The sequence below is a fragment of the Lissotriton vulgaris genome, unplaced genomic scaffold (assembly GCF_964263255.1).
Source record: "Lissotriton vulgaris unplaced genomic scaffold, aLisVul1.2 SCAFFOLD_1194, whole genome shotgun sequence".
NCBI classification, from domain to species: Eukaryota; Metazoa; Chordata; class Amphibia; order Caudata; family Salamandridae; genus Lissotriton; species Lissotriton vulgaris.
The window spans coordinates 488,766-560,854 of record NW_028247871.1 but is presented as its reverse complement, the minus strand read 5'-3'; positions in this window follow the sequence as shown (position 1 = coordinate 560,854).

Here is a 72,089-nt window from a genome sequence, read left to right as displayed (position 1 = left end):
CCACAGGGGGGCGGAGCCAGCATTGTGTGGGGAAAACCCAGCCCATCCAGGACACAGGTACACTCCTCCCACACATCACTCATGCTAATCTCCCACTCACCACCGGGCAGACCCATCCAGACTTCCTGGAGCCTGGCATGCCAGCCAGCTCCAGCCAATCACGCTCCAGCACCCTCACTGCACACATATCTCAATGTCCAGAAGTTGCACTTCCCAACTAGACACACACATGCCGCAGACACCATCTCGCAGCATTCACTCTCAAGAGTTTATACATACCAAACTCGAGCCTGCACTCCCCACGCATCAGGAACTACCAGGGACACACACATTCCCCATGCATTCCTATGGGAGGGCAGGCCAGCCATACTACACGCACGCACTTTCACTCTGGGACTCAGGGGAAAGTGCGCAGAGACCCAAAAATCACTGACACAGGGTCACCAATAAGGCAAAAAGTCTAGGGGTGAACCTGCCCTGCGGGCCAAGTCCAACAACTACAAGGTGTAGAAGCCACATGTCTTCCATACTGGTAGACAGTATAGTTTAAGACTGCTTGGTCTGGAAAAACACAAAAAAGTAACACAGTGGTTACAGCTATTTGATGGCAGTTAAAAGTTATATTAGGATTTTAACTGATAAACTGCAAGTAATAAAATGATCTCTCGGACAAAAGCAGTACGCCACCGAACTAGGTACATTGTATGCACTTTGTGATCTGCATGGTACAAGCACTTTGCAGAAGGCATATTAACCACCTGTCCTACTTTAGCTAAGTCAAAACTGTCACTAGATGAAACTCCGATCTCTCTTCAGCAGGACTGTTAATCACCGGAGATACCTTGGCCTTTTTATTGCTGCGTGAAAATTGCTGGAGGCAAGGCACGCAACAGAAGGTGATTTTAAAATCTTAATGTACTTGAAAACAAGGAGCCTCCCGAAGTCAGCGCCTAGTGCAGTGGCACCGGTCGCACCGCCCTAAAGCCATCCCTGGTTGTAACGCTGTGTGATCAGGTAGTCTTGGTTGACAAAAAAGATGGGCGTCTCAAATAGCCAAAAGGTTGGTCAGTCACCCAGATGTTAATTCCAAAGTCTAGAAACAATAGTAAATATGTTCATATTGCATGTACATAGGCAAGCTATTCTTCCAATCATAGTTAGAGTAATTTTATATCGATTATTCTTAAAATAAGACAGAATGCACTATTCTTGTAACAGTTTCTGGGGAGAAAGGGAGGATTCCCCTGGGGACAAACTCAGTACAGATTGTAATACCAACCTTACAATGTCACAAATACATACAACAAAAAGCAAAGAAATACTTAAAAATACATTTATTATGAAAAAAAATTTAAAACACAGTGAAGGGTTAAGCTGATCTAGATCCCTACTTCTAAAATATAATTAAAAAATATTTTGACAAAGAGTACATACAATTGCGGCCTGCACAATTCAAAAGACAGAACACCGATGTAATAGCAATACAACATCGGTGCCCCCACAGCGGAGCCAGAATATATGAATTGTATTCAACTATTGAATGTTGTACTCGTTCTGTCTTTTGAATTGTGCAGGCCGCAATTGTATGCACTCTTTGTCAAAATATTTTTTAATTCTATTTTAGAAGTAGGGATCTAGATCAGCTTAACCCTACACTGTGTTTTTAAGTTTTTTTCATAATAAATGTATTTTTAAGTATTTCTTTGCTTTTGGTTGTATGTATTTGTGACATTGATGGGTTGGTATTACAATCTGTACTGAGTTCGTCCCCAGGGGAATCCTCCCTTTCTTGGTTGTATAACCCTATTTCCCTTGGTGTTTCAAGGGGTTCCTCTCGATTCCCTACACAGTTTCTGGGGAACCATATAAGTGAACAGCTGTAGGAAATTGGGTTGTTGGCTGAAGAGGCTGGAAGCCCTACGCAAGCAGCAACATCAATCCTTTTCAGGGTGAACCAAAAAAAGAGACTAAATGAGCCTGTACTTAACTCTCTGGTAGCTTGGCACAAAGTAGTCTGGCTTAATTCAGAGGCAATGTGTAAAGTTGTTATGCTGCACATAAACAGTAGGAAAGTGAAAACACAGCACAAGAAAAATCCCAAACCAATTTAGAAAAATATAAATAAAAGTGTCAGCTGTGGGTATCTTGTTACACTGGACCTGAACAAAGTCACATGTTTGTTTGACCATGATGGAGCGCAACTGGGGCACAGGACCAAGTTTGGCCCATTGGGAGTTGTACCTGATAAGAGGTCTATGAGGCTTTGCTTTTGCTTAGTGTAGCCTGGCATCAGTTATGATGGCGCTTTCAGCATTGCGGTGAGGCTTTTCATGGCTTCTCATCACACAAGCATCCGTTATGATGAGGCTTTCATTTGTGCAGCAAGGCTTTCTCAGGCTTTTTTGTGTCACTCGGAGTATGTTCCGAATAAACTTTCAGCTGTGCGGTGAGGCTTTGCATAACCTGGCATCAGTTCCGATTAAGCTTTTAGCTGTGCGGTGAGGCTTTATGCGGCTTTGCATCACTGGGCATTGGAAGAGTGGCTTTACGTCACTAGGCATTCGTTCCCATGAACCTCTCAGCTTGGAGCTGTTCTGCTTTGCAGAATCGTAATTGACTGAAACGCGTTGGCTGAAGTCTATTTTATGATGTTATTGAAATAAAGGAATCTATACACAAACGGAACCCTGTCAGTGTATTTCATTGGAAATGCAAATTTGAGTGGTGCACCTCTCCACGATCATCTAGTTTCTGATCTGCTTCGCTGCTTGCACCCAACAAAGGCAGGTGCAGGAGATGTATGCGCACACTTTTTGAGATCATTCAACTCACGATTACAAAAGGAACACAGTCCTGAGGTGCGGTTTTCCTGGTCTGCTGTTGATCCGTTGTGTTGTTAAACAAAATTACATTGAGTAAAAAAAGCAGCCATATGTGCCTACATTTGCACCTTCAACAACTTCTAACTATGGTAGAATTTTGAATGAATATACCATTACATCTCTGAACCCTTCTGATTGCAGAGAAATATAGGTCTTGTAGGTTTACCAAGAACCCGAGATACCCAGAGCCAAAAACTGAGTTGCACCTTGCAGTGATTTTTCATTGTGTACCAGGTATACATCAATTCATTTGGTAAACTATAAAGAGTAAAACCAAAGGTATCAAGGAAATCTATGTATTTCTGGAATAGGAACAAGATAAGGAGATTAGAAGCAGTGGTTATTTGTGCATCTCTGAATTTGTGGGTTCTCCATATTAGCATGTAAATTAGACAGTATTGTTCAAGATGACTCATTTTTTACCCATTGTCTTACATTTGGAATGTAGAAATGCATAATAAGACAAATGATAATAACATTTGTTCTACTATTCTATATTTCCCTACGTCAATCCAACAAAAATGGTACCTCACTTGCGTGGGTAGGCCTAGTGCCTGCGGCAGGAAATGATACAAAACTCAACATGGACACATGACATTTTTCCATTAAAAACGGACTCTTTTTTTGCAACATACATGGCTGTGGATTTTGGGCCCTAGTTCAGCCCGCACCTAGGGAAACCTAGCAAAGCTGTACATTTTCTAAAACTAGACACCTGGGGAATACAGAATGGGTGCCTGTCTGGCTCTCACTAGGTGTGTTACCCAGCATCTCTTGCAAACCTCACACTTTGTAAAAAAAAAAAATCCTCACATTTCTGTGATGGAAAGTTCTAGAATCTGCATGGATCCACAAACTTCCACCCACTGCATATTCCCCAAAGTCTCCTGATAAAAATGGTACATCACTTGTGTGGGTAGGCCTAGTGCAGGCAACAAGAAACTGCCCAAAACCCAAAATGGACACATAGCATTTTTCCATATAAAACTGACCCTTTTGGGCAATATACCTAGCTGTGGATTTGGGCCTAGCTTAGGTGGCACCTAGGGAAACCTAGCAAACCTGTACACTTTACATTTTTGAAAAATAGACACATTTCTGTGACAGAAACGTCTGGAATCTGTGGGGAGCAACAAACTTCCACCCACCCAGCATTCCTCCAAGCTTCTTGATAAAAATTGTACCTAATTTGTGTGTGTAGCCCTTGTGCCTGCAACAGGAAATGGACCAAAACCTATTGTGGAGACATCAAAATTATATCTCACAAAACAACCTCGTTTTGCAAGGGATTCACCCGCATTTTTGGTCCCGAACTCGACAGCCATCTAGTGAAACTGACCAAACCCCCCACCCCCCAAAAAAGAAAAATCTGAAAAATAAGACACCCAAGGGAGTCCAAGCAGATGTGGCTTGTCTAGATCCTCCAATGATTTGATACACATAATCTCCTGCAAACCTCAAATCTAGCTAAAGAGAATCATGTTTTCCTTACATTTTTGTCTGAGATCACCACTCCGGCACACATTTCCTACCACCCAACATTCCCCTTGGTCTCCCCATGAAATTATTACCTCACTTGTATAGGTGTCCAATGCAGAGTCAATGTATGAAAAAAAAATAGCGCTTAGAGCTCAATGTGCTATCCCCTCAATACCTATGTTTTTGGCCCTTCCCAGTTGCAAGCCCTTGGCCCACCCACACAAGTTAGGTATCATTTTATCCAGGAGTGAAAGGAGAATGCTGGGTGGTAGTACATTTATGCCAGCATGGTGATCCCAGATAGAAATGTAAGGAAAATGTGATTTGCAGCTAAATTTGAGCTTTGGCGGAGATTCAGGGTAAGAAAACGTTGGGGATCCACGCAAGCTACAACTCCCTGGACTCCCCCAGGTGTCTAGTTTTCAGAAATGTCTGGGTTTGGTAGGTTTCCCTAGATGGCCGCCCAGCCTGGATCAAAAATGCAGGTGCCCCCTTGCAAAACCAGGACATTTTGTGATAGATAATTTTGATGCCTCCACAATATGTTTTGGGCCCTTCTCTGTTGCAGGCACTTGGCTTACCCACACAAGTGAGGTATCCTTTTTACCAGGAGACCAAGGGGAACGCTGGGTGGTGGAAAATGTGTGCCTGAGAGGTGATCCCACAACATTTCAACACAGAAATATGAGGAAATTGTGACTTTTTAGTTAAATTTGAGGTGTTGCAGGGGATTCTGAGTAATAATACTCTAGAGCATCCATGCAAGCCACAGCGACAATCAAACGCCATTCAAGCACCCCACCAGTCAAGCGCCATCCATGCACACAGCCAGTCATGCACCATCCAAGCACATCACCAACCAAGCGACAGCCCACGGACACCTCCAGCCAAGCGACAGTCCACGTACACCACCAGACATGTGCCATCCACGCAGACCACTAACCAAGTGACAAACCACACACACTGCCAGCCAAGTGACAGACCACAAACACTGCCAGCCAAGCGCTAGTTCACACACACTGCCAGCAAAATGCAGGTTCATAAACAGCCAGCCAAACACCAATGCACACAGACCGTCAGCCAAACTCCAGTTCACACATACACACAGAAACTTTTGCTAGTGTCTAGTGGTTTTCTGCTCTGCCTTGGGGGCAGAGTAGCCTAAAAATATTGCAGAAAATATGGGCTGAAACGTCGAAAATTGTGTACAAAAAAAGGTGAGTGGCCCTTGCCTAAGGGGTCGCTCCCTGACATGCTGATAAACCTATCTCTGGTGCCTAGTGGGCATTCTGCCCCCCCCTGGTGGCAGAACACAGGCTATTTTGGGGGGGGGGGGTAGAAAGACTGTGGCTATTTTTTTTGGGGGGGGGGCTAGGGGCATTAGCATCCCCATTCAGGGCAGCTTCCACACCTGAACTACCAAAGCAAAATAGTCCCTGGCTTCCTAGGAGGCTTTCTGCCCCGAGCGGGCAGTTTGGGGGCTGCTGCCTCAATATGCCTCAGGGGCAAAAAAGACTGTGCCTATTTGTGGGTGGGAGCAGTACAATGCTCCTTCAGGTCAGCCCTCACCCTCACATTTACATAAAAAAAATTCCTGGTTCCTAGTGGTTCCTAGTGGGTTTTCTGCACTCCTAGGGAAAGCAGATCAGGGCTATTGACTGATTCTGCCCCCCACGGGGGACAGAAAGACTATGGCTATTTTTAGGGGGTGGGGGCATTGGCATGTCCATTCAAGACAGCCTCCACCACACACTTTACATAAAAATGTATTGCCTAGTTCCTAATGGGCTTTCTGACCCTGGGAGCAGAATAGGGCTATTGCCCCAATGCACCCCTTCCAGTGGGGGAAGACAAACTGTACCTTTCGTTTTTTGGAAGGTGGGGACATTGACAGTCCCATTTTGTGCAGCCGCCACCACTACATACTCAAATAAAAATAATCCCTGGTGCATTGTATGCTTTCTGCCCCCTGAGGGGGGCAGAAGGAATGAATATGCCCAAACAAAAATGGGGGGAGCAAAAGCCCTTTGACAAGGGGCGGCTCCCCCCGTCCTTGTGTCTAGTTGTGGATCCCTGCTTGTGGGCCACCCTTTTGCAGCAATCAGCAAGCAGGGATCCCCTAGGGAAGGGTTCCATTGGAAAGGGGATATGTTCCCCTTTACAACAATACCTCTCTCATGGGTTTCGGGGCTGAAATAGCCCCATGAGCACCATAGTACTGAAACTGAAATGGGCCAATCGGCTCATTTCATTTTCATTTTCAATGTAATGACGTCAGTGTGTCATATGCCCGATCATCATTATATTGAAAAAAAAATGCCTTGGGAGGTTGGGGAAGCCCTTCCCCACCCCGAGTCTAAGAAAATGAAAAGGAAATCCCTCTGCTGTTCACAGCAGAGGAATTCTTTGCTGGCGTGCCTCAGAAGTAACAGTTTACGTCCTCAGCACAGGAGCGCTATGGTGAAGGATGTAACCTTTAAATTAGGTCTAAGGTACAGAAGGGGTTAATTTACAGGCCCAGGGTTAAGGTAATAGCATTTGCTAGGGATTTGAAAGTAAAATAAATGTGCTGTATGGGTATAACCCAATTGTACCATGTTTGAAGGAGATAGCACAAGGCCTTTAGCACTGGTTATCATTGGTTAGGCAGTCCTAATGCCAACAAAAATGAGTCTAGCAAAACGTTTTTGGAGTGACCCCTGTAAGAAAAGTGCCTGGTCAAACAATATTAAAGTACTATTGAATGTGCCTTAAACATGTTAAAAACAAACAGAAAGTTCTAGTACAAAAGGGATGTGTTACTCTTGTGGGTCTTCAGCAACAGGCTGAGACCCACGCAGCTTGTGACGCCTCTGGCAAACATTTGATCTACTGGGAGCATTGTCTCCTGTATAGTGAGCCTAAGGCTCCTAAGCCTGGCGCAATCCATGTTTTGGTGGTCCCCCAGTGCTACAGGCCTTCCTACTGTAGCTGGCTCACAATGTGCTACTGGCAGGTCATTTGGGGCAATACAAGACCTTTGACAGGCTTGCCACCAACATTTATTGGCCTTAAATGAGGAAGGCCTCAGATGCATTCTAAAAGTCTTGTCCTACCTGACAGGTGAGTGGCAAGTCAATGGGAAGTGCAAGAATCTCTTACAGCCATTTCCTGTTGTTAGCATCCCTTTCAAGAAGGTGAGTTGCAACATCGTTGGGCCTCTGGACCCCAAGACAGCCTTGGGGAACAGATTTGTTCTGGTCTAGGTGGACCAAGCCACCAGGTTCCTGGAAGCTATCCCTCCTAGGACTATTACTGCACCCGCTGTGCCAGAGTACTGATGGGGATCTTTACCCGTATTGGTTTCGCCAAGGAGATGGTATCTGACCGGGATACCAACTTCATGCCAGGGTACAGGAAAGCCATGCGGAAGGAGTATGGGGTAACCTACATGCTCTATGCTCCTTACCACACCTGAACCAAAAGGCTTGGTGAAAGGTTCAACAGGACCCTAAAAAGCATGATTACGGGCCTACCAGAACCCATAAGGCATGAGTGGGACATCCTCCTGCCATGCCTTTTTTTTTGCCTAAAGGGGGTATCATAGAAGGGGGTTGGCTCTAGTCCCTTTGAACTTCTGTATGGGCTCCATGTAAGAGGACATTTAAGTCTGGTGAAGGAGGGTTGGGAGCAAGCTCCCAAGAAGCCAGCCCAGGACGTAGTTAGCTACATAATGGTGTTCCAAACTAGATTGTGCGCTTCTTGGAACTCGCTCAGGAGAATCTGAAAGCCAGCCAGAAAGCCATAAAACACTGGTATGACCAGAATTGGTGTGTTTCAGCCTGGCCAAACCATGTGTGTGATGGAACCTGTGGTGCCCTGGGCCCTACAAGACTGTTGGTCTGGGCCTTATTAAAGAAAGGAATGCTAGAGTGATGTCACCTACTTGGTGGACCTCAAGATTCCTGGCAATCCTTTATGGGGCCTTCATGTCAATTGCCTCAGCCCCTACTTTGAAAGGTCCGAGCTTACCATGCTCCTGATTACTGATGATGGGTTGGTAGAAGAGAGTGAATCTCTCCTGGCCTCCTTTCTTCCAAGGAGCAGGATGGGTCAGTGGAGGGTGTCAGCCTCTCCCCTACACTTACCCTAGGTCAACAGAGAGACTGCCGCCAGTTGCTGGTGCAGTTTGCTTCTCTCTCCGTTACCCCAGGAATCACTATACGGTAAACCCATGATGTTGATACTGAGACAGCATGCATGTGAAGAACAACATTCATAGGCTTCTGAAGAGGTGAAAGCCAGCATTAAGGAGGAGGTCTCTAAGATGCTGGTGTTAGGTATTATTGGGCCCTCAAACAACCCTTGGTCCAGCCCAGTAGTGCTGATTCCCCAAGGCTGTACCTCCACGTACCACACCTGAACTTTGGTTCTGTGCGGACTATTATGAACTCAATGCGGGCACCGAAACTGACGCACACCCGATCCCCAGATCTGATGAGCCCATAGATTAGCATCTAGCTGCCAAGTTCCTCAGCATGTTTGACTTAACGTATGGGTACTGGCAGATTGCCTTGACCATGGGGACTAAAGAGAGTTCTGCTATCTTTACACCAGAACGGCACTAATAGTTTTGGATCATGCCCTTCAGGTAAAGAACGCCCATGCCACCTTCCAGAGGTTGGTTACTAGGTCTTGGCTGGGTTGGAGAACTTTAGTGCCGCCTACTTGACAAAATTGCAGTCTTCAGTTTTAGCTGGTATGGCCACCTGTGCCACCTCCATGAAGTGGTTTGGGCTTCAAAGAGTGCAGGCCTGACTTTCAAGGCCATTAAGAGCCAGATATGGCAGTTTTCAGAGGTCTTCTTAGGACACCAAGTAGGAGGATACAAGCAGCAGCCCCTCCAGCCCAAAATTGAAACCATCCTGCATTCGGAACCCCACAAGACACAGACAGAAGCAGGAGCCTTCTTGGGTCTCCCTGGTTACTAGAGGAGATTTGTCAAGAGATATGGCACCATTGTTGCTCCCTTGACAAAGCTGACTTCAAAGAATCAGCCACATCAGGTGATCTGGACAGAGGTGTGCCATGAAGCTTTTAACATCCTAAAGGAGGCCATGTGCATATCACCTGTGCTCAAGGTCCCTGTCTTCTCACAATAATTTGTTGTGCAGACAGATGCCTCAGAGCATGGCATAGGGGCCTTGCTCTCACAGCTAAGTGAAAAGGGTTTGGATCAACCTGTAGCCTTCATCATTAGAAGACAGCTTCCTAGAGAACAGAGGTGGAACACAATAGAGATGGAAGCCTTTATTGTGGTCTGGGGACTGAAGAAGCTAAGACCATACCTGTTTGGTACTCACTTCCGGGTTCAGACAGATCACAGACCCCTCAGATGATTAATGCAACTAAGGGGTGAGAATTCCAATCAGTTGAGGTGGTTCATCTCCCTATGGTCTTTATGGTGGAACACCATCTTGGAACTGACCAAGCCAATGCTGATGGTCTCTCCAGGTTCTTCCGCCTTAGTGAAGACAACGCCCAAGGGATTGAGTAGCTCTTCCCACTTTCTTCTCATGTGTTCTCTGCTTTAAACATGGTAACATTGGCTTATCCACAATTAGCAAATTGAATTTTTCATGTAAGTCGCTAGTAAAGTGCACTAAATGTGCCTAGAGCCTATAAATTAAAAGCTAATAGTGGGCCTGCAAACAGAACAATTAATGGACAAAATGATGAACAATGTCAAACATTCAAGCCAGTACATAGATCTGCACCTTAATCCATTGTTGTTTTGCTCTCCATGCCTTTCCAGTTTAGACTCAGCCATAAGCAAATCAGTCTTAACCCTGCTACCCATGGGAACAGTCCAGCCCGAACTGCCAGGCTAGGTCCTCGCTGGACTGGAAACAAGCATCCTTTGGACGGTTTTGGGGTTTCATACCTCATCAGCCAGACCAGCTTGACTCTAGTGGCATAGAGAGCACGGACGCATATCTGCGCATACCCGTCCCACTTGGGATGACAATGCAAAAACAACAATTGATAAACAGATTGCTGAACAATGTCAAGCATTCACCCCAGTACAGAGATCTGGGTCTAAATCCATCATATTTTTGCACCTCAGGCCATTTCAGTTTAAACCCAGCCATACGCGAATCAGGCTGGGCTATGCTCCACACGGCAACAGTCCAGCCAAACTGCCAGGCAGGTCTTTCCTGGACCAGAAACGAGCATCCAGGGACTGGTTTCATGGTTACACCCCTCATCAGCCAGGCTAGCCTGACTCTAGTGTCATGGAGAGCACGGGACCCACAAGTGGGCAAACTGGTTTCACACAGAGTGACAATGCAAAAAGAATGCTGAACAATGTCAAATATTCACCCCCGAACAAAGATCTGGCCCTAAATCCAACATGTTTTGCTTCCCATGACATTCCAGTTTAAACCCATCCATATGCAAATCAGTCTTGACTATGCTCCCCACAGCAACAGTCCAGCCCAAACTACAAGGCCAGGTCCTCCCTGGACAGGAAACAAGCCTTCCTAGGACTAGTTCCAGGGAATAACCCCTCATCAGCTAAGCTAGCTTGACTCCATGGGTATGAAGAGTATGGCGCCCATGTCTAGGCACACCTAGGCACACCTGTGCCGCTGGGGAGCACAATGCAAAAAAATAACTGATGGACAGAATTCTGAACAATGTCAAACATTCACCCACTACATAGATCTGGGCCTAAATCCATTATTTGTTTGATCCCCATGCCATTCCGGTTTAAACCCAGCCATATGCAAATCAGTCTTGACCCTGCTCCCCATGGGAACAGTCCAACCCAAACTGGCAGGCCAGGTCCCTATCTGGACCGAAAACAAGCATCCTGGGACAGATTTCAGGGTTTCTCCCCCTCCCCTCATCACCAGACTAGCTTGACTCCAGTGTTGACATGGAGAGCATGGGGCCCAAGTCTGGGAATACCTTTCCCAGTCATGGTGACAATAGAAAAAGAACATTTGATGGATGGAAAGCTGAACAATGCTAAATATTTACCCCAGTACAGAGATCCTGGGTTGCAACTTTTCATAAGTGGGATGGGTGTGCCCTGATGTGGGGCCCTTGCTTGCTGTGCCACTGGATTCAAGCTATCCTGAGTTACCAAGAAACTGGTCCCAGGATGCTTGTTTCTGGTCCAGGAAGGACTTGGCTTTGCAGTTCGGGATGGACCATTACCATGAGAAGCAAGGTCAAGACTGATTTGTATATGGCGGGGTCCAAACTGGGATGGCGGAGTGAGCAAAAGAATGAATGATTTAACTCAGATCTTGTGACTGGGAGTGAATGTTTGTTTCATTAAGCCTTCCATCATTTGTTGCTGCAGCACTAATGGGCCTGCAGCAGTGATGGTGCCACCCACTCCAGAAGCCCTTTAAACATGTCTCAAGCCTGCCATTGCAGAGCCTGTGTGTGCAGTTTTTAACTGTCATGTCGACCTGGCAAGTTAACACTCTTGGCTGGCCCAAACCCTCCTTTTTAATACATATAAGTCCTAAGGGAGGCCCTGGACAGCCCAAGGGTAGGGTGCAGTGAATTTAAAACATTCAACATGCTCTTCTAAGTTTTACATGTCCTGATAGTGAAAAACACTTCAATTCATTTTTCACTACTGCAAGGCCTATTATAGAATTGCCTTACTACATTTTATAATTGTACTTTTCAATTGGAAAGCGATTGGACCCCCATATTTGGTCTCTCTGGAATCACAGTTTAAAAACACTATTGATGGTGAAGTTGGATTTTAAATTGCAATTCCGAAAATGTCACGTCTAAAAAGTTGCCATTTTCTTACAATAACCATTTGGTGCCTTCTGCCTATCTATGAATAAATACCTGGGTGGATTGCAGCTGGATTTGTGCAATCCCTTCAGACTACCACACACAAAGGGAGCGTAGGTGTGGCTGATGGACCAACCACATCCTGCTGAGCCAACCTGAGCAAGAAGGGAGTGAGAAGCTGCAACTTACCTCTGAATAGGCTGTGTCAATCCCCATACAAAGGGGTACATACACCCCCTGTAGCGAGTCTTGAGCTAAGTAGGAAGGACAGTGACTCTCTGCACATCAAAGCATCTCTTTAAAGTCTCCCCCACTTTGAAGGCACAACTGGCTATAAGTACTGGACATCTGACACCACAAACTCAATACACTTCTGTGCCTATGGACATTCTGCCATGAAGACGGACAGCTGTGCTGCTGGAAATACTGTCACTCTTCTGGACCCCTGCTCTGTTGTGCTGTCCTCCTGCCTGCCTTCCTCTTTACCAGAGAGTGAGAAGGACTGGACCTGCATCTTTCCAACCCACTAACCAAAGTGACTACAAGATCTTTCTGGCTTGACTCCTGTTCTAAGTCTCAGGCATATCAAAGACTTCACATCATCCTGCATCCTGGTTTTATAAAACAATTTCTAGCCTCTACCACCTCCTTTGTGGAACATAAACATAAAACAAGTGTTAAATCCTGAGTTTCGTGATTGCATTTGTCACAAACCCCACTATCTTCATCTAGCTTACTCCAACTTCTTGCATTAGCTCTTAGAGGGAGTATACCTAGTCGTAGCATGATGATACATCTCCTGATACTATGCTCCAAAGTAAATCTTACATATTGTTGAGGGATCTTAAACTCAATAGTAGAGGTGAAAGATTTATAATTGGTAATCCTTGGGATGCATCAAAATCAATAAGTAATTAAGCAACTGTATTTGTTTCGAATAACTACAATCTTACAAAAAGAAAGAGCAGTCATTAAAATTCATGATGCAAAACATGGGCTGTGAGCAAGAATAAATACTGGTATAAAATCCGGGATTGCATAAGTGCTATCTGAAGTTTGCCAGGCACATGGCTTGACTCAAACCTTCCCTGTACACTTGGTTAGTTGGAAGGTGTGCAGTGTAAAATGTTTTTTCAGACTGCTTCACAACATTGAACAGAATCACGCAGCTGTCATTGAAGTCCAGCGCTCAACTTTGTCAAAAAAAGTTCCCGGGTGCCAGGAGTTTGCCAAGATTTTGATGTTGATATCTGTTCCCTGGCTGGGGACCTGGCCCAGGAGTCACGGGTAATGCACAAGGACATCGGGACCAGGAATATTAGTAAAGTGCGAGTATGCAGTTAGGCAATCCAACACTGGAGGTCCTTGGGACCAGAAATGTTATTAAAATGCAGGTTGTTTTAACAGTTGTAAAGTGCATGGTTGCTGCCTGGAGCTTGTCAAGCCGGGAGTTGTCAGGCGACCTCCTGAAAACCTAGTAGAGAAAGGTAAAGTAGTATTTTAAGAACTGTCCCAAAAGGTTTGAAACGTCGCACAACTATGTTCAGGTGATATGTGCAACTTTATCAGGGGTCTCCAAGGGACCAGGATAGCCCAGGGATTCGATGTTAGTGTCCCCTCTCCGGGAAGCAGCCTGACCTGGATGTTTTATGTTAGTAATCAGCCAACCAGCTGGTAGTCGATTTCACTACTTGCTTGTTTAGGTAGTTTTTTTCAAACTTATATAAAGATTTCATGAAACAACAGCTCATAATGGGGCAGTCAGGGTCTAGACAGGATATGACGGCCTGCCTACAAGTAGGAATCCCTTTGCTTGTTAATGAGGGCTTCAGGAGACCCCTCCTCTCCGCTGCCATCTCAGGGCAGATGCAGGTTAGAAGCAGGAGGTTCCCTCTGCTTGAGCCACATAAGTGACAGAGGGAGAAAAATGCACTGCATAGTTACCCTAGGACACTCTTATCACTAGCTAAGCATGAACCCTGTGTAGGCCCTGCTGCTTAGAAGTTATAGGTCTCAGTTACATTGGCCTGAGCACTACCATTTTCTCTCAGCTTAAACAGAAGCAGAAAGCAGGTCTGACCCAGGATTCTGCCAGCTCCACTTCTGCGAAGCTCAGCACTCCTGCCCCCGCCCCACTTTATGCTAGGTTTACGATCATTGAAGTTCAAGTTCCTTCTTATTCTTGCAACACACCCCGAGCACCCCACCTAAAAGCTGTGAACGGAGATAAGGGAAGTTCCCACCACAAGCTACTTCTCGAGCTTGTCCGATAAATGAGGACAAATGTGGCAGATTAGTATCACAGACTGGCACAATAACGCATGAATAGAATCCTTTGAAGCAATAATGGCACATTTCTGATTAATGACAAACTTCCAGTCAGAATGGCAGGAACTCAGTCTAGGCTGGCGTACGTGCCACACAATTACGAGAAGGAGCCACATCTACACTTATGATGGGAAGTCACTAGGCAGGGGCGTGAGAGGCCATAGAAGGATATGTGGTTGGAGGTGACGTAATATGGCGTGACCATAGGCCCCTCACCCTTGAACAATATAAAAGGGTGGTCCGCCAGATTATCGTTGAACTACTCCTCGTTTGCACATAGGGTGACGGACAGGAGTTTTTCCCAGGGGTTACTCGAGATAGCCCTTGTTTCATGTACTTAGATTCTGCTCCTCCATTGTATATTCTGCTGTAATGAAATGCTTTTTCCTTGTTGCATTTAAAGTTATATTTCGCTATTTGAAATGTTATGTTTTCTCTGACCTTGCTTTATCTCAACTGCATTTAAAGTCTTTAAACTTGTACTTTCAGGACATCTTACATGCAGTGGTGAGTGTGCCCAAGAATATGTGCTTAACCTTTTCTATGCAATATGTCTTAGAACTCACAAGTGTTCTTAAAGTATAGTCTCTCTCTCTCATAGCAGCTGTAAACTGTACTTTGTAAACTCAAACTGGTCCATGTGACTTTCAAGAGAATGCTGGGTACAGGGCCAAGTACTATGTGGTTTTTATGCTATCATTGAATATTTCTAGAATCTGTGTCTTCTAATAAAACTTTTTTTTTTTTTTTTTTTTAAACCTTTTTATTAGTTGCGTTCAGCACAAATACACAAAAGTGACAGCATCTGCAATCCAGTAGAACAAGAATCATGGTACATTCAGTAGAAAGGCATCAGTTTTACAGTGAGTATGAGAAAAAAAAAAAAACAAACACAGGTACATGTCCCCATGAACAGCAATGGGGAGGCCAGTACACCAGGACTCCACCCCCCCCACAGTTAGGGACTAGATGATGAAAGCGAAGAATCTTCCCCACATATTCAGATGTGACGGCAGTCATGTAGGGGCGCCACCGCCCCAGTGCTCCGACCCCAATCTGTCTCCGCAATGTCTAGTCCGCTGGCCGCGTCGTCATGTGTGGTAAGGTATCATACGTGCGCCAAGGGTATGCATCTACGCTTCGGAGCACAGCTAATAGCATATGCAGGGATAATCGGCATGCAGTGTAGTGTGTAGCCGTGCATAGCGCCTCCTTTCCCAGGTGTCAACAGTAGCGTCGTGTAAGCGTAACTCCAGTGTATACATCCGCCATCCCCAGCCCTGAAGGTGAACGAGTTAGAGAGGCCCCTCCCTTACGCAGTAGTGCATGCCCCCCAGGAATTCCCAGTATCACCGACCCAAGTAGAAGTGTCCATTTTCTTTCCTGTTGAGTAGTTTGTCGGTTGTTGTGTGTTCGGCGATCACGTCCTCCCGTCCCATGTCAGGCTGTGTATATTAACTCCCGCCCTGTGAAATGTAGAATGGTGAATGCAATGTGAAGAATGTCCACGCTCACGGACTCGGGTTCGGCTCGTCATCTCCGGAGGAGTCGCTATGTGTCGCCTGAGCCAACCAGTACACCTGCAGGGGGGACCAAAAATCACTGGGCGCACACCGGGCGGGTAGCAATTCCGCGTAAACGCCGTGTTGGTCTTGGCAATATGTGAGGTCGTCCAGCCATTCCTTAAATTTCGGTGCCCTCCCTCTCCCCCATCTGCAAGCTACTCTCCGCTTCGCAAGGAGTAGTGCAATGTCGACAAATTTACGATCTGACTTGGGCACGTATTTGGTATACCCCAGCAGCAGTACTACCGGCTCCATGGGTAGCGTGCCAGCGATCATTATCTGGAGCGCAGCATGCACCTGCGTCCAGTACTCCTGTATGGCTCCACATTCCCAGGCTAGGTGGAGGAAATCCGCGCCAACCGCCCGGCATCTAGCGCACCTATCATCCTCCGAGAGGTGAAACCGCAGTTTCCTGGCCGGGGTATAATAGTATCGTTGCACAAACTTATAGTGAATAATTTTCAACCGACAGCTGGAGGATACTCTAGCCGTGACCGAGCAGCAATAACTCCACTGCTCGTCTGTAAGTGCAGTATGCAGTTCAGAGTCCCAGTTAGTACGAGCTCTCGGCAGGACCAATGGACGCTGGTCACGCATAGCGGCGTACAGTTTGGACACCAAGTGCTTGCCATCCGACACTAGCATAACATGCAATGGCAGCACCGTCCCCGGTTCCTCCGGGAAGCTAGGGAGGATGTCTCGCATTCCCTGCCTGAGTCTGATGTAATAAAACACCTCCATGGGCGTTGGGGATGTGGACTGAAATATCTGTTCTTTGGTGCGGAACCTCCCCTCATGGAATAAGTCCCCCCATGTGATAAGGTGTACGCGAGTGCACATGGACCGAAATCCGTTTTCCGTTAGGAGCGATAGCTTCGGGTGGTACGCCAGGGGCATTGCTGGAGAGTAGAGCATGGGGGCGGACAGAACCTTAGTTACTCTACGCCAAGCATCGATAGTACAAGTGACTGTGGTGGCAGGCGTCTCAACATCTCCAACCTGTCCCATCAGCATGCCCTTAAGCGGGAGCGGGTGTACGATCCAGTCCTCGGCCGCGACCTGGGGCATGAAGGGGGCGGGACGAACCCAGTGATAGGAATGCTGTGCTTGAGCACTAAGGTAGTATAATTCCATGTCAGGTACATCGAATCCTCCCCTGTCATACGGTTGCGTCAAGACTCTCCAGCTTAGGCGTGGCTGTCTACCCCCCCAGAAAAGGCGAAGCAACTCAGAGCGAAGTCGTTTGAAAAAATAGGCCCCCGGGTAGTACGGGATGTTTTGGAATAGATATAAGAACCGTGGGAGGACGACCATCTTGATCAGGGAGGCTCTTCCTGCCATCGAGAGCGGCAAGGCCAGCCAGCGGGACACATTATCAGCCAGTTGCGAGATAGCCACCCCATAATTTGACCGTATAGTGTCGTCTCTATTGAGCGATATTTCTATGCCCAAGTATCTTAAATCAGAGCTGCACCATTCCAGGGGGTAATCCAGCTGAAAACGGGCAACTGATGCCGTGAGGGGGAAGAATTGCGACTTCTTCCAGTTAATGTGCACCCCGGAAATGCCGCCGAAAGCCACGAATTCCCTCAGGAGCGGGTTAAGGTGATCTTGTGGGTGACGCACATACAAAGTGACGTCATCTGCATAAAGTGAAATACTGATCTGACGCTGAAGACAGTTAAAGGCACTAGCTTTGTGTAGCTGACGGACACGACAAGCCAATGGTTCTATTGCCAGGGCGAACAGTAGGGGTGATAGAGGGCAACCCTGCCTAGTCCCCCTCGTGATCGGCATCTGTGCCGAGAGCATCCCATTGACAACAACTCTAGCAACCGGTGAAGTGTAGAGCAATTTTACCCAGGCTATGAACATTCGGGGGAATCCCATTCGGCCAAGTATAGCCAGTAGATAACCCCACTCCACCGAATCGAACGCCTTGGTGGCATCCAGAAACACAGCAGCGATCGGCAGGTCGGGCGAAATGGTGGGAATTAGGGAGAACAATGTACGTAAGTTGTGAGAAGTAGCTCTCCCCGGGACAAAGCCAGATTGATCCGGCAGCACCAGAGTATTCATAAGGAGGGACAGCCTAGTCGCTAGCACTTTCGCGAGGATCTTCGCGTCGCAGTTTAGCAGCGACAGGGGTCGATAGGAATCAGTGTCCTTCGGATCCTTCCCCGGCTTCAAGAGCGATGTGATCGCTACCTCCCTCATGGAGCCCGGCAGTATCCCGACCTCGAGCGAGTCTTCAAAGACTTCCTTCAGCACCGGCGCCATGATGTCGATATAACACTTATAGAATTCGGCCGGTAGCCCGTCCAGCCCCGCCGCCTTGCCATTGCTAAGGGACATGATTGCCTCTCTGATCTCGTCTAGTTCGAACGGGCACCCCAGGAACGCCCTGTCGCTATCACTCAGCCAGCAGAGTGCGATGTCGTCCAGGAAAGTACCGAGCTCCACCTCGCCCTCCTGTTGCGTGGAATAAAGTCGCTTATAGTGTTGTAGGAAGGCATTTTGAATGCCATTGGTATCCTGGTGTGTCCCGCCCCCCCCATCAGAGATTTCCAGGATATGAGTAGCGAAGCGCTGATGCCTCGTGAGTGCCGCGAGCACCTTCCCCGGGCGGTCCCCCTCACAATATCGCCTAGCCGTCCAGTACTTACCTCGGAATTTCATTTCCCTGGCTGCCTCCTCCTCGTAAGCCGTCAATTTAGACCTGAATTTCCCCGATAGGTCGGGGCAGGGGTTTCTAACCATCTCCGACTCCAGCGTCTTAAGTTCTGCCTCAAGTGTAGTTAACGTGCGCACTATGTCCCTAAGAATCCCGCAGCTTTTCGAGATCGTGATCCCTCTCACTGTCACCTTGAAGGCCTCCCAGATTGTCTCGACCTTGTCGACCGACCCCTTGTTCCTAGGGAAGAAGGCATCGATCTCCTCGCCCAGTTCGTGTCGAAAGACAGGGTCCAGCAGGGCCGACGGAAAGAGCCTCCATGGCGGCCTCACCCTAGCATACCCCGGCATCTCCAAGACTGAAAGCACAGGGCAGTGGTCAGAGTAGGTGCGGGGCAAATGATTCACCCGCACGACCCCCCCAGCGAGGCCTCGTGAGATAAAGCAGTAGTCGATCCGTGCCCATGAGCGTGTGTGTGCTGTGAAGTGGGTACCTTCCCGAGCCGCTGGGTGTGCGTGTCTCCAGCAATCCACCAGGCCAGCCTCTGTTAGTATGCCCTGAAGTGCATCCCTGGCGTTCGTATTGTATTGTATGCCACCGTCCGATCTATCCGTCCCAGGAGATAACGAGAGATTGAAGTCTCCCCCCCAGACAATGTGCGTGGCTTCAGTTTCCAACACATGACCCCACAGCGATAGAAAGAAACCAGGAGTATCCACATTAGGCGCATAACTATTCACGAACATTATTACATCTGTGCCCAACCTCCCCCAAAGGATGACGTATCTCCCTTCCTTATCCATTTTCACTCCCAGTTTTTGAAACGGTAGCTGCTTTTTGATTAAAATAACAGTCCCTCTAGAGTACGTGGAATAGGATGAAAACTCTCTCACACTCGCCCATTTGCTCGCAAACTTGGGGACACCCTTTGGGCTGAGGTGGGTTTCTTGGAGCATCGCCACCTGCACATGATGCCTATCCAGATACGCTATCACATTTCTGCATTTTCTAGGGTTATTAAGGCCGCGGACATTCCAGGACATTACCGAGACAGTGGTCAAAGCATCATCACCCATGTTTGTTTCTGTATCCCTGAAAGAAGACCTTGGTCAGTGCTCCAGCCTTCAGTTGAAATGTACCAAGTGCCAATTTGACCGCTGCCCGAAACCTTCTCACCACACGACCAGTCATGCAGTTATATATCCAAACTCCAATACCCACACACATGCCATGAACGCCAACCGCAACAACATTGTCACTTTCAACAACTAGCAACCCAACAACCAAACCCCACCCCTCCCTCCATGCACACTCTTCCAATCCCCCCTCTCCCGCTCCGCCCCCCACCCACTGAAGCAACCCAAACTTGCCAGTACCACATCCCACCCCCCCACCCCGAGCCCAACATTCAAGAACTTTAGAACAACCATATGGGGGATCCCCTCCTAGTGACACTAGAGGAATGCACCCGAACACCCCGCCACTCTCCCCCTGATCCGCATGCGCCATACGGAGAAGACAGAGAAGGTGGGGCGGTGCCTGGCGTTTATCATCCCTGCAGGCTAAGACCCAATCATCTAGTCAACGCCTCACATCGCCACCCTCCATACCAATAAAGTTACCAAATGAGTTCAGGAGGATTGTCCAATCAGCAACCGCTGCTCACTCCAGGTCCTACTCGGGCATAGGGTCGCCCCGTCCAACATCAACACCAGCAGAGGGGCGATGTAAATTAGCGCAGATGGTACCCAACAGAAGTCCACCGTGCAGCAAAACAGTCATCCATGGCACTGCAGGCAGGTCCGGAGCTCCCCGACGGGAGCCGGCAACAGAAGACCAAGGCCGATCGCCGACCCGTCCTATGGAGTCAATGAGCAAGTGTTCACGAAGGCACTGTCAAGATTCCTCGTGCTCGGCAGGGAGCACGTCCGCCTCATCCTCCCCCTCATTTCGCCTGTCCCTCCTGGCATTGCGAAGCCTCCGCACATAGTCCTCAGCCTGCTGCGGGTTGGTAAAAAAATGTTGTTTGCCCTGATGAGTCACCCTGAGACGTGCCGGGTACAGTAACGCGTAATCTACTTGCATGTCCCTCAGCTTCTTCTTCACATCCAAGAATTTCCTCCGTTGGTCCTGCACCATGGGCGTAAAATCCGGGTACAAGGAGAACTGCACTCCATCGCAGGTCAGGTTCCGGTTCGTACGGGCTGCACGCAGGGCCGTGTCACGGTCGCGGTAGTTAAGCAGCCGGGCGATGATAGGCCTCGGCTGCGCCCCAGGTTTAGGTACCGGGCCCAATGAGCGATGCGCACGTTCGACAATAAATTGACTGGAGAAGGCCTCCTTGCCCACTGCCGTGATGAGGATGCGCTCTATATAGTCCTCCATGCGCCCAGTGTTGGTGGACTCCGGAACCCCCGTGACGCGGATGTTATTGCGTCTGCTCCTCGCCTCCAACTCCTCGTTCTTCGCCGCTATCACCCTCAGGATATTGTCCATTCTAGTGAGGCGCGCATCGTGGGCTGTGGCTGTGTCCTCAGAGGTAGAGATGCGTCGTTCCGCTTCCGTCAAGCGCTCCTCGTGGACCTCCAGCTTCTGCGCAACCCCATCCATTCTGGAGGATAAGCGATCAACCTTGTCCACTATCGTGGCGAAGCCCTGCCTCATCTTTTCCATCATCAGTCTCAGCTCCGGTGCCAGGGGAGGAGAGGGGGGGTCAGTGCCTGACGGTCCCGGGGCACCACCGGCCCCCGCCATACTGCGCAGTGGTTTTCTGGCGGCCGCCGGTTCGAAAGAGAGCTTGGGCTGCTTATTGTCATTCTTGCCCATCACGCCGTCACTGTGTGCACCCACCGGGTCCAGCAAGTGGTGTTAGTGTCCGGGTTCACTGGTCCCAGAGACACCCGCGAGTCCTGATGGCCCCCCGTGCAGTGGCACTGGCAGTGGCTGTATCGTCACCTTGAGGGCGCAGGCCTGCAGTATCCCGGTCGATGACCCGCCCCTCCGGGTCCCCGCCCAGGTAAGTCAGCTGCGGGCGTAGTGGTGAGGCGCTATGACCAGCCTCGTAGTCCAGAGGCCAGGGAGTGGCAGCAGAGGGTGGTGGTAGGCCGCCGGGCGCGAGGGAAAGTCCGTGCGCTAGTTGCGGGGATCAGGAGGTACAGGCAGGCTGACTCGTCCGAGAGGCCCCCGTCACTTCGAGGGTCTCCCCTCCCAGATGCAGCGAGAACACAGCAGGAAGGTAGAGCAGTTGCAGGATGATGGTGCGCTGACCAGGAGAGACTTCCGACTCCCCCTGCAGGCCTAGGCGTGTCCCGAGGGCCCCTCGCGCAGTGGCAACGGCTGTGGCTGTGTTGGCACCTCGAGGGCGCAGGCCTCCAGAATTTTTGTCGAGTCTTCGCCCCACCGGGCCCCCGCCTGAGTTAGCTGCGGGCGCGGTGGCGAGGCGTTGCAATCAGCCTCGCAGACCGGAGCCCAGGGGATGGCAGCGGAAGGTGGTGGTAGGCCGCCGGGCGCGGGGGAAGGTCCGTGCGCTAGACGCTGGGCTCAGGGGGTGCAGGCAGGCCGACTCCCACGTCCGGGAGGCCCCCGTCACCTCGAGGGTCCCCCCCCCAAATGCAGCGAGATCGCAGCAGGATCACAGGGCAGCTGCAGGATGATGGGGCGCAGAACCGGAGAGCCCTCCGATTCCCCCGGCAGGTCCAGGCGGGCGCCGCTACGAGCTCCCGGCACCCCGGCGGCCCACCGGCGTAGTGCAGAATGACCCCGCACGTCGCAGTGGCCCCAGAGGGGGGGACTCACCTCCGTCGCCGCCCGGCAGGCCCCCAGCAGGATTCTCCACAAGCGGCACTGGCCCCACAGCTCCGAGGCCTGGTCACCTCGTGGGAAGCCGCGGTCTCGCGTTGTCCGGCGGCCAGGTGTCACAGCAGCTCTCCTCCACAGCGTCCTCCGGTCACCATAAACAGCCGCGTATCTCGGGCCTCCGACCACGGATCTCACCCAAATTTGGACCGGATCTGTAAAATAGGTAGGTCCACCAGCGCTGCGATTTCTGGGTGTTCACCCACAGGTTAAAAGGATGTATGCAGGATGTATCTGGCCAGGCAGCCAGAGCCTCACTAAAGTGCGGCCATTAGCTAGTGCGCCCTCTAGCGCCCCCCCGTCTTCTAATAAAACTTGTACAACTCTCAGAAACAGTCTCCAAGGCTCATATATCCATTTTTTCCTGTCTTTAGAGCAAGAGTTCCAGGACTACCCCGGTGCAAATTAAGCTGTCCCATTTCGCTTAGTTCTCTCTCACGGTCTCCCCAGCGCGGCTTCTGAGCTGCTGCACCGAGTCCCCTGGCCCCTCCTGCCCACAATTAATCTACCCTCCGACATAAGCGGTAGCCTCTGTCATCAGGAAACAGCCATGATGGTTTTTCCGCTAGAGTTATAATTCATATGAGTAGCGTTGCATGGCTTTGAAAGTCTGTCTTAAGGTTTGCATAACTCTTGAACCATGTTGCATGGTGCAAGTTTGAAGCAAAAGGCCTCATAAATAGGCTCCTGACTGTTTTTGGTGCAAAAAGAAATGGAGAACATTTTGTGTAAAATTATGCTAAATTACACCTGGTACAAATTAAAAATATGTTGTATTATTGTTGCAGTTCTTGTAATCGACATCTGTGGTTGGAAAAATCTTCATAATCAGCCTGCTCAAAGCAGGGCCTGGACAAAAGCTAGGGGGAACAGGTACCTGAAAGGCAATTGGAGTGCATCATAAAGAAATACAGAAAAAAATAAATACTGTGAATTCACTAAAAACAAAGTTAACAGGTAGCTACACTTCAGTGAACACACAAGGTGAGAAAAAAACTAAATCGATCACAGCGCACAATGCCACATACCTTATGTACCCATTGTGCTCCTTTGTTGCTGGCATGTGAAAAAAAAACTGTCCACCAAAGCAAAGCAGGTCCATAGATTGTGTCAATTGACAGTACACCTAAAATCTAGGGACCACTGGCTGCTGTTCCCAAAAGATCCAACTCTTGTTACCGAGCAGTGTGTTAAATTGTAAACCTCTTTGACAAAGCTGGACAAAGGTGGTAAACTTCTTGCTTTTTGCAGTTTGAAAAGTTTGCAGTTTTTAAACTTCCCTTCTGGAAAATGTTTACCACAAAATACATGTGTTTGTGAGGGCATTTATCTTCAAAACATCTTTCCTCACCAAACAAATTTATCTGACATTTTGTCCCACTATTCATTCAGTTTGAAAAGTTTAACAAACAACTTTACATGCTCTTGATAATAACGGGTAACGCCTCTGATGGAATTTGATCTATTCCATATTTTATACAAAGATCAGAAGCCCGTGTTTTGCACTTTGTTTAATTTTCTTAGCTGCATCGAAGTTAAAAACATATAGTACACAATCTACATTTTCCCCAAAATATAGGGGTATAGGAGAATCTAAGAACAAATTACCACCATTGTTCAGACTCCAGGGTTTCTCGACTACCTTTTTTTTGCTGCCAGGGAAAACAAAGGCATAACTTGACATTTGACCAAGCTTGCAGCATTGTTTGTACTATGTGCTTAAATTCCAGACAGGACCTGTGATGGATCCTATTTGTAGGCCTCTGGATTATTTGAGTTCCCTTGTTTTTGATTTTCTCACAGTTAAATAATAGGGGGCACATTTACTAAACCATGACGCAACCCAGGGCAGCAAGCAAAGTTACCGCACAGCACTGCATTGCGTGAAAGTTAGAGAGCAAAAATGATCCACATTTAAAAACATATAGAGCATTTCTGCTCTCTCCTTGCGCTGGCGCACTATGTGCAGAAGAGCGCCAATGCAGGCCCCCTTGCATCATAGTGGTAGGATTGCATTTGTGCAGGAAGAGACATCTTCCTGCAAAAAACAATCCTTAGAGTAATTTTCCTCTTTCTATATGTGCTGTAGAATGCAATATACCTTAAAGAAGAAAATAACAAGGAGAAATAAAGATAATTCTCTTCGTTTCACCTCTCTTGGGAAGGTATAGCATTTTGATGCATTCCCAGGTTTAAAAATCTTTATAAATCTGGGAATGTCCCAAAATCCATGGATAGATGCATGGGAACGCGCATGCTCTACCAATGGAATGTCTCTCAAGTTGAAAAGCAATGTAAAGAATGACAAGCAGCAGCCTTGTGTTACATTTCTTGAAAAAGTATGCAAATCAGGCCTTGCATGGCTATGCAAATATTTCTGAAGCCTTTGTGTTGTCCTTGCATCACGCAATCCTTGCATTACCTTGTGTGATGCAAGGACAACGCAAAGGCTTCATAAATAAGGGCTTATGTTGGTAACTCACACGGCAGGAAATGGTAGTGGAAAGTAAGTGTTGTTTTCTGTTTTACATTAAAAAAAGAAGTCAATCTTTTAATTGTGGTACCATAGTCTGCTGGTGGTGGTAGGGCCTTCTCCCCAGTGCCTAATTTATGCATGTGGTTTCTGGTGGTGAGCGCCTACTCTCATTTTGGGGTTTCCCACCACCTGTATTGTGAATTTGGGGGGTATTTTTTACTATCAGACTTAGACCTGAAGCAAAAAAGAGAAATAATGGGAATGTTTACCTTATATTACTCTGATTACACAACAGTGTCCCAATACTTACTGAAGGAGGTGTGTCACTTCCCTGTGTTAAAATGTAAAATCTGATTCTCTGTTTTTTTGATTAAGCTATGCCTCATCCATTTCCCCCCTGCCCTGCTCCCAGCCCGGCTCTATCCTTGACATCGCATCTGTATAAACATGAGTAAAGAATCTAGATTGGGGCATTGTAGGCTGTGTATACATGCAGAGTCAGCGCAAAAGAACATCTGGCGTCTGCTCAAGGTTTTTCAGACAATGGTTATTCCTCAAGTAAAGTTTACTCAGATAGCATATCTTGTTGTTCAGCCTTAGGACGTAGCAATCGCACAAGACACAGAGGCTGTTGATTCTAGCTGTTACCTCATTTGTGTGTTTTTCCTAAAACTCTACATCACTCTTAGCCAGCATGTCTGGTATCGTGCGGCCTGCTCTGTGTCCCGCATTGGCCATAACCACGGTCTCCGAGGGGTGCAGGGTGGGGTAGGGGGTCCCTCTTCCAGCCACGCAAGAAAAGTGAACGTTCTCTAGGGGCCCAGACAGAGAAGCAGGGAGCAGGTGGGCGCCGGGGATCCCCCACCCTGGTGCAGCACCTACGAGGGTCTGTCCTGGCACTGACCAAATGGTGTCGGGCAACGGGATATAAGCAGAGGGGTTTCCACTCACCACCCACCTCGGTGTCCTGTAAATCGGTGGGGTTGTCCTCGGGTGGCAAGAGTTGGGCAGGGCAGCTGCAATGGGCATCGTCAATGGGGTTTGCCGCTCCCAGCTCCGGTCGCACTCGACTGCTTCTTTCCCTTGTGGTGTAGGCCTCCACAGGCGTCAGGACCAGGCCCTTGTCACCAACGAAGCCGGGCCAGGTCGGGTAGGTTCCCGCCCTACAATGTTGGGGCACGTGTGACTGTCCATAAGTGGAGGGCGGTGCCAGGGGGGATGCCCGGCATGATGCAGCACTCCCGGGCGCCAAGGATGCCAATCCCTCCAGCCGCCGCCAAGCAGGCCTAAAGCCGGGGACTCGATTTCCAGGACAGCCGCTCTCCGCGCGTCGCCCGCAGGCAGTCGGCCCCCACGCCTCTGTAGCTGGTGGGCTGAGATGTAGCCACAGGAAGGGGCACCCCCGGGAGAAGAGTCATAGGGGCAAATGTCCTGTAGGCCCCAGCAAAGAGTGCATGTAGTAGGCAGCCAGTAGTGTCTAAGTCTATCCCTCAGGCCTCTCGTATGGCAGCCACACCGGGCGCTGTCCGTGGCGGCCCCCTCCGCACCTTACCAGCAATCGGAAGCAGGCCGGGCGTGGGGCGTTGCAGGGTGCGTCAAAGCCCCCAGGTCTGTCGGCGTCTCCTCAGCGCTCCGGCCGATTGCTGCTCACAGCCGGCCGCAAAGCATGGGCCTCGAGTTTTACGGTGGCTCTGCTTCAACTGCAGGTCTGTGCTGCGCGTTCCCCTCGAAATAGCGAGCCTCGGGCGGCAGCGCTAGTGCGTCCGGCGTAGTCCGTGTCTCCAGACCCCCTAGACCGGGTCCTCCGCTGCCTCGAGCCCACTGTGGGGTCCCACGCCTTGCTCCGCCTAGGCCCGAGACCGGGGCCTCGATTTTCGTGGCGTGCCGTGCACCAGAAGCCGGCTCCCCTGCCATCACCTCCGGCGAATTTCGCTGTCTGCTCACGGACCCACGGTGCGGGTCGGTCCCCAGCTATCGCCGTCCATCAGTGCACCCGCCGGCCGGGGCCCTTCTCAGAGCTCCGTTTCTGGGTCACCGCACTAGCTCTCTCTCTGCTCTGCCCGTCAGGCGTGGCGGCCCCGGGCGAAACTTGGCTCTCCGGTGGGGCGGTACTTCGGGCAGCACGGGCGACTGAAGCTCGCCAAAGCTGGGACCGCAGCCTCCTCCAATGGTAACGGGAAGGTGCTGATGCCGAGGGGATATAAAAGCGATAGTCAGGGGCTAATCTGGGGTTCAGGGCCGGGGAGCCTCACGATCCGACATCTGGTCAGGTCGCCATCTTGGCCACCTGTATATGGGGTTTTGAGGCTCTGTAGAACAGTGGCAGCTCCTTTATGCACTAATCTCTTTTGCTGGTATGATCCTAGCATAGAAAACCACACACGCTTCCTATTGTACTGTGCTGTTTGTGGATGTGATATGGCCACAGAGTAATAGTGGCAACTCTTTGTTGCACTGTACTATTTGAGTGCATGAGTGGATCATGGTATGAAGAGCATTGCAATATTCTGCATTTGAGTAAGATGCTGGCTCAGAGAGACACAGACAGCTTCTGTGTTAAGTATGCGAGCAATATCTACCCAGAGGAGTGGTGACTGCTTCTCCATGCACTGCTCTGGGTGTACATGATGCTGGTTCAAAAAAAGATGCTACCTGCTTGCTGCACTGTGGGGTGTGATGCTGGCACAGACGACCAATGAGAGCAACAAACTCCACTGTACTGCATTTGGGTGTGATACAAGCTTAGGCATACATCCTCAGTGGTATCAGGCGTGGCCTGTGCAGGCAAGAGCGCTTTGGTGGTGGTGCAGAGTAGGGGGGAGTCGACAGACGACAAGGGAAAATAAAATATAAAAAAGGAAACCCACTTACCTTGCACTTGCCGTATCGCCAAGTCCGCAATGCAGCGAGCACAAGGTGTGTGGTTTTCTGTTTTTTTACATTTTATATTTCCTCTTCGTCATCTCTCGACTCACCTCGTCCCCCAACTCCACCACTCTTACCTGCATTGTATATCATGGTATATTGCTAGAATATCAAGTTTAAATATCATTCAACAAAAATATCACACCCAGAATATAGGCTACCAAAATATTGTAAAGGCAGGCAAATGTAGATTAATGTACAGTTCTTAAATCAATACGTATCTATATATATGCCTGCGTTCATAATATTTTGGAGGCAATACTCTTGCTATGATGTTTTTGTAGAATGATGTTTCTGTACTCAATAATCAGAGAGTACAGGTACAATGGCTATCGTAGTGGAAGCAGTTAATACTAATTTATCTGGCCTCACTCAAGACACAGCTACAGACTATAGTTTTGATAGATTATTAATTATTGATGGGTCACAGTAAAACTAAGGTTATAACTCCCAGCCTGAAGCAATACAGCTTTGTTACATGACACAAGAAACCAGTGGAGGATATGTACAAGGAGACTGCACCACCGGAACGTCCCTTTTACCGACGTTCCGGTGGCGCAACGCTCAGCTCCATATTTACAAAGTGGCGTTAAGCCCCATTTTGTGCCTGAAGGCCACTTTGTAAATATGGTGCCTTTCACTCGGGTATCTGCATGAAAGGGGCATACAATGGATGTTGGTGTGATTGTTCCACCTCAACATCCATTGCTTTTTGACTCAGCCCCAGATTTACAAGGATCTGTAAATCTGAGGAGGCACCACAAACTAACACTATGCAAAAGGAGGCATTAGATTGGTGCAACAAGGAGAAATTCTTGTATTTCTCCTCTTTTTTGATTTTTCTATATGTGCTGAATTTTGCAGCACACCTAGAAAGAGCAAAACGCCATTAATGATTGTTTTTGTGCATGACGGTGTCCATTTGTGTACAAAAACAATCATGAAATAATGATGATTTGCTATTTCTAATGATTGTTTATGTGCAGGAAAGGGCACCTTCCAGCACATAAACATTCATTCCTGTAACGCAGACATCATTGCTCTATGGCGCATGAGTGTCTGTGTTGGCGCTAGGAAAAACACAAGGATGCACCATTGTTATAATCTGTTGTTAAGGCACTTCTTAAAAAACCCTCACTAGACCCTCTGGACCTGGCCAACTACAGGCCAATCTCCCTCCTCCCCGGAATTAGTAAAATCACTGAAAAAATAGTGAATAAAAAGCTCTCCCAGTTTCTTGAGTCTAATAACCTGCTTAGGAGCTCGCAGACTGGATTTCGCCCTGGTCAGGGCACGGACACCGCCCTCTTGGCTGCAGTGGAAGAGACCAGATGCATTCTGGATGAAGGAGGATCAGTGGCAGTATTCTTCCTGGACCTCAGTGCGGCCTTCGACACTGTCAACCACCGGGTTTTAATCCAGCGACTCAGAGACATCGGGGTGGAGGGCACTGCCCTAGCGTGGTTTTCGTCATTCATAAACCACCGCTCCTTTCAAGTTTGGGAAAACGATGCCCGCTCCCCAGCAGTTCCCCTCCAGTGCGGAGTGCCGCAGGGCTCTTCGCTTAGCCCGACATTATTTAATGTCTACATGTCCCCACTGGAGGAGGTAGTCACCCCGTTCGGAGTGAAAATCATTAGCTACGCTGACGACACTCAGCTTGTGGTGTCCTTATCCCATCCCAACCAAGAACCATCTAATCTCCACAGCTGCCTCTCCGAAATCCAGGGGTGGATGAAGAACTCAGCGTTGAAACTCAACGGGACCAAGACTGAAATCCTGCTTTTTGGTCAAAAAGGCCTCTCCCTTCCCCCCAACCTCTGGCCCTTCTGTCTAGGGGAACCCCCGGCCCCCAAAAACGAGATTAAGAGCCTGGGAATCTGGCTAGAGGAAGACCTGTCCTTCAAAACCCTAGCTAAAAAAACTGCTGGGATTTGTTTTGGGCTTCTTAGATCAGTCAGGAAAATCCTCCCCCTGCTCCCTCCCATCTTCCGCAAACTGCTGATCCAAGGCCTTATTCTTTCTAGGCTGGATTACAGCAATGCCATCTACCTGGGAGTCCCCGAAGTCTCCTTAAATAAATTACAAAGAATTCAAAACGCCGCGGCCCGGCTCCTCACCAACACTCCGGCCAGGTCCTCGGCAAAACCAGCTTTGAAACTCCTTCACTCACTCCCAGTAAGAGAAAGAGTCAAGTTCAAGGCTCTCTGCCTGGCTCACAAACTCTTGCAGGACAAGGGCCCCCCATCCTCAAAAACTTCATCACACCCTATAAGGTCACAAGATCCCTTCGTTCGGATCACGAATGCCTTATCACAGTCCACAGAGTGAAAAAGGCCCGCACAGGCGGGTGGCGATTCTCAGTGAACACGGCCAGCCTATGGAACTCCCTCCCCCGGAAACTAAGGATGGAATCTGACCACCTTCGTTTCAGGAGACTTTTGAAAACACACCTCTTCCCTTGATTTCCCTTTTCTCTCTGGCTCACCACTCTCTCGGCTGTCTTGGTTTAGCGCTGGGATGCTTCCGGGTTACTATGCGCTCTACAAAACCCAATTAATAATAATAATAATAATATAATCAGGCAATGATTCCAACTCCAAGCGCAAAGTCCGTTACAGTGAAAAGCATGCGTTTGAAAACGTTCCGACTTGCGTTCCAGGTCCCATATATCCGTTTATTATTCTTAAATATGCCTCCGCCGACTTCCGCAAGTATAAAAATATTGTCTTTCTTACTTTATCTGTCGTCAGTTGTGCTCCGCTGTTCTTTTGATTTACCTCTTGCGAGATTTTGTTCCGATTCTGCCGATTGTGGGTTCGATGTGATGGCCCAGCACCCGTCGCCAAAAAGATGTTATAATCAGGCAATGAAGACTCTTGATTACAGCCAGTTTGTAGATTTATTAATGATACGCTGGACCATCAGAGCAGGGCGACTATAGCTTCAGAGTAAGGCTGGCAACTGACACATATAGAACATTCAGTAAAGAACACCATCACAAAGACATTCTATGTGAATAAGATTCTAAAACAAACCCAAGCTACTACATCGTATCTTTATAAATACGGTGCATCCCTGCATTTTGAAAATGGCGCAGCGCTGCAACATTTTTCCAGTGCTATGCTATGCCAATTCCTTGTTCATATTCCCCAGTGTCTTTTCCTTCTTTGAATAACATTCTTCCAAACTGCGGAAGGACTGAAGGTTTTGAAAAGTTTCAAAATGTCTGTTGGCATCCTCACATAACTTTTTTAAACCTTATTCAGTTTTGCTTTGTGGGAAGCTGATGGGATCTCTTTTTAATACACAGTAAAAGGAGCCCTGTGCTGTTGTGGGAACATTCTATCTTCCACACTGGTCTGGTAGCTTAATGCCCAGAAGCCAAAATTTACTGTATTGCTGACAAGCCATGTGCCTCCACTGCCATGATGCCGGAAGTTCCAGGGCAGGACTCCTTCAGACAGTGGTGTAGAGAAACTGTATCCACACCACCACCCTGCCCCCCCTCCTCCTGCAAGAGATGGTGAGGATGTCCTGGCAGAACCTATATACTCGAGCTGACAAGCTGAAAGGATCCCCTTTAAAGTATAGAGGACAGCCCCTGCAATGTGGGGACGCAAGTTTGTCCATTACGCCCCTGCCTTCAGCATAGATGAAGAAGTGCTGTTTTGTTTTCTCACTGTCACTCAGAGATTTCAACCCTGAGTGACAATCCTTAAACTAATTCCATTCACCCAGATGTTGGTGTGCATTGACAGCGCTATCTGAAGGTCCTGTTGTTAGAATAGCATTTGTACCAGAGGTCAGAATTGAGTGACATTTTTACAGCTTTCCCTAGTCTAGATATTGACAGGTTGTTGGTTGTGGTAGGTTTGGTTTGAGGTGCACACATGGCCTGTGTGCTGATATATGAGCGGTGCGGCAAGATTTATTCGAGGTTCACCAAACAAAGTATGTGATTCGGTCTCATCCAGTGTTACCACCTATTCACCGAGAAAATACCAGCAATCTCTTCATGTATTAACATTCTGCAAAATCCTGGAACTGAGTCTTAAGTGGAACTTTAAAATCTTATGATATTTACTCAATAAAGAATGTACTGATAAGGACAAAAGGAAGTTTTTAAGTAGTTTTCCTAACTGTTGTATTGGCCAGGACATTACAATGCTGGTCATGATGATGTTATAATAACTGTTATAAAAGAACATTTGCAATGCAATAGGTCTCACATTTATGCTAGTTTGAGCTATTGACATTGAAATGCCTTTTATTTTTATTTTTGTTTTTATAAACATAAATAAAAGGCATTGACATTTACAATGCCAATATCTTAAACTCGCGGAAATGCAAGACCTATTGCATTGCAAACGCTTGTTTTACAGAGAACCGGGCCACAGGCTTTTGTAGGGACAAGGTTTGAGGGGAACCACTGGAGGAGAGACACACAAATTGAGCATGTTATGCACCAAAATATTTGTGACTGGTGATAAAAATGCATTTACTGCAGATAACATTGTGCATCTATCATTTCGTGCATCTGTGAATCAAGTCAGGTTTCAAATGACGGACTTTTACATAACACCCTAATGCATTCTGGGAATTGTGGGTTAGCTGCTTTTTGATACGTGATTAAATAAAAAGAGGAATTTTTATCAAAACGTGGACTTTTTGTCATTTCATTACGCTTCAGAGTGGGCTGTTCTTTAATTAGATTAATTGTATTCTGTGATTGTAGTTCAGTTGAACTCACTGTATGAGAGTATCTGGTTTTAACGGTTCGTCACACTGCAGGAATATAGCGACCTGAAGCCGCTTTTGTTTTTTCTGGGCGCTAGATAGAATTGAGCGCAAGAGATCTCCTGCTGAGTGAAATCCTCTCTCCATGGCATTTGCTGCTGGGTGTTAAGTGTCCAATGCTTGTTCATGCTGGCTCCGGGCATGGCGTTGGATGGATGCCAGGGCATGCCGTTGGCACGCCGGGCCTTGGCCTGCAGAAAGCCCATTCTTTAAGTAATGAGAGCGACACATACAGCATGTGTAGCTGCTAAGAGCCCCCAAGTTGTTAAAGCACCTGCTCTGGCGAGCTGTCCACAGGGGGCCATGGAGTCAAATACAGGACAGGGCTAACCCAGCTGATACCCTTCTGGGGCAGTTCCTTTGTATCTGGTAAGAGTAACTCTTATCACAGTGCCAAGAAGAAGTGGCCTTTTACAAAGCACTATATTCAAAGCACAAAAAGATGGTGCTAGCTCAGTGCTGTAGGCTTTATAAAGAATATCACTTAGGGAGTGGAATATTCCTATTGCCTACAGCGCCTAATAGCAGGTTAGGCTGTTAATATTGCTCAGTGGGACAGCGTAGGTGTAGAAAGCCTAAGGGTGACAGATTGGGTTCCAGGTGTTAAAAGGTAACCCGAGTTCCTTAGACTCGTTAGTCTCTGGGGCCCGGTCCAGAAAGATCACCGCAAATGTCAGACATTTAACCCCCGAATGTATGCCGACGTTTGTATTTTATTTACTTATTTTGACTTTTAAGGAAGTCAGAAAGTACTGCAGGTGCACTCCTCAATTTGTACAAACGTTGTACCAAAAGCACAATAATGCGTACACATAAAAATACAAATGGGATGTAAAAAAAAAAAAAACAGCACTGATAAACTTTTATTTTCTCATTTGTCCACAGCAAAGTCATTTCAGTCCCCTGAAAGATCCTTCCCAGACACCACTAGTATTTTTTGAGGGGTGCTCCTTTTGATTCCGGACCGCAAACACATTGGCTGTCAGAAATAACTGGAGTAAATGTATAATTGTATATGTGGTGAGAAAACACTATAAGAATGGCCATGCACTGGTGTAGCACTGGGACCCAATACCCAAAATGCAAAAAATGTTAGGGCTCCGTGTGAGCGTTATATTATCAGCACAAGCTGTAATTGGCGTGCACGAGGCATCATGCCCTTCTCACGTGTGCAGCAGGGACAAGGCGCTCTTGTCGCCGTGCCAGGGGAAAGATGCCCCTGCAGGTACCAAACACGAGTGAAACAAGGCCCTGTAATCCCTCCCTACTCGCAGAGAGCCGGGCGGCCATCTTGGTATGGGAGGGTCCCCCCCCGCCCGGGTAGCCGCCACCTTTTCATGTGGGTCTCAGGAGCTAAGACGTGCTGTTCCCACGTCTTCCTAAATGAAGGCAGATAGTAACAAGTGGAGCCGCAACAAAACAATATTTTCTCTGCTTGTGTAAGAAAATAATTTAATAAATAAAGAAGAATGGGCGAAGCGGACCACAATGAAAATAAAAGCAGACTGCATTAGTGAGGAGAAATGCCCCCTTTCAGCCAGCCTGGCAAAATAATTAAATAAATAAGCAAGCACTGACGACGCTGGCTGAACTGAAAATAAACGTGCTTTCCTTCTTATGAAGGAGATCGCGTAAAGCCACGAGTAAAAGATCCAGTCCTGATGGATGGTCCCAAAAAGAGAAAGGGCGGTAACATCGAGGGACTAAGAAGCCTTATTATCAATCAGAACCGAGCGTTAAACATGGACGATGACGCCAGCCAATGAAAAATATGGGCGGGCTTCCTTACCACATCTAAAAAATACCCTAATACAGCAGGCTGCGCAAAGCGAGCAGCTCATGCTCTGCAACGCCAGGCGAGACCGAAAAATGCTGGTCATGCTTATTTATTTATTTTATTTAGAAAGTTTTATAAAGCGCGAACATGACCCATGAGGCTATCAGAGCTCTTTACAGAGTGTGCAGAAGGACGTGTACATGCAAACACACATATTCAATGTAGCAAAAAGTACATAGATTTAAAATGCCCGACATTCTGGTGAGCCCAGCCGCTAGGCCACAAAATGGCATTAATAGGCCGTGAGTCAAGTGGGGAAGGCAGACTGAGGCAGATATTTCTTCATCAAGAGCCCTTTAACTTCTATTTTGAAGAGTACAGTGGTAGGGATCACCCTGACCTCAGGGGGAAGAGAGTTCCAGATCCTTGGCGCCAAACCTGAGAATGCTCGATTGTAGGTCTTATTTTTCTTGAATTTTTGTGGTTTTAGTGAGAGGGCGCTGGCACTTCTGGAGGCTCTTGAACCACATGAGACCTCCAGTTTCTGAGCAAGATACATCAGGATCTTGAGGTGGATGGCTTTATGTGTCATGCATGCAATTTTCAGCTTTATCTGAGCTTCCTATGGGAGCCATTTCAGGGCCAGCAGGTCCGGAGATATGTGGTTGAATTTTTTAGTGCCCGTTACAAGCCTAGCCGCAGCATTGAGGGACGCCCTAAGGGGAGCCGTTTCCACTCTGGACAAGCCATAGAGCAGGGTCTCCAAACCGGTCCTGGAGGGCCGGATCCATGTCAGATTTTTTGGATATCCCCATTAAGATACATGTAGTAATTTAAAAAATCTGGCATGGATCTGGCCCTCCAGGACCGGTTTGGAGACCCCTGCCATAGAGCATTGCATTGCCATAGTCCAGCTTTGCGATCACCAATGCTTGCACTGCAACCTCTAGGTCATGAGACGGCAGAAAGGGTTTGAGCTTCCTTAGGATGCTGAGTTGGAAGTTCTCTCCTTTGGTGAGGGAACTGATGTGCTTTTTCATGTTCAGACTTTTGTCTAGTATAATACCAAGCGAGGATGCCGAGTCCAGAATGTGGGGTCTGCAGTTAAAAGCAGAAAGCTGATTCAACCATTGTTCAATGATCGGAGATTGCTTATGGGGTGAGATTAGGAGGAATTCTGTTTTTAGCACATTTAGTTTCAGGTGGTTATGTGTCAGCCAGCTTTGTGTTTCCAGCAGGACTGAGTTGAGGGACTGGATGTCCTCAGGGGAGGCGATCTTCAGGTAAAGTTGACTATCGTCCGCATACATGTGATAGTGAAAGCTGGATGATTTCAACATTTCTGTTAGAGGCTCAATGAACAAGTTAAAGTGCGTGGGAGAGAGTGCTGTACCTTGTGGAACCCCCAGCGTAACTAGTGCCGAATGGCGCAGAGATTGTTGGTATCTATTTAGGAGGAACGAAGAGAACCAATTAGGCACATGCCCAGACAACCCCATCCTGTGTTCTAAGAGGTCAATTAGGTTATCGTGTTTGACAGTGTCAAATGCTGACGAGAGGTCAAGAAGGATCAGTAGGCACGACTCATCGTGGCCCAGCATTCTTAACGCATCATCAACAATGTGCGTTAGAGCCAACTCTGTGCTATGGCTTGAGCGGAAACCAGATTAGCATTGGTCCAGGAGTTTGAAATGGTCGATGTGGTTGCAAAGTTGGGCAAGCACACATTTCTCCAGGAGCTTTGCTAAGGTGGGGATGTTGGAGATTGGACAAAAGTTATGAAGGTCCATAGGATCAGCAGTAGGTTTCTTCAAAATCGGGGTTACTTGACCCGATTTAAGGCAATCTGGAATAGTACCTTGCCGAAGTGATGCATTCATGATCGTGGCCCACACTGTTAGTAAGGAGGATCTCACTTCCGGGAAAAGGTTTGATGGCAGCAGGTCATTGTAGTGGTTGGAAGGTTTCAGAGTCTACAGCGTGCATTGTTTTTGGGGAGGTGGGGTTGCGACGGACTAATAAAATCCCTACCGGGTGGACAGAGGGAGGTCAGTGGACCGAACGACAGGTGGTCACAGGCAGATCATAATTCAGTTTCAATCTTACGGGTCTTATCTGTGAAGAAATCTGTGAATTCTTTGCTATTAGGCAATATCCCTTGACCCAGAGGTGCGGAGTTCTGATGACTAATGACTTGGGACTTGATGAGTTCGAACAATTTTTTGGGACAGTTTTTTGCTTGGTCTAGCTGAGATCTGAAAAAGGTGGCCTTCAAGCATCTGATGCTTTTGTTATATATGCTTCTCAGGGATCTTAGGTGGCAAAGATGCTCAAGGGAGGGATAGGACTGCTAGAACCTTTCAGTATGTCTTAAGTTTCTTCTTTCTGAATTAAGACCACTGTTCCCAATAAGCCGCGCGGGTGAGCGCGCGCGCAGAGAGCTCACCCTAAGCGCGCAGTGAACTGTATTTACCGCGCACTTTAAATCGAGCGGCGCGAAAAAATGCCATTTCTTTGCGGGAGACTGACAGTTCTTACAGTGCACAGCTGAGGGATATGTAACAGTAGTAATGCTATTTGCAATGCACATCAGCAGCTGGGCACTGTTAGTAATGTAATGCAGTGTGTCAAAAACGCGGCATTCGATCGTTTCACACTCGGAAGTAAAAACTCTACCTCGCAGTTTGCGAATGCCACAAACTATAGAAACTCATTTCCTTACTTTGGCACTATGGAAACAATTTCTGATAGTATGGTGATAAAGCAGACGACTGCAGCTCACAGGGACAGAAAAGTAAAAACCATTCTTACATACAGTAAGAAATGTTTCAACATCGCTAACTCTAACAAAAACATAGGGATGTATAAGACCACAAAATAACTATCTAAAGATGTACAGGCAGACGCATTCTTTGAAATAAAGCATTCTCAGTAGATCCTGGGTAACTCACTGCTTTAAAAATCTGCATAATCGAAATCCGCAACCAATCACATTCAGCGTGCCTTTTCCTGACACACACAGCCGAGCCTCTCTCTCATTACATTTAAGTAGTGCAGTGTGCACGAGCGGCCCCAGCCGGGCCTCTGCCCTGCCCTGACCTCTGAGCCTCTTCATTCAGGAATATGTGACAGAGATTAATATTGCGAGAAGCGAGGTGAGGTCGGTGATGGGTGATCAAGTGGAATGAAAGGAGAAAGAGAGAAAGGAGCGACGAACATAGAGGAAAGAAAGAAGGGGGAGAGGCAAGTGCAAGCACCTTTATTTAAAAACGCTGCAATAGCTTTGGAAGAACGTGTATTTAAAATGCTGCAAGACAAGTCATCGTTTCCTATCTGAAAACATTCAACTTCGCTCCTAGAACACACACAAGTTTAAAATTAAAGGCTGCACATTGTCCACAGAAGAAGCAGTTTGAGTATCCCCCCCCCGTAGATATTGCTGCACTAATATTTTAATCGTAACCCTGTTCCTGTTCAGTTTAAGGGCAACTGTCAGTCAACAGCAATTGGCTTTAAGTCAAAAAATTATAAAGTCTGGATCAGGGTAAGCCTAGAGTAACTGTCAGACTAGGGAGTGAAGTAAATTATATAAGCCAGTAATAAAAAAAAAGGTATGATTAACGAGTACATGGTGTACTAGAGTAATTTGATGAACAGGGAAAAAAAAGATGAACAAAACGGATTTGGGGGCATGGTTAGTCGGTGGGAAGAGCAGGACTGTAGCATCATTGAGTGATGAAGATGAGATGAAGCATGACATGGAAAATAAAATTGCTGACATTAACTTTATGCTGTTGATGGAAAGATTCTTGGACTAACAAAAAGGGTGCTTGGTGGCTGAGGCTGTGAATACTTTGCAGTGTGATTCTACTCAGGATTCCCATGCTATGCATCGTTCCACCAGCTGGTGGGTTGGTGAGGAAAAAGCATTCATAGGTGCAGTCTGTATATTTAATAAAAAGGTTGCCCATAAGGCCAGGGTTCCCTACTTAGTGCCCATTAGCTTCAGTTTATATTTCCCACCATACTATTCAGAAGCACTATCCAAATCACGCTCTGTCCCTCCCTCGACCTCCGTCTCCCTTTCCCTCCCTTTCCCTCCACCTCCCTCTCTGTCTCTGCCTACCTCTCCTGCTCTATCCCTCCCTCTCCCTCTACCTCTCTGTCTCTCCCTCTACCTCACTCTCCATTTCCCTCCCTCTACCTCTCTGTCCCTCCCTCTTCCTCTAGCTCCCTCTCCCTAGCTCTCCCTTTCCCTACCTCTCCCTGTACCTCCCTCTCTGTCTCTACCTACCTCTCCCTCTCTGACCCTTCATCTACCTCTGTCCCTCCCTCGCCCTCTAGCTCCCTCTCCCTTTCCCTCCTCTACCTCCCTCTCTGACTCTACCTATTTCTCCCGCTCTGTCCCTCCCTCTACCTCCCTCTACCCCTGTCCCTCCCTCTCCCTTTCCCTCTGTCCCTCCCTCTCCCTTTCTCTTCCTCTACCTCTCTCTCCTTCGTCCTTCTCCTACCTCTCTGTCCCTCCCTCTAGCTCCCTCTTCCTCTAGCTCCCTCTCCCTCTCCCACCCTTTCCCTCCCTCTACCTCTCTGTCCCTCCCTCTCCCTCTCTGTCCCTCCCTTTCCCTCTCTACCTCCCTCTACCTCCCTCCGCACCTCCCTCTCTCTACCTCCCTCTACCTCGCTGTCCCTCCCTCTCCATCTACCTCTGTCCCTCCCTCTCCCTTTCCCTCTCTGTTACGCCCTCTCCCTCTCTGTTCCGCCCTCTCCCTCTCTGTCCCTCCCGCTCCCTCCCTCTGCCCCTCCCTCTCTCTCTACCTCCCTCTCCCTCCGCACCTCCCTCTCTCTACCTCCCTCTACCTCGCTGTCCCTCCCTCTCCATCTACCTCTGTCCCTCCCTCTCTGTTCTGCTGTCTCCCTCTGTCCCTCCCGCTCCCTCCCTCTGCCCCTCCCTTTCCCTCTCTCTCTACCTCCCTCTACCTCCCTCTCCCTCCGCACCTCCCTCTCTCTACCTCCCTCTACCTCGCTGTCCCTCCCTCTCCATCTACCTCTATGTCCCTCCCTCTCCCTCTCTGTCCCACCCTCTCCCTCTCTACCTCCCTCTACCTCCCTCTACCTCCGCACCTCCCTCTCTCTACCTCCCTCTACCTCGCTGTCCCTCCCTCTCCATCTACCTCTGTCCCTCCCTCTCCCTCTCTGTTCCGCCCTCTCCCCCTCTGCCCCTCCCTCTCCCTCTCTCTCTACCTCCCTCTACCTCTATCTCCCTCTCCATCTACCCCCACTCCCTTACCTCCCTCTCCCACCTTCTACCCTCTTCTCCCTCCCTCCCTCCACTTCCCTCCCTCCCTCTACCTTTCTCTCTCTCTCTACCTCTCTGTCTCTAACTGTCTGTCTCTGTCCCTATCTGTCCAAATTTTGAATGTGCTTACATCCAGGCGTGCAATGCCCATTGGGCTCAAAGGGCTTAAGCCCCAGCCTCCCCCCACTTACCCATTCGTTTGTGGCAGCCCTGGCTGAGACAGCTTCCTGGGCGCGCACACAGCTGTACTGGAGTACTTCACAGGGCTTCCATTTACTTGTTAATGAGGCTTTGTTGTTTTTTTCACACCTTCTTACAGCCCATGCATCTCCACTTTGCCTAGAAACGACAAGGCAAGGTGTGTGCGCCGCCAATGAAGGCCTGCTAGGCCTCTGGCGGCCTGCGGGCCGTACTATGAGTACCACCGATGTAATTAGTTTACACAACTTTAAAATACTTTTTAAGTGCTTTTAACTTGTATTTGCTATTTTGTCAGCTAAAAATTACGGCAAACCTAACCACACAACACAGTATAGTTTAACGTGACACTGTATGTGTGGAAATGCACCATCACCAGATTTTTAAGCAAATGTTTGGAGGGATATTTGGCGCTGCACACACGCATAGTCTGGTTCCTGGCGCACATTGCCATGGCTGCAGCGCACAGAGACCCTACACTGCCGCACACAGAGGAAAAAAATTAGAGGGAACATTGATTAAGACTATCAGTAAACCATGGTTTGCAGAGTTGGGAGGAGATTAATTTTAAGCTGTAGTGGAGTAACCTTGTCTAGTACGTTCAGCATTGCGTGATTATAGTGGGCCATAAGGTCGTGGACGTCCGATATGTTCGATGAAGGGGGCAGGATGTTATCACAGAGAGCCGTCAGATCATGAGGGTTGATGTTCTTTAGGAATCTTTGCAACTGTTGTGGGTTCTTGGGCCGGGCTTTACTTGATCTTACCAATTCCTGGATATTGAAGGTGATGCAATAGTGGTCTGTCCAATCACATGGGATGATCGAATCAAGGAGGATAGAGTTGGGCTTACCAATGACAAGATCTAAGGTAGCTACTTTGATATGAGTAGGGCTATCACAGATTTGGATTAGGTTGAGGTCAAGAAGGAAGGATTTAAGGCTATTGACCACCACGTCATTTATATCTTTCCAATGGAGGATCAAATCTCCCAGGAAGATCTGAGCGCCATGGAAGTCTGCATTGGCCGAAATAATGTCCATGATCTGTTCTGGGAAGGGAAGGTTGTCGCTAGGGGGATGGTAAAACGTGTGCAGTTTGCAGGAGTGATTGTTGTCACCAGTCACTTCAATGCATAGGTATTCACAGGAGGGCAGTAGGTCAGTCTGTAGTACCTTCACTGTAAGATTGCTCCTATGTAAACATGCGATGCCTTTACCTTGTCCACAGGATCGGTCAAGCCTAATGATATCATAGTTGGGAGGTATTAAAAGGTCTAGCAAGGGGGAAGCTGAGTCATTTAGCCAGGTTTGCGTCAAAATTATAAGACCAAGATACTGTGCCAGAGTGAGGTTGGCAATGTCCGCGGCGTGTTTAGCTGCTGAACTGCAATTTAGGAGCATGCATTTGAGACTAATGATGGCGTCTGTTGGAGCGCGTAGTGTTGGAGCATGGTGGTGACTCGTGTGAGGTTGTTCTCATTTAAGGTTCTGGTGTTAGGCCTAGGTTCCCTAAAGGGATCTGTGAGGATGGATTCAATTTGTTACAAGTTTGCTATGGTGGGGGGATGTGCTGGAACATAAGAATGTAGTAGAGAAAGGATCTTAAAGGGAGGCTGTACATCTGGAGGAGCGAGCAGGGCCATTAGGGAGCAGAGTGGAGGCCCAACTATGAGGTACGTGGGAGATATGAGACAGGGACCTCTGAGCGTCAGGGGGGGATGGAGCCTGGAACACCCGCAATCGGGGCGCGGGCGGAGGTGATTTTTCGTGGTAGCACAGCCTGGTCTGGAGTTAGCAAAGTCTCAGTGATATGTAGTAGACTACGAACCTCTGTCTTGAGTTGTTGTAGGCAGAGTGCTATCTTGCACAGCAGCCTTCCAGTGAGGTGTGTGGAAGGGATTGGGAGGCTAGGTCCCGGGGACCCTGGAGCTGGAGAGAGCTAGTGAAATCGGGGGAAAGTAGGGTGGGTGGGGACTGAGTGTGCCCAGCGGGAAGCTACATGCTCGGAATGGGTATAAAAGGGGAGGAGCTAGTGAGGTCAGGGGAAAGTATAGCAGAAGCTGACTGGGTCTGCCCCAAGAGAAGGGATTCTGGGAAATGGCTCTGCAAGATCTGAAGGATGGGTGGGATAGGGAAGGAGGGGACTAATGGATAGAGACTCCTGGAGGTCAGTGGGACCCCAATGGGATTGTGTGTTGGTCTGGAGGAAGGTGTCTTGGGGAGAATTGGGGCTGTGCTGTATGCAGTAGGGCTAGTGGGGTTAGGGCTAGCAAACACTATGGGGTAGGGAGCGGAAGGATTAGCGAGATGACAGTGCTGGCGCAGCTCGTTCATTGCGTTCATTGAAGGGAGTTGTTATTAAAAGTTAGGGTAGGTAGAAGGGGGCCCTTCGAAGCAGATGTGGGATCAGCCGGTGGTGGTCGAAAGTAGGGGATAGAATTTGCGAGGGCAGGGGAACGCTGTTAGAAAAAGTTATAAAAAGAGGCCAGGTGGAAACCCTAGTGTCAGTGCTGAAATAACAAGATATATACACTGAATCACTAATAAAACACCTCAAATGGTCAAAGTAACTGGCAACACAGCACAATGGCAATATTCAAAATTCAAAGATCCCAAATGATCAGAACCACTGGCTACACATCACAATGGCAATAATCAAAACTCAACACTTCACCTGGTTCAAACACTGCATCTTAGCCCACTCCTGACTGGGGGATTAACAGCTGAGAATAAGAGCCTCAGCAACCAGGGTTCCGTTGTACCGAAGTAGACACGTCCGTCCCCATTCGCAATCCATTATCCCGGTTTCTAAGTCAACAACCATCAGCTTTATAATCTTAAAACAACACTAGAAGGTTCGAGAATTTTCCTCCCCGCACAAGGAAACTTACTAGGACTGGCCAGCTTCCAAGCAAGCATTCCATGGCAGGAAGAAGTTCCCACATCCCCTCGACGTTCTCTGATATCCACCCTTTATCTTGACGAAGCTAATGAAAGCCTTCCAGGGTACATTAAACAATCTCTCACAAAAACAATCCTTGAACGTGATTAACCCAAACAACTTGCAAGCGTGGCTATGCATGCAGATAAAGCTCAAGCCAGGCAGAGTCAGAATTCAGGATGATATGAGGCCATGTCAAAGTAAATAGTAAGAACTTTATAGCACTTATCAATGTACAACACAATGCACATTTTTGCACCACTGCTTATAGCATCACATACATCATCTCTCAATGTACAACACAGAGCATGGTTGTGCACCACTGCTCATAATACTGCAATTCAAGACCAAAAAGTACATTACACACCTCACTCAATCTCTTGTGCTTTCAAATGCTCAGCCCACACGTTCTGGTCTTGGCAAGGCTGTTCTACTCTGTGAAAGCTCCCACGAAAAGACTGCAAGATTACAAGAAAGAAACCCCTAAGAGAAACAAGGCATATGCAGAATGTCGTACATTCAAGCTAGGATAAAATAACACATCAAAGCCAATTAAAATAATGGTAGTCAAAGATCATCACAGGGTGTCAGACCACACAAGTGCCTTTAGCACTACATACCATCACAACAATACCACCACTTTTACCACCACCACCAATAAGACCAATACTACCACCAGTACCACTAACACCACTAACACCACCAATATCACCACCACCATCAATACCACCAGCACCAATGCCAACATGACCACCAATACCATCGCTACCATCAATACCACCACCAATATCACCACAAATACCAGCACCAATGCCACCAATACCACCAACACCAAGACCACCACCACCATCAATAACACCACCACCACCAATACCAACACCACCAATACCACCACCAATTCCATGACTACCATCAGCAATACCACCACCAATACCAACAATACCACCAGCAATACCACCACCACTACCAATACCACCACCATCAATACCACCACCTCCACCAATACCACTATCACAACCACCACCATTACCATCACCACTACCACTACCAATACAATAACTACCACCAATACGACCACCACCAACACCACCACCATCAATACCAATACCACCACTACCAACACCACCACCAATACCATCACCACCAATAACTCCAAAACCAATGCCACTATCACCACCACCAATACCACTACCACCACCACCAATACCACACCACCTATAACAATACCAATACCACCATCACTACCACCAACACCACTAACACCAATACCAACAATACCACCACCACTACCAACAATACCACCACCACTACCCATACCACCTCCACCAATACCACCGCCTCCACCAATACCACTACCACAACCACTACCACCAATACAATCACCACCACCAACACCACCAATAACACCACCAATACTACCACCACCATCAATACCAATACCACTCCAACCAACACCACCACCAATACCACCACCAATACCACCACCACCAATATCACCATATACACCACCAATAACACCACTACCACGATCAATACCACCACCACCACAAATACCACTACCACCAATACCGCCACCAGCAATACCAACACCAAAACCACCACCACCAACACCGATACCACCACTCCCACCACCAATACCACCAATACCACCACTACCAATACCACCAACAATACCACCACCATTTCACCAATACCACCACCACCAATACCACCAATACCACCACCAATACCACCTCCACCAATACTGCCACCAATACAAACCCACAATTAATACCAGTACCACTACCACCACCATTAACACCACCAATACCACCACCACCATGAATACCACCACCACCAATACCACCACTAATACTAACACCACCAATACCACCAATACAACCACAATCACCACCAACATAACCACCACCACCAACAATACCACCACCAATACCACCACCACAAATATCACCATCGCCAATACCACCACCAATCCCGCCACCACCACTAATACCACCACCACCAATACCACCACCAGTGCCAATACCACCACCACCACCAATACCACAACCTCCAATACCACCACCACCACCATCAATAGCACCACCTCCACCCACAACTCCACCCCCACCATTACCACCACCCTCAACAATACCACCACCACCAACAATACCACCATCACCAATACAAAGACCACCACCAATACCAATGCCACCACCACTAATACCATCAATACCACCACCATTACCACCACCCCAAATCTCACCACCACCACCACCACCAATACCACCATCACCACCAATACCATGTCGTGCTTCGCCTTTCAAATAATACAGAATCTCCCACACAGTGGCTAAAAACCCACCCGGCAAAGCAGGAGACATGAACACAAAACAACACCTTTAGACAACTGTTTTATTTTACAAAATGCAAAGACTCTCTTTTTAGAATAAGGCTTGTGGTTTTAGTTTACAAAATGCTCTCTAACAGAAAGGCATTCCCAGATTTCAAAATAACAACATTCAAATACACATAGAGAAATATACAAACATATATATATTTATATGCATGCAATAATACCAAACTTGGTAAATGCAACAGTTTAAATAAATGCATGAATAATACCATAAATAAACAAGTGGCAAATAATATGGGATAACACTCAAGAAAATATTATAGGACGTCCTGCAAGAGATCAGAAAGATATATACACTGAATCACTAATAAAACACCTCAAATTATCAAAGCCACTGGCCACACATCCCAATGGCAATATTCAAAATTCAAATATCTCAAATGATCAAAGCCTCTGGCCACACATCACAATGGCAATAATAAAAATTCAATTAAGCAAAAGGGGGTGGTGATGGACAGAGTTTCTGAATTAAGCAGAATACTCTCACCCAGTCAAGGGATCAGGTCTTGATCCAACACCGTTTTTTCGCTCACTGCACCATCCCAGCTCAGACCCTGGCTATATGCAAATTAGTCTGTCCCTGGCCCAGTGCATCATGGGAACAGGGCAGACCAAACTACCAAGCCAATTCTTTCACTGGACGGAAACAAGCTTCCGTGGACCGGTTTCTGGCATTACAGCCGTCTTCCGCCCGGCTTGCTTGAATCCTGATGGTGCAATGAGCAAGGGACTCACGTCTGAGTATACCCTTCCACGCTTATGGTGGACAAAACAATTAAGCAAAAGGGGGTGGTGATGGACAGAGTTTCTGAATTAAGCAGAATACTCTCACCCAGTCAAGAGATCAGGGCTTGATCCAACACCGTTTTTTAGCTCACTGCACCATCCCAGCTCAGAACCTGGCTATATGCAAATTAGTCTGTCCCTGGCCCAGTGCATCATGGGAACAGGGCAGACCAAACTACCAAGCCAATTCTTTCACTGGACGGAAACAAGCTTCCGGGGACCGGTTTCTGGCATTACAGCCGTCTTCGGCCCGGCTTGCTTGAATCCTGATGGTGCAATGAGCAAGGGACTCACGTCTGAGTAAACCCTTCCACACTTATGGTGGACAAAACAATTAAGCAAAAGGGGGTGGTGATGGACAGAGTTTCTGAATTAAGCAGATACACTGGGCCAGGGACATGATACACTGGGCCAGGGACAGACTAATTTGCATATAGCCAGGTTCTGAGCTGGGATGGTGCAGTGTTGGATTAAGCCCTGATCTCTTGACTGGGTGAGAGTATTCTGCTTAATTCAGAAACTCTGTCCATCACCACTCCCTATTGTTTAATTAATAATACAAATTCAACACTTCACCTGGTGCAAACACTTTATCTTAGCCTATTCCTGACCGGGGGATTAACAGCCGGGAATAAGAGCCTCAGCAACCAGGGTTCCGTTGTACCGAAGTAGACACGACCGTCCCATTCGCATTCCATAATCCCAGTTTCTAAATCAACAACCATCAGCTTTATAATCTCAAAACAACACTAGAAGGTTCGAGAATCGTCCTCCCTGCACAAGGAAACTTACTAGGACTGGCCAGCTTCCAAGCAAGCATTCCATGGTAGGAAGAAGTTCCCACATCCCCCATCCCCTCTACGTTCTCGCATGTCCAGCCTTTATCATGAAAGCCTTCCAGAGTACATTAAACAATCTCTCACAAAAACAATCCTTGAACGTGATTTACCCAAACAACTTGCAAGCGTGGCTATGCACGCAGATAAAGCCCAAGCCAGGCAGTGTCAGAATTCAGGATGACATGAGGCCATGTCAAAGTAAATAGTAAGAACTTTATAACACTTATCAATGTACAACACGATGCACATTTGTGCACCACTGCTTATAGCATCACATACTTAATCTCTCAATGTACAAAACAGAGAATATTTGTGCACCACTGCTCATAACACTGCACTTCGAGACCAAAAAGTACATTCCACACCTCACCCTCTTTCTTGTGCTTTTAAATACACATCCCACACGTTCTGTTCTTGGCAAGGCTGTTCTACTCCATGAAAGCTCCCACAAAAAGACTGCAAGATTACAAGAAAGAAACCCCTAAGAGAAACAAGGCATATGTAGAATGTCGTACATCCAAGCTAGGATGAAAGAACACATCAAAGTCAATTAAAATGTTGATAGTCAAAGGTCATCACAGGATGTCAGACCACAAGAGTGCCTTTAGCACTACATACCATCACCACCAATACCACCACTTTTACCACCACCAATAAGACCAATACTACCACCAATACCACTAACACCCCCAATATCATCACCACCAATATCACCACCACCACCACCAATACCACCAGCACCAATGCCAACATCACCACCAATACCACTGCTACCATCAATACCACCACCACCACCAATATCACCACCAATACCACCACCACCACCAGCCCCAATACCACCAATACCACCATCACCAATACCACTACCACCACCAATACCATTACCACCAACAACAAAACCACAACCAACAATACCACCATCAATTCCATCACCACCAACACCACTACCAACAATACCACCACCAAAACCACCACCACTACCAATACCACCACCATCAATACCACCACCTCCACCAATACCACTACCACAATGACCACTGTTGGAACCTAATGTTGTCAGGTCACCTAGGGTAGCCTGGCCTAGGGTAAGGCAATATCAACAGAGGCACATGTGTGAAGGTTGCAAAACACCCAGCAGTAACTCAAAGTAATTCCACTCAAAAATGACGCTACACCAGTCTTTATGGAAAAATACGAATTGTTTTATAAAAATAAGTTTGTTTCTCTTTATCACTTTGACACCGGTATTTTTCCTTATTCAGTAATTTTACTCCAAGAAACGTATTACCCTTTACAACTTCATCTATTTCTGCTCAATACATTTACATCAGGATACAATACCAATCTCACCCCACCCTTAACCAAAAAGAAATGTACACAACCAGTGAGAAATGTCAGTGGTTACATTAGATTTACATATGCACTTGTAACCCCTATGAGGACCTTACATTTTTCTTAGTCAGAAGGTACTTTTAGCACTACTTTGACAGTTGATTCTACCCCCAGATTCTGGTTCAGTAGCCGTTCTTCCCTGGACCTGAAATCAATGAGGATTACATCACCATGCTAATCTCCACCTTCTAGGACACTGTAGAGGGGAAAAACGAACAGTGTGTCTGGACTATGTTTACATGCACAATGACAAATTTTTCCCCACACGGAAAAACCTTCTAAGAACACCACTCCTCAGACCCTTGAGGTGATTAATCCCTGGGGGTTCAGTCTTCCCCCCTTCCCACACTCTCCTTACTGTACTGCGGAGACTGCAATGCCCAAGTCTCCAAGTGACTGAGCTGTCAGGCGGGCTCTGCAGAAGTTCCGGCCGGCAGCTGCTCGATCTGCTTCCTCCCGCCCAGCCAGCCACTCGATCTCAGTGCTGGCTTGGGGAGGATCGGGGAACTGCTGTTGGCTCTTCCGCCTACCCTGCCACACAATTTCGGAGCTGGCGCGGACAAAGCTCACCACCGCTGACGAGAGCCGCTTCCGCTCCGCTTCCTCTTCTCCGGCCGGCTCCACCTCACAGAGTCAGACGGCTCAACCGGGCATGCGCGGAGGTGAAGTGTCTCCCCGATGGAGCCCGCTCTCTTCCGCCGGCGCTTCCCCTTTCACTCCGCCCACTCCGGAACCAATGGAGGATACACCAGGGCCGCGCTACCCAGTGGAACAACTCCCTCACTACTCCTCCGCTCCTCTCACTTCAGGACCGGCGGCCACACTACCGGGCTTGCGCTGTTTACCTCACGCTGGCTCAGGAATAGGCCAGTTCGCTTTCACTCCTCTCCTTCTCCCACAGCGACCGCTGCTCCAAACACACGGACCCTATCTTCCCCACTTAGACAGCTGCTCTTCTCAGCCAGCAGTCTGCCACTACAGGTAGGAGGAGGGATTCTGTGTAGTTATGTCACCAGGGGAAGTCAAGGGCAACCACGAGCAGAATTCATTTGAGGAGCTAATCGAGGGGGCCACAAAGAATAACCCCTCAGCCTTAATCCTCTCTTCTTCTTAGCAATGCTCTGCCAGAGTCTTTCTAAGGTCTTTCCAACTAGGCAGAGGACTGAGCTCCACACCGCCGCAGTCTCCTTCACCCACTCACACCCCTTTCTTCCAGGCTAGGGGTTGGTTAGGCGCCCAGGTCTCCAGTAATCCTACGCAGCGGGGACAAGTCAAGTAACCCAAGGGAGGAAGGGTGGTGAATCAATAAGGAAGCGTCCCTAGACTGGGAGGTCAACCCTTTTACTATCCTACCCCCACCTTCTGCTACAGCCTGTCCTCCAGCTGACTCTCTCTGGTAAGACAAAATGGCTGACCAGCATTCCGCCTTATATAGGCTGACCCTCAGAGGTCCAGAAGGGACCAGAAGGTTCTGTAATGCCCTACTCTATCCTATGGGACAGGCCCCAGGTATGACAGTTGTGACAGTTGGTAGCCACCATTTTGTGACTCCAAGGGATTTCCTATCAGGAAAGGCATCTAGGCCTGAGGTGAAGAACTATGAGGGCGAAAGAGCACCTATCCCCCAGACCAACACCATAAAAATCTAGTGGACACAAAAAATAAATAAAGGCATGAGGGGCAAAAAGGGGACAAAATAAATAATAAATTGGAGGGACTACGCAAAAGGCCAGACAGGTTTAACAACCACCATTACCATCACCACCACCAATACAATTACTAGCACCAATACTACCACCACCAACACCACCACCATCAATACCAATACCAATACCACCACTACCAACACCACCACCAATACCACCACCACCAATAACTCCAAAACGAATGCCACTATCACCACTACCAATACCACTACCAATACCACTACCACCACCACCAATACCACATCACCAATAATAATACCACCACCACCAACACCACCATCACTACCACCACCACCACTACCACCATCACCAACACCACTAACACCAATACCAACAATACCACCACCACTACCCATACCACCAACATCAATACCACCACTTCCACCAATACCACTACCACAACCACCACCATTACCACCACCACCACTACCACCACCAACACAATCACCACCACCAATACTACCACCACCACCAATACCACCACTAAGCATGGGCGAATTTTGCGAATTCGCAATCCGCGAATTTGCGGATTTGCGAATTTGCGATCCGCAAAATTCGCAAATTTGTGCGAATTTGCGGATTTTTGTTTTTTTGCGTGTTCGCGGGTTTTTTGCATGTTCGCGGGGTTTTTTGAGTGTTCGCGGCCCTTTTTGCATCTTCGCGAGCCGCTTGCATAGCTAAGTTACCCATGCAGTTGTTTATGGGAGAGGGAGAGATAGATAGATAGATAGATAGATAGATAGATAGAAAGAGAGAGAAAGAGAGGGAAAGAGAGAGGGAGAGAGAGAACGAGAGAAAGAAAGAGAGGCCGGATCTCTGAAGGGCCAGATTCCTGAGTTGCCCCTACAGAACATACAGCTTTTTTATTTTTAGCAAAATGCATATGAAAATTGTGCTGTAAAGGTCTCTTTTAGTTTAACCCCTCCTGACAAATCAAAATGTGTGTATTTGCCATCCTCTCCCTTCTTCCTGTTTTTTATATCTGTAAGTGCTTCCTGATGAGGTTTAATTCCTTGGACAGGTGCCTCGTTGCCAACTTGTAACTATTCTCTGACCTTGCTTCAAGGGTCAGAGCAGGGTCAGAGAATAGTTGCAAGTAGGCAACGAGGCGCCAGGAAGCAATTAGCAGCAGATGTCCAAGTTGAAGTTAATTTGTTTGTAACCCTTTTGTAAAAGGTTAAAAAGAAATTAGGTTCAACTTTTGCACCTGCTGCTGTAACCCTTGCTTGGCTGAACATTCGTCCCCGCTGATTCGGGGATTTTACCGCGATTTCGCGAGATTCGGGGATCGCGAAATCGCGGAAAATCCGCAAATTCGCCCGCGAAACGGATTTTACGCCCACCCTTAACCACCACCACCAATAGCTCCAAAACCAATGCCACTATCACCACCACCAATACCAATACAGCCACCACCAATACCACCACCAATACCAACACCATCAATACCACCACCTCCACCAACACCAATACCACCATCAACACCACCAATACCACGACCACCAACACCAATACCACTACCACCACGACTCCCACGCCCACTAATACCACCATGAATACCACCAATTCCACCACTACTGCCAATACCAACACGAATACCACCACCATGAATTGCACCACCACTAATACCACCAAAACTACCACCACCACCCCCACTAATACCACCACCACGAATACCACAACTAATGCCACTACCACCACCACTACCACCACCACAACCACCACCAATACCAACACCACCAATGACGCCCACACCAATACCACTGCCACCAATACCACCACCAATACCACCAATAGGACCACCACCAACATAACCACTACCACCCCCAATACCACCTCCAGCATCAATACCACCACTACCAACACCACCACCAATACCACCACCACCAATAACTCCAAAACGAATGCCACTATCACCACTACCAATACCACTACCAATACCACTACCACCACCACCAATACCACATCACCAATAATAATACCACCACCACCAATACCACCATCACTACCACCACCACCACTACCACCATCACCAACACCACTAACACCAATACCAACAATACCACCACCACTACCCATACCACCAACATCAATACCACCACTTCCACCAATACCACTACCACAACCACCACCATTACCACCACCACCACTACCACCACCAACACAATCACCACCACCAATACTACCACCACCACCAATACCACCACTAAGCATGGGCGAATTTTGCGAATTCGCAATCCGCGAATTTGCGGATTTGCGAATTCACGATCCGCAAAATTCGCAAATTTGTGCGAATTTGCGGATTTTTGTTTTTTTGCGTGTTCGCGGGTTTTTTGCATGTTCGCGGGGTTTTTTGAGTGTTCACGGCCCTTTTTGCGTCTTCGCGAGCCGCTTGCATAGCTAAGTTACCCATGCAGTTGTTTATGGGAGAGGGAGAGATAGATAGATGGATAGATAGATAGATAGATAGATAGATAGATAGATAGATAGATAGATAGATAGATAGATAGAAAGAGAGAGAAAGAGAGGGAAAGAGAGAGGGAGAGAGAGAACGAGAGAAAGAAAGAGAGGCCGGATCTCTGAAGGGCCAGATTCCTGAGTTGCCCCTACAGAACATACAGCTTTTTTATTTTTAGCAAAATGCATATGAAAATTGTGCTGTAAAGGTCTCTTTTAGTTTAACCCCTCCTGACAAATCAAAATGGGTGTATTTGCCATCCTCTCCCTTCTTCCTGTTTTTTATATCTGTAAGTGCTTCCTGATGAGGTTTAATTCCTTGGACAGGTGCCTCGTTGCCAACTTGTAACTATTCTCTGACCTTGCTTCAAGGGTCAGAGCAGGGTCAGAGAATAGTTGCAAGTAGGCAACGAGGCGCCAGGAAGCAATTAGCAGCAGATGTCCAAGTTGAAGTTAATTTGTTTGTAACCCTTTTGTAAAAGGTTAAAAAGAAATTAGGTTCAACTTTTGCACCTGCTGCTGTAACCCTTGCTTGGCTGAACATTCGTCCCCGCTGATTCGGGGATTTTACCGCGATTTCGCGAGATTCGGGGATCGCGAAATCGCGGAAAATCCGCAAATTCGCCCGCGAAACGGATTTTACGCCCACCCTTAACCACCACCACCAATAGCTCCAAAACCAATGCCACTATCACCACCACCAATACCAATACAGCCACCACCAATACCACCACCAATACCAACACCATCAATACCACCACCTCCACCAACACCAATACCACCATCAACACCACCAATACCACGACCACCAACACCAATACCACTACCACCACGACTCCCACGCCCACTAATACCACCATGAATACCACCAATTCCACCACTACTGCCAATACCAACACGAATACCACCACCATGAATTGCACCACCACTAATACCACCAAAACTACCACCACCACCCCCACTAATACCACCACCACGAATACCACAACTAATGCCACTACCACCACCACTACCACCACCACAACCACCACCAATACCAACACCACCAATGACGCCCACACCAATACCACTGCCACCAATACCACCACCAATACCACCAATAGGACCACCACCAACATAACCACTACCACCCCCAATACCACCTCCAGCATCAATACCACCACTACCAACACCACCACCAATACCACCACCACCAATAACTCCAAAACGAATGCCACTATCACCACTACCAATACCACTACCAATACCACTACCACCACCACCAATACCACATCACCAATAATAATACCACCACCACCAATACCACCATCACTACCACCACCACCACTACCACCATCACCAACACCACTAACACCAATACCAACAATACCACCACCACTACCCATACCACCAACATCAATACCACCACTTCCACCAATACCACTACCACAACCACCACCATTACCACCACCACCACTACCACCACCAACACAATCACCACCACCAATACTACCACCACCACCAATACCACCACTAAGCATGGGCGAATTTTGCGAATTCGCAATCCGCGAATTTGCGGATTTGCGAATTCACGATCCGCAAAATTCGCAAATTTGTGCGAATTTGCGGATTTTTGTTTTTTTGCGTGTTCGCGGGTTTTTTGCATGTTCGCGGGGTTTTTTGAGTGTTCACGGCCCTTTTTGCGTCTTCGCTAACCCTGGGCGAAGCACTACGCTCCGTTTGCGGAGTTTGCGGAGTTTTGGCAACTCCGCGTTCCGCGGAGTTCGCGTAGCTGCCGATAACTCCGCTATCCGGTGCGGAGCGTAGTTGTCGCGCGCTAAATAACATTGTCGCGCGCTAAATAACATTATCGCGTGCGCGGCAATGGCTTACCTTGGTTCTGCGTTCGCTTTTTCCCGGTCGCGTCGGCCACCATGTTTGTAAACCCTTCCGTGCAGCTGTGCGAACGCGATAACGTCATTGGAAGCGCGATAAAGCCATAAGGACGCGCGAGTATGTTTGTTGGTAAGATCGAGTTGCCGAACACGCAGAACCTGCAATCTTGCACAGAATAACTCGCGAGCATGTTAAAAGTTAAACCATAATAATAAATTACCATTTTGGTTAGCAAACAAGTGAGAAACCCCTCAAAGTTGTACCTTTGGATGTATTTTTTGGGGGGAAGGAGTCCTCTTTCTGTTTCTACTGTATTTTTGAATATTAAGGAGGAAGGGCTCTGGAGTTTACAACTTCCTGTTCCTGTCCACCAGGCTCCTCCCAGTGCTTTGTCCATGAGGTGGTCACTTTCATTTGGATTTTGAGCTGGCAGGATCACTTTCTGTGTGTGTTGGCTGCATTACTGCTTTTTTTGAATCTTACTGAGGACTTTTGGATTTTGAATTCTCTTTTTCAAGTAAGTTCAGTAATGTATGAGTGAGTATGATGTTGTAGACTTGTGTTTGTTTGATTTAAAATGTTTTAACTACATTATTCATTCCTTGATTTAAATTATTGATGGGTGCCTACTTTTATGAGGTCCCAACTTGTATTTCTTTTTAAATTTCATCCAGGCTACATAGAGAGGTACCCATGGGTAAAATCATAATTCTGTGTTTAAATTTTTATTCAAGTTTGTAAACAAACATCATGGCTGGCATTGGATTATGGTCATCATTATGCAATAGCAATGTCTGCTGTGGAATTTCTGTTTGTGTAATGAAAAAGTTTTTTTATTTTTTTAAACCAATAGCTGACCCTAGTACTCCATGTAGTTAGTGTGTAGGCATGTTTGAGTTCATTGTAATAACTTTCTGTGGTTGGCCTGGCCATGTGTTGTTGGCGGCCATTTTATGTTTCCCAGCCACTTTGGTCTTGCCATAGGCCTCCAAACTTGTGGCCTACTCTTCCAGTAGGCCAGAGGTACTAGTCATAGGGTCATGAAAGGTAATCAACTGTTTTTCTGGTGTACCTCTAATTAGGAAATCATGGATGGACTGGATTGATTTAGAAAATCTTATGTTTATGTGTGGGGTATGTCAGGTTTCGGGTGTCTGTCAATTTCTGCCATTAGGTAACCCTAGGAATACAGCTCGGGTAGTTTTGGTAACGTCGCGCCGTGTGGGAACGCGACCTTACCTTTTTTGTCTTTTTCGCGCGCTCAATGTACTGGCTCGGGAACGCGATAACGACTTTTTACTCGATTCGCGTTGCCGAACACGCCGATTTTGCATTCTCGCGAACAATATGTCCCGAGTTGCATAAAAGTTCCTCGAAAATGTTTAATGTGTCCCCTGTGCTACCAAAAAGTCCTCATTTTTTGTGTTATTTACTTCTTTGGTTGTAGCTTTGTCTTCCTGGAGCATGGCCCACTCCCAGTTCCTTTCTGTCCTCTATGTAATGATTTCTGGTTTATGGTTGGGGTGACCAATTTGGGGGGTGGTGTCTGGTGTGTTCATTTTGTGAAGCAAAGCATTGTCCCTTTGGCATAGGCATTTATTGTCTGTCCTCTCTTTCTTTTCATGTAGTGGTGAGGGCCATTTTGTGTGTACTTCCTTTGTGATGATTCTGCTATGTTGTTGTTGGTGGGCAGGCCTTGTGGTGGCGGCCATTTTGTGTATGCTTCCTTTGTGACTGATTTTGCCATGTGGTGGAGGCCATTTTGGGTGCATCCCCTTTCCATGTTGTCTTTGGGTGTCCCTGTCCTCCTGGCCCTATGGAGGCGGCCATTTTCTGTGTCCTTCCCTGGTCCTCTTCTTTTGCCATAGCCATCCAAGGCTTTTGTAGGTACTACCACTCAAAGCCATAGGTGCATTCAAGTTAATCAACTATTTTTGTGGTGTAACTTTAATTACACCGTGTATGGCTTTGGATTGCTTCACATTTTTTTGTAATGGTGGTACTTTTAGTTTTTTGGTTGCTTGTGTGTAGCTATTATGGCACTCCCTGCCATTAGGTAACCCTAGGAATACAGCTCGGGTAGTTTTGGTAACGTCGCGCCGTGTGGGAACGCGACCTTACCTTTTTTGTCTTTTTCGCGCGCTCAATGTACTGGCTCGGGAACGCGATAACGACTTTTTACTCGATTCGCGTTGCCGAACACGCCGATTTTGCATTCTCGCGAACAATATGTCCCGAGTTGCATAAAAGTTCCTCGAAAATGTTTAATGTGTCCCCTGTGCTACCAAAAAGTCCTCATTTTTTGTGTTATTTACTTCTTTGGTTGTAGCTTTGTCTTCCTGGAGCATGGCCCACTCCCAGTTCCTTTCTGTCCTCTATGTAATGATTTCTGGTTTATGGTTGGGGTGACCAATTTGGGGGGTGGTGTCTGGTGTGTTCATTTTGTGAAGCAAAGCATTGTCCCTTTGGCATAGGCATTTATTGTCTGTCCTCTCTTTCTTTTCATGTAGTGGTGAGGGCCATTTTGTGTGTACTTCCTTTGTGATGATTCTGCTATGTTGTTGTTGGTGGGCAGGCCTTGTGGTGGCGGCCATTTTGTGTATGCTTCCTTTGTGACTGATTTTGCCATGTGGTGGAGGCCATTTTGGGTGCATCCCCTTTCCATGTTGTCTTTGGGTGTCCCTGTCCTCCTGGCCCTATGGAGGCGGCCATTTTCTGTGTCCTTCCCTGGTCCTCTTCTTTTGCCATAGCCATCCAAGGCTTTTGTAGGTACTACCACTCAAAGCCATAGGTGCATTCAAGTTAATCAACTATTTTTGTGGTGTAACTTTAATTACACCGTGTATGGCTTTGGATTGCTTCACATTTTTTTGTAATGGTGGTACTTTTAGTTTTTTGGTTGCTTGTGTGTAGCTATTATGGCACTCCCTGCCATTAGGTAACCCTAGGAATACAGCTCGGGTAGTTTTGGTAACGTCGCGCCGTGTGGGAACGCGACCTTACCTTTTTTGTCTTTTTCGCGCGCTCAATGTACTGGCTCGGGAACGCGATAACGACTTTTTACTCGATTCGCGTTGCCGAACACGCCGATTTTGCATTCTCGCGAACAATATGTCCCGAGTTGCATAAAAGTTCCTCGAAAATGTTTAATGTGTCCCCTGTGCTACCAAAAAGTCCTCATTTTTTGTGTTATTTACTTCTTTGGTTGTAGCTTTGTCTTCCTGGAGCATGGCCCACTCCCAGTTCCTTTCTGTCCTCTATGTAATGATTTCTGGTTTATGGTTGGGGTGACCAATTTGGGGGGTGGTGTCTGGTGTGTTCATTTTGTGAAGCAAAGCATTGTCCCTTTGGCATAGGCATTTATTGTCTGTCCTCTCTTTCTTTTCATGTAGTGGTGAGGGCCATTTTGTGTGTACTTCCTTTGTGATGATTCTGCTATGTTGTTGTTGGTGGGCAGGCCTTGTGGTGGCGGCCATTTTGTGTATGCTTCCTTTGTGACTGATTTTGCCATGTGGTGGAGGCCATTTTGGGTGCATCCCCTTTCCATGTTGTCTTTGGGTGTCCCTGTCCTCCTGGCCCTATGGAGGCGGCCATTTTCTGTGTCCTTCCCTGGTCCTCTTCTTTTGCCATAGCCATCCAAGGCTTTTGTAGGTACTACCACTCAAAGCCATAGGTGCATTCAAGTTAATCAACTATTTTTGTGGTGTAACTTTAATTACACCGTGTATGGCTTTGGATTGCTTCACATTTTTTTGTAATGGTGGTACTTTTAGTTTTTTGGTTGCTTGTGTGTAGCTATTATGGCACTCCCTGCCATTAGGTAACCCTAGGAATACAGCTCGGGTAGTTTTGGTAACGTCGCGCCGTGTGGGAACGCGACCTTACCTTTTTTGTCTTTTTCGCGCGCTCAATGTACTGGCTCGGGAACGCGATAACGACTTTTTACTCGATTCGCGTTGCCGAACACGCCGATTTTGCATTCTCGCGAACAATATGTCCCGAGTTGCATAAAAGTTCCTCGAAAATGTTTAATGTGTCCCCTGTTCTACCAAAAAGTCCTCATTTTTTGTGTTATTTACTTCTTTGGTTGTAGCTTTGTCTTCCTGAACAGGCCATGTGGTGGCGGCCATTTTGTAGGTACTTCCTTTGTGCATTTATCATTGGCCTCCCTGCTTTTGGTCTGATCTGATAGTAGGACAGACTCCCAGAGGTGGTAGTTACTAGTGAGCGGGGCTGCTTTATGTAGCTGTTTCTATTTGGTCTATTTAATTACCATCATTACGGCATGTGTGTATGCCATTGCATTTCCAAGTTGGTTGTCTGGGCAGGGGGGTAGGTAACTTTTTTGTGTGTGGAATAATTTTATGACTTGTATGTGTTTTTGCCGTGAAGTTTTACAAACTCTTAGCCATGGTGTATTTTGATTTTCCTTGCATTAACCTGTCATGACTCATGTGTAGCAGGCAACCTCCTTTTTCTGTCCATGTTGGTATATGATAGGCCTGCTTGACTTTATTATTGGTTATTTCTAGCTGGGAGCTGTGGTGCTCGTACTATTAGTCTTCTTTTTTGTGTTTTATACATTGCCCTGTGTGTCTTTCAATTGTTCATGTGTTGTTGGCTTACTGCTTGTTTGACTGACGTTTTCTGTCTTCTTTGCTTGTAGGTGCACAGAAAAAGACTGAGGAGGTGCTGGCTGTTTTCATCCATCGCCCGTTCAACTGCCAGACGGACGTCCTTCAATTGTACGCCACGTGTGGGGTGTGACTCATCTGACCACACATCTCTGCAATTTGTGCTACTGAGTGCTGCTGTGTGCTGCTGACATCAGAAGAAGATGGGTCCTAAGAGAGCAGTTACCAGGTCCTCCACCACCAAGAAAGTTGCTGAGAAGAAGGTACAGAAAAAGGAAGTGTCACTTAAGGCTGGTATGGACCCCCAAACCTTTTTTGGGCCCCCAAAACGTACGCCTGCAGCAGCGGTGTCCATGGTGCAAGCTGGAGCCAGCACATCGGCATTAGCGGGGGCAAGCCACCAACCCAGGGCCAAGCACATGAGGGTCGAAGAGGTAGCCGACATAGTGTTACAAAGCAGTGATACTGAACCTGAACTTAACTTATCGCTGTCTCAAAGTAGCACACAATCTATGCAAGCTGAAAGTGCTGACCAACCGCCGCCAGCAGTAGATGTTCAACAACCACAACCACCGCCCGCAATAGTTGTTCAACAACAACAACCAAATCCCACAGTAGTAGTTGTTGAAGAACCACAGCACGCTATAGTACTTCCTCAAGAACAACAACCACCGTCTCCACACGCAATAGTGGAAGTTGTTCCTCCCGATGTCGGGGCAGTTCAGGAAGTAGAGCCTCATTCCGAGCAAGAAGAAGAGGAAGCCACTTCTGGAGGTGATCTACTGTCTTTAAATTTACGAAAGGAAAGGAGGGTTAGTGGCAGTGCATCGAGTTCTTCGCATAGCATCCCTTCAGATGACCTTGATGAGGAGTATCATCCACGACGAAGAACTGAGCATTCAAAGAAGAGGCATCAAAAGACCAGGCTGGGAAAAAGGAAGGATCCGTCAAGGCTTGAACTTCCGGAGTTCGATGTAGGTGAACAGGATGCTGATGGTGATAAAGACGGGTCTGACACTGACAATGTCATCATCACAAGCGTTATTCCTGGTGCAGAGGATGTAGAGACCAGCATTTTCACCCTATCTAGAAGGGCTGCGATTAGTGATGAGCAGGTAGCACGTGTAACTCCTACACACTCAGCGCCCAAAGTAACACCAGCTCCCATTTTTGCATCAGCGAAGGCCCGGCAGCGTGCGACATCCAGCGCAAGCGCCACCTCAACAGAAGGAGGTAGTGGCAGTACTAGTACTGAACTGTCACATAGGGAAATGCAACCAAAAGGCTCCAGTTCATCCGGGATTGGAAGTGGGTCCTCCTCTTCCTATGGCAGGAGACAAAAGTTTAGCTCCCCAGTCTGGGATTTTTTTACGGTTCACCCACATCAGGAGAACATTGCTATATGCTCCATTTGTCGCACCAATGTTAGTCGTGGTAAGATTGGTACAAACTATGGTACTGGAGGCCCAACGACCCATATGAAAAAAACACACACAATTGTATGGGAGAACCACCTTGCAAGCTTACAAAAAGATGTAAGCACTGGTGTTGGTGGGGAGGATACAGTACTACAAGGTCCACTCATGGAAGAAGAGGGAGACGATGACCTTCTATCTGGGAGTGGTACACCAATGAGCCCTGTCGCCAGCACTGGAGTGGTGCAGTCCAAATCCTCAGCATCAGCAACTTCTCAGTGGCACCAGAGTCAGCCGGAGACACCAAGGGCAAGGAGTGAAAAGTCTGCGTTGAAAGGTGGTCCGTCTAGCAGAACAGACAGAATTACCAAGCAGCTTACCATTACTGGCATGTTTAGGCAGGAGGGAAAGTACGAGCGGAACCACCCAACAGCACGTTTGTACAATGCGAAACTTGCAAAAATGTTGGCACTGGACCTTCTCCCATTTTCATTTGTTGAGGGAGTGGGATTTCGGCAATTAGTGGCAACACTCGCCCCAAAATGGGACGTTCCCAGTCGCTACTATTTTGCAAGAGTTGCTATTCCAGCACTACACCACGACGTGCTGGGATTGATTGGGAAAGCCTTACAACAGAGTGTTGTCCATTGTATCCACCTGACAACCGACATGTGGAGCAGTCGCGAAGCCACAGCAGATTACATGTGCATCACCGCACACTGGATCTCTTTTGCAGGTGTGAAAGACAAGTTAACATCAGGCCTTCTTGATGTTGCTGGGATTTTCAATGACACTCGCAAACATGCAACTGTAGCCATGTTTGGTATGGAGAAAACTCATACTGCTGACAACATTTTGTCTGACTTTAACAGCAAGGTCTTTGAATGGCTGAAACCAAGAGGCCTTAAGATTGGTTTTGTTGCCACCGACAATGGCAGTAATGTAGTGAGGGCAATGAAAGATGGACAGTATTTCAGGGTACCCTGTTTGGCACACTGCATTAACTTAGTCGTGCAAGACTTTCTGAAACATGAACAACAAGTCAGCAACATACTGACCATCTGCAGAAGAATATGCACGCATTTTAACCATTCTTTCAAAGCGCGGAAGCTGCTACGCGTCATTCAGCGGGAGCATAATTTGCCAGTCAAAGCACTGATCCAGGAGGTCCCAACACGTTGGAACTCGACTTATTTCATGCTTGAGCGTCTCTTTGAGCAGTACATACCACTGAATGCTTATGTAATGTCAAGAAGATTAGTGGATCCTACTGTTAATCTTAAAAGCCTGACCGTTGAGATGTGGCAGTGGGACATCATTAAATGCTTGACAGAGATGCTACAACCTTTTGAGGTGTTCACACGTGCAGTTAGCAGGGAGGACTGTACTATGGGCCAAGCCATCCCATTGTTGTACATGCTCGAGCAACAGCTGAAGGAGGTCTGTGAAGCATACGAAGGTGACGAAGAAAAAGTTGATGCATGTACCTTGGCCAAGGCCTTACGCAACCGCTTATCTGTAAATGCAAGGCTTAAAATGATTGTGTCAGATCCAAATTACATAACTGCAACAATCTTGGATCCACGGTACAAATTGTTTGTCAGCAGTAGCGCAGTCATTCCTTTTTCAGATGGGGATGTTGCCAATTACAAAAGTTCCATAGCTGTGGAAGCTAATGATTTCGAAACTGAACGGCTGTTACTTAAAGGCCTGACAGTGCCAGCCCAGGACAGTCAAAGTACTCCAGGCCATCCTCCTGAGGCAACTCTGGCAAGTTCATCACAGCATGAGAGCGGTGCGTCCGCTTCCCAGCAGGCACCAACAGTACCAAAAGCAGCACCTGCACGATCTGATTCAGCAGACACAACCAAAAGCATAACTGCTTTTTTTCTAGAGAAGGTAATGGGTAAGTCCGTTGCTGTTGCAAAGGGGAAAGAGGAGCAGCAAAGCCGAGCACCATTGAACACTGAGCGGATGGTTCAGGCCTATCTGGATGACACAACAGAGGTGTTCATGGAGCAAAGCCCATTGGTCTATTGGTATGAAAGAAGGAGACAGTGGCCAGTGCTGAGCAGGCTGGCGATAAAGTATTTGGCTTGTCCTGTAGCCAGTGTCGCCTCTGAGCGGGTTTTCAGTGCTGCTGGTGCCATTGTGACATCGAAAAGGACCAGTCTCTCCCCCAAAAGCGTCGAGAGGCTGACAATGATAAAAATGAATCAACACTTCATACCACCAGACTATACTGTACGTGAATCAGAGCAGGATGAAGAAAGCGAGCCCGAAGAATTTATCACTGCTGGGTTACATGACCTACTGCTGTCCGGACCCGCAGAGTTTGAGGACGAGCACCTCTTCCCTGACCAATAGGCTGTTAAATTGTGACTTTTTCCCTTCTTTTATTTGTGTTATTTATTTTCTTATTAAAAATGACTTTCTGGTGCATAACTGCTAATCTTAAAATAAAAAGCTCAACCAAATCCATCCCCACCACTCATTCTTTTAATGTACCTACTGGAGTTGCACACCTGTGCATTTTATTTTCGCTGTATCTTTTTTAGTTACCTCCTGGAGTTGCACGCCTGTGCATTTATGTTCCATGTTGACTGCACTCCTCAGAGTCTTGCTGCATCTTCTTGACTCCCACTCAAGTCAATACAATTCCATCTTGGCAGCCATACATTTGATGTTGTAGATGGAGTATAGTACAATAACAATAATGTAGCCTCTAACAGTCCCTCCATAATAAGTGAACCGTACATGACTACAGCCATCCTCTATTTCATTTGAAATCTGCAACTCATAATAACTGCCTTGCTGAGTCTTACTGTTAAGGCTACCACCTCTGTCTGCAGGCATTCAGAGACGACTCTTCTGTGTCAAAAGAAACTTGAGCAGGCATCCACAACTGAAGTCAACTTGTTGTGATGTTGACTCGCATTACAAAGGCTCGGCAGCATCTGTGATCAATCTTCTGACAGTGAAAGAGAAGAAGAGCAAAACAGGTATAAAAATGAATGCCATGCATTGCATGGGATGTATTTTTTGGCTGACTCTGAGCTAATGTGCATGGAGTTGAAGTATATTAGTAACTTCAGTTCAGACTCACGTGATAGCCAATTCTTCCATGTTATTTACTAATAATAGAAATTATTTACGCACTTGTGTTCCTACTACTACAGATGCAGTCAGGACTTAATTTATCTTTGCTGTCCGGCGGTTGGATCTGAGCTGATTGATGCACGATGTTTCTTGGAGTGGAATACAAGGTAATAAATAAAATACAAATAAGAGTCACAGCACAGTAGACCCAGGCTACTACATGTTTGTGCACAGTGCTGTGGTAGAGTACAATAGTGGTATGATTGATGACTGAGAATGACGCATTGATTTTGTTGATTAATTTTGTAAATGCTAGGTTGCTTTTTCAATTTCATTCACCTTTCTGTGGGTCTGAAATTTTTAGGGAAATGCAGTTTGTATAACGGCCAAACCTGTGTCGTCGTGGGCCTGTTGTTGTGTGCTTGCTCCTGTCTTTTTTTGTACTTCCACATTAAAAATGATATGCAACTAGTAGACTTATACAAATTGTATCCAAGCCGCCTCAGTCTGAAAGTCCTCTCATACGACTACTCCTCTTGTTTTGTATTGTTTTTTTATCTTCACTGTATTACAATTTGTTTAGGTCATTCACATTCTTTTGTATTTGCCTTTTCTTTTTCAGGCTGGACATCTTTCACGGTTCACCCACTGCTTTATAGTATGAGCATCAACTCTCATCCTTACCACAGATCCTCATCATCAAGCAATTGGATTGCGGGAAACCAAGAATCATATTCAGCGTGTCCTTTTCTTACGTCCATTGCTTACAATCATTAGCTAGCTGATCAACATCATAAATCATCGTCTTCATTGTTTTGCTTTTGTTGTCTCCAATCTCCATGCGTACTGTTTTTCTTTCTCAAACCTTTCCCAAAACCCCCGTACCCATCCATTAAACAATCCCTAACCCTCTTCCCCCGGGCTGCGTGGTTACATTGAGGTGTGATGTTTCTTACATTAAATATACACCAACAATTTGATCACGCGCTTGCTGGGGCAGATGTGGTCAAAGCAACAATAGTGAAATGTCAACAAGGCATGGCCAGGATCTTCTGCGGCTTCCCAACTCAAGCTCTGTGTATAACGCCAAATAATTTACCATTTAACATCAAACAACGAATGCATCTAATGAATTGGCGTAATTTATTTTTTGGGTTTAAAGTGTAAAGCATTTATGATTTAGAAAAGTTTGACGTTGCCGTGAGTACTACAAGTAACGTTGAACTTCTTATCTTCTCTTGCACTTTGTTTCCAGTCCCCAAAACCATTGTTTTGTTTCAGTTTAGCAGTTGCAATATTGGGTCACCCATGCAATGTACTGTACTTACTTATACTACCCCCACATTGTCTGTCACGCGAATGACTGTCTCTTTCTTTTTGTCGCTACTGGCAGGGTCTGTCTACTATCACAGAAGTTCTGATTCTGAACCACAGATTCTTCGCCATTGTCTTGGAAATCAAATGCAGCCCTTGCAGTGCCACACTTCATGATAAATCATCATCATCTCATCAGCAATCACAGGTAAGATAAGTTTGCAGTGAGGTATAACGCAAGACAGACTGGTCGTTCTTCTAATACTACCAATATAACTCGGTGAGGGTTTACTGCATTTATCTGTTTGCATGTTAAAGATGTGGGCAATATATTTTATTATTAAAAAGCACTGTCCGCCGACCTGCATGGCCAAATTAAACCTTGCGAGGTTGCACAACGTACATTCTTTGGTGAAACACTCCCCCCTCCAACCCCACAAGAAACGCAAATGAACTTCAAATGTTTTCTTTTTACAATAACTTTGTCTCGTTTATTTTAACATAATGTAATATATATATAACTAAAGATGATACAAAAATAAAATATATATAAATCCTACACCAAGCTGTCCCCCTACCCGCCTCCCCTAACCCCAACCAAATTCCCACGCTCAATGTCATGTAAAAAAAAAGTAAAAACCCAACACCCAATTCCCACCCACCAACAAAAGGATTGAAAAAGGGGCAAACAGGGTCCATCTTATAGCCGGCGGGCTTTTAAGTGTTGATCCACCAGGATCTTGACACGCTCCTCTATCTGTTTTTTAGTCTGACTGCTTTGAGCCTCCAGCCTGGCTACCCGGAGGAGAATTTTTCGCTGGAACTGGCGGCACCTACATTGGCAGCCATGTTGTTGTGGGGGGGTGGACGATGCAGGGAAAATCTGGCGGCGGGCGGCTGCCTGAGCACGCCGACGTACTCCTGCAGGCTTGGGGGCCGGGGCATTGGAAGAGGCAGCAGCTGCTGCCGCCGCCTCCTCCTCCTCCTCCTCGGCCTGAGCCACCAGCCGGCGGTAGGCCTCAACGATGGCCTGCAGTTTCCGCTGACGGGCCCGGACTGCCAGCTCCTTCCTGGTTGGTTTAGAAGGAGTAACTATAAAGAAAGAGACAGAATTGTTGTAATCAAAAATCCCAGCAAATAAAGAACGCAAAATGGATCCAACACATAGTGGGCGGCACAGTACAGTAGCAATAGCAAGCAAGTTGAGTACCTAAAATGTTGTTTTATCTATCTTGAACATTCTATTCTACGCCTTATATACTTCATTTGTCTGCCTTTTTGGCACGGCATTATGCCTGCCCTAGTAACATAGTATGGGTGTACTTGAACGGTCACATACGAACACCTGTCTTTTTCATATCTCGTTCTTTTATATCATATACTCTGTGCTTCCGGGAAAAGTGACAGTCTCAAACTAACATTAAATTAACAGTGGCCAGCTAGTACTAATAAATGTCTACTCTAGAGACTATCATTCTTTATATCGCCAACAAACGTTAGGTGGTTTGTGTTTCGCCAGCAACGACCCAGAATGCATCCAGTGGTCCCCTCCTTCCCTTGCCTTTGTGTTTAACCAAAACACCGCTGCCAACACTAGTATCCACTATCCACTAACCACCAATATTGGATGTGTCTCCCACCCACGCAGGCAGCTGTGTTTTCCACTTTCTATGCTTCCACAACAACCCACGCATCCAACTGCTCTCAAACACCTGCATTGCTGATTCCAAAGTATCCTTCTATATTATATGATTAGAGCTTTTTCCTTGCAACTTTCATCATACTTTAGTTAAAATCAATCTCATGTTAATCCATCGCGGTCATGTAATGTTGTGGATAAGACTTTTTTAGTCTGCCACCAACCTTTCACAGCTGAGTTGTAGTCACATAGAAGAGGCATGTATAACTAATTTTATCAATTCTGGCCGGTGGTAATGCTTTTGCTAAGCTTGGTAATGAGAACAGTGGCGTCATATATTGTCCAGTAGAACTTCAAGTTCACTATAAATATCAGAGTACAGTGAGGAAGTTTTCCCCACCCACCAAGTAATGCGGATCACTATTGAATGTAACTTACCATCGCCCACCGTTGTTGTCTCCTCCCCCGCTGCTGCCGGTGCTGCTGTAGGTGCCTGTGGTGGTCCTCCATTCCCCTCCGGGATCGCCTCTGCTGACGGCGTTGCAGCGCCGCTGCCCCCGTCGGCACTGGTGGATGGTACCGGTTCTGCAAAAATAAAAATAAGTAATTAAGTACACCTTTTTAGATGGATGCACAGCCCCCATTGTACTTGTTCACCAAGAACGGAGTTCTGCAAAACAGTTAAGTACAACGTAATCACTAGTAGTCCACATTGCCTAGTACAGCAGAGTAAGTAACACACTACACATATCAGCATTTATTTGGTATGGTATGGTACCCAAGCTCATCTCATCTATTCTATACTGGTACTCTAGTCCTTGGAAAGTTAGACTGAACCATGTAACCTAACCAGTTTACTTTGTACATCAATGACATGTCTACAGTTTTGCGCATGCTACCTCACAGCTTGTTGCGCAGTACGAGGAGACGCCTTTGAGGCCACATGATAGTTCAAAGCATACACCTGAAGAGTTTGGAAAATAGAGGCCCGTATTTACTTTTTGAATGTGGATTGTGGAGTCCAGTTTCCTTACAGCCTCAGGTTACACCTTCTTTTTTGCATGACAGCTAAAAAGTTGAATAAATGTATGTAATGTTTTCATACTGTCTAACGTGCACCACTTTTGTCATTATCTTTCGGCAGATGAGAAGATTTACTTCTACGAAGCAAAGATTTGCAGAGCTTACCAACAAGAGGCATATGCAACCAGTATACGTTCAATGGTGAGGGGTCTCGGACATTTCCCACATTTCCCTATCGTGCACTGGTAGCTGTACAAATGTAGGATACTTTTTATTGAGCCTTTTTTAACTCTGGATTTCTTCTGGTGGCCCTGCCCTTGACGTATTTGACAGAACAACTTAAAAACATTGATGTTACTTACTTAGTTACTTCTAACAAAATAAAGGTTTTGAAGTACCACATTGACTCGGGAGTATATTTTCAGTGTCTGTTGTCTTGTAGACTTACACGAGAGAGTGAGAAAAAGGGGGTTACTTAGGTTATGGATTGTGTAATAAAAAAATCATTTGGCATCTTCATATTGGGGTTCAGGAAAGGGGTAATTGAATAATTGACCAATGACTGAGCCCATATAGGTTGTCGTTCATTGAATTGTGGGTTCCTCTGAGTTCTGTGACTGAGGTGTAAGACTGTAAGTAAGTAAGGTCCAACCTGCCTATCAACAACAACATCCAATTTTGGGGTGCATACATAGTTATGTATGTCACTGCATAGAAGAATACCCGCAAGAGTAGTAGTGGTATTCTTACTAACGCTTACAAAATAGTAGACCATTATCTGCATGCATACTTGGTTGGTGTCAATTGCCAAAGAAGAGACATTATAGAGGAAAAAGCATAAGACAGGAGTGGACCCTGTGCCTTCCGCTATTCGATCACAGATTTTTTGAAAAGATTGATACCTTAACTAAACAGTTAGGTGAAATGTCATTAATCGGTTGGAAAAAAAGCTCCGTTAGAAAGTTAGGGAAATATCATTGTTCCAAAAGAAAACACTGTTGGACTTACTAGGGACAGCAGCAGGATCCTCAGTAGAGGAGCTCTGTGCCTGTGGTTCACAATCACGTTCACCCGCCGACTCGGTCCCAGCCTTCTGCTTGCCCCTGGGTTCTGTGGTTCATGTAAGAAATAATAAAGAAAGAGAAAACATTGAGTGCTGTGAAACATAGACAGCAAGCATTTCAAAAACCACTGCTACAACATTAAAAGAAACAAACATTGGTCTACCAAATGACTACTGCCTTGCATGATTCACTGACTAGTGTACTTGGTGAAAACAAATCAAATGTTCCATAAACATTCTGATTGCAGATTACTAAGTAACACAGAGGCAGTAAGACCTGAACAACACCACAGATTCAAGAATGTAAGTAGCCATTTCTTTTTCATTTTTTGCCAGCAAAATACATAGATCGCAAGGAGGAGACAAGCTTAACTTTGTGCATACTAACTAACACGAAATTGTACGTTCATGGCATCATATTTTGTTTTGCTACTGACTGAATGCTACTGCTGCCCTACCCACTCAATAAACAAACTACATCAGTTCTATGGAGGGCTGAGGCAGGGGCAGCTATAGGCTCATGGTGGTCCTGGACTCCTGGCCAGGGAGCGTAGGTGGGGGGCCCGGAAGAGGAGGTCGGGGCGGAGCACGGAGGCCAGTGAAGAGGGGGGAGTCAGGGTGTTTGGAAGTGGAACAGAGCCGGAGGCACCAAATCCCTGCCAGGGGCCGCCACGCAAATATGTATCCATCCTCTGAGGATTATTAAATTAAGGATATATATTGGTGGGGTGGCCCCTGGCGTTTGGTGGCCCTGTGCAGTTGCACAGCTTGAACATGCCTAAATCCGGCCCTGGCTGAGGTAAGAAGAACAAAGTAACTTTTGCATTCATTGCCAGAGGAGTATTATTCATGCAGAAGAGAAGGCCGTGAAAAAAAGATACAATATGCATTGCAAACACGTACAATTATCCATCAACGGCTATTTCACTGACGGACAAAGGAAGGACAAGACTCTATTAATAGCATTAACTAACTTCAGTTCTCTACAATAAAGAAAATCTCACACCAATAAACAGCAAAAGCTAGCGCCAAATTGAACACGCAAGAGTCAGTGAAGATGAAGAAGCGCAGCATAGACCAGTGTCATACAATTACAGTAGATATAATAACGGAATACATCGGAAATGTAACTAGGAGCACCAGTCATTGCGTTACTTATTCAGCCAAGATTTACAAAGATACAACAACAATACTTATACTACTATAGAGATATAGTACACACACTTTTTCTTATTGGGTAGCCACTCACCAAGACCCACGACCTCGACGCCAAGCAGGTCCAACAGGTCCTGCTCCCGGTCCAAAATGTCTGCCCAACGGTGGGTCAGCTGGTGGTGGGTACGCCGGATACCGGAGCAGCGGAAGACTGCCCGGCGCACCTTCACCCACCGCCGGAGACGCTCCTCAATATGCTGGTAGCCGGAGCCGGGCCTGCCACCTGCTGCCAACATCAAGGGGAGGTGGCGCTGGATAAAAAAAACAAGGGCAGCCACCTCCTCCTCCCCAAAAAGTTGGCGGGGCCTCACCCCTTGGGGGCGCATTCTGCCGCAAGGCAGCCTAGTTTTTTGGGGCACTGGCGCCTTGCCCTTTGAGCCGCCGCTGCTGCTGGCGCCCTTGACCATGGTTCTGGGTGGAGGGTAGAAGAAAACTAAAAGTTCAAGACAAAAAGGTAGGGGAAAGAAGAAGCAAGGTAAAAGAACAAGAAGGAAGTAAAAAGCAATAGAAAAGTTGTAAAAGTAGAAATAAAATGAAAAATATAAACCTAGGCACAGAGAGAAATAGGTAATAACTAAAGAAAGTTAGAAAAAGTGGGTAAAAAGACAAGGATTAAAGAGATTTTAACAGGATGCAAAAGTAGGCCCAAAACCATAGCCAGAGTGTGTGATCCACAAGATGGCTGCGCCCATCGCGACCGCATGGGTAGGTTCGCGCGATATTTAGCGCGATCACGCACTTTTGTAGTGCGAACGAGAAGATGAGTTCCCGAACATGTCTTGCACAACGCGACCACGTTAATTGTGACCCGGAACAGGAAATAAGGGAACGCAAGCAGGCGGGACAAACCTCTGTGGTAATTTAGCGCGCTAGCCATCCCGAGCATGCAGGCAACGCCCCGAACACGCGCACCGCGCTCCCGAAGACGAAAAACGGCGCGCGAACGGGCCCAGCAAGCAACTCCGCATGCTTGCGGAGCTACGCGTAGTTCGCGGAGTGCAACTACGTCTTCGCGGAGCTCCGCGGAGTCCGACTCCGCGAACTACGCCCAGGGTTAGTCTTCGCGAGCCGCTTGCATAGCTAAGTTACCCATGCAGTTGTTTATGGGAGAGGGAGAGATAGATAGATGGATAGATAGATAGATAGATAGATAGATAGATAGATAGATAGATAGATAGATAGATAGATAGATAGATAGATAGATAGAAAGAGAGAGAAAGAGAGGGAAAGAGAGAGGGAGAGAGAGAACGAGAGAAAGAAAGAGAGGCCGGATCTCTGAAGGGCCAGATTCCTGAGTTGCCCCTACAGAACATACAGCTTTTTTATTTTTAGCAAAATGCATATGAAAATTATGCTGTAAAGGTCTCTTTTAGTTTAACCCCTCCTGACAAATCAAAATGGGTGTATTTGCCATCCTCTCCCTTCTTCCTGTTTTTTATATCTGTAAGTGCTTCCTGATGAGGTTTAATTCCTTGGACAGGTGCCTCGTTGCCAACTTGTAACTATTCTCTGACCTTGCTTCAAGGGTCAGAGCAGGGTCAGAGAATAGTTGCAAGTAGGCAACGAGGCGCCAGGAAGCAATTAGCAGCAGATGTCCAAGTTGAAGTTAATTTGTTTGTAACCCTTTTGTAAAAGGTTACAAAGAAATTAGGTTCAACTTTTGCACCTGCTGCTGTAACCCTTGCTTGGCTGAACATTCGTCCCCGCTGATTCGGGGATTTTACCGCGATTTCGCGAGATTCGGGGATCGCGAAATCGCGGAAAATCCGCAAATTCGCCCGCGAAACGGATTTTACGCCCACCCTTAACCACCACCACCAATAGCTCCAAAACCAATGCCACTATCACCACCACCAATACCAATACAGCCACCACCAATACCACCACCAATACCAACACCATCAATACCACCACCTCCACCAACACCAATACCACCATCAACACCACCAATACCACGACCACCAACACCAATACCACTACCACCACGACTCCCACGCCCACTAATACCACCATGAATACCACCAATTCCACCACTACTGCCAATACCAACACGAATACCACCACCATGAATTGCACCACCACTAATACCACCAAAACTACCACCACCACCCCCACTTATACCACCACCACGAATACCACAACTAATGCCACTACCACCACCACTACCACCACCACAACCACCACCAATACCAACACCACCAATGACGCCCACACCAATACCACTGCCACC